Source organism: Tursiops truncatus, chromosome 1, assembly GCF_011762595.2.
Source record: "Tursiops truncatus isolate mTurTru1 chromosome 1, mTurTru1.mat.Y, whole genome shotgun sequence".
Taxonomy (NCBI): Eukaryota; Metazoa; Chordata; class Mammalia; order Artiodactyla; family Delphinidae; genus Tursiops; species Tursiops truncatus.
Genome location: NC_047034.1, coordinates 47,522,582 through 47,594,670, shown reverse-complemented (window position 1 = coordinate 47,594,670; position 72,089 = coordinate 47,522,582). Strand labels below are relative to the sequence as shown.

The following is a 72,089-nucleotide window of genomic DNA, read 5'->3' as shown; positions in this document are numbered from 1 at the left end:
TTATAAGAAACTGACAAACTGCTTTCTGAAGCGCCTTGTACCATTTTGCATTCACACAAGCACTTTATAAGAATTCCAGTTATTCCACATCCTTGTGAACCCTTGTGTGACCAAGATTTTCATTTTACATGTCTGGTGGGCGTATATCACTGTGGGTTTTGCCATAATTTTTCCAAGTCTTCCCTAGTCCCTGGAAGAGCCTCTTAGAGCCCTGGACAGGAGTCTCTTAGCACTCTTTTTGGGTGTCACTTGTACTTCACAAGTGTAGCTGTTTACGGGCAAGAGAAAATCGTTAAGGTGCTATACTAGTAGTAACGCGAGTTTGCATGTTTACAGAGGATGGTGACCGCAGCCCACTGGGAGATCGCTCCCTGGCAAACAGAAATATTAATATGTCATTTCTGAACTTAGAAAAGAGGCCTCGGAGGCCATTAATGAAGGATTACAAAACCGTTGACATCTATGGATCATCTAGCTGTATCTTCATGACCTTAGTGCTATGGATAAAAATAATTTGGAGGCAGAGAAGGGATATGAGAAAAAGTTTTATAACTAAAATAAGAAAAAGCACTTGGGAATCCGTGGAACTGTTAAGGACACACACAAAGCCATTTCAAATGGTAGCACTGCTATTTAAAAGAAAACTGTTGTCAAGCTGCCGATTTATACTCCCCGAATGATTGACTAGTTTTTTTAATTTGGTTTACCGGCCAGTAATGTACTATTCATTTGTGAAGTGTATGTGTAAGTCTTTTGACCAATGTTTTATATTGTTTTTTATTTGTTTTCTTATTGAGTTGTGGGAGTTCTTCACATTTTCTGGATACAAATTTACTGTCCGATATAAGTATTGCAAATATGGTCTCCCACTCTGGTTTCCCTATTTATTTTAGCGATTGTCATTTCATGAGCTGAAGTTTTAAACTTCGATATTCTCTAATTTATCATTTTTTCCTTTTATACTTAGGGCTTTTGGGTCTATCTCCAAGCCAGGAAAGTGTTCTGTTTTCTTCTAGAAGCCTTATGGAAATTATTGCCTTTTGAATTGGCCTCTGAAAAACCCTAGAAGGGCCTCAAGGGGGCATGGTGAGGTCCGGCCAACATGACCTGTGACCTACCTCTTTCACCCCTTCCTTCCTCTATCTCCACCTCAATCAAAGCAGCCCAGCCCCTCTTCATGTTACGTATTGATGTTTTTAATTAAAATTTCTTTTAACAATAAGATTCCATGCCCCCTCCCCTTTATTTAGCCAGTCCTGAACTATAAGTTCCTTGAATACAGGAATCTTGCATATATTATTCTTAATGTTTTCAGCTATGCACAGTGCCTGGGCACACTGTAAACGCTTAATTTAAAAACTTTAATTGATATAAATCTAACGAAATTTGAACTGGGAAGAGGGGCTCTATCACTTTAGCCAAGTCTTACATAAGATGTATTCCTGGGCTTCAAATCTGGGTCGGGCTCCAAGGGAGGGAGAAAGGCTCCCAGTGGGAGTGAGATCAGAGACCTCTGCTTGCATCAGTCTCCATAGGAAGCAGTAAGAAAAGCATCACCTTACGCTTATGTAACCTTTTACTATTTATAAAACCCTTTCATATACCTTATCTCCCTCCAAAAATGTTCCTAAATGTGAAAGCCTGTCCCTACTCACAAAGACAAGCAAATACCGTAGAGTTTCAAATCTATGGGAGGGTGGGGGGAGTGAGGAGACTGGCCACATTTCCAAATAGGACAAAATTCTGCCCTTTGAAGTAAAGGGAAGGGCACCCAAGGGGTCCTCTTAAAACCCTCCCTCCCCACAAATTCCTACTGATGCTCAGAATCTCACCAAGCTCTATCCCTTCAGGCTAAGTCTTTCATCCCAGTTAAATGCGGATTCTGCTGGGGTGACAGGCCAACGTTACTCATCTCCTTTCTCCACATGGTGTGGCAAGATGGGCTGTGTGGAAAGGTCCGTACTGCCAGGAGATAGTTCCAGCTGGGAAGCTAGGGGCCCCCAGGACCTCCCTCCCAAGTCTCACAACTGTGCTCTGGTCAGAATCCGCAGACATCACCCCTGTCTCTGAGGTAGATGGGCAGCTGTGACCTAAGATACAGGATGCCCTCTCTTCCTGTCTGTGGCAGCCACCTCCACCCTGACGCCTGGTTTCTGCCCTCACATTTTCACTACTTATCTCTGGGTAACCCCATCTAATCTAAGAAGTCATCTCAAGTCTAGAAAAGGAAGATTTAAAGACGTATTGGCTAGATACCGTAAAGATTGCTCTTTGAAGTACATGAAAATCTTTGCACGTGCTAGCACATAATAGGTGTTCAATAATCTGTTTTGAAAGTAAGTTTCAGAGTTCACCCGAGGCTTCCGGTCTATTTCACAGACCTAGAACTAATCATGGGCTGGGCTGGGCTAAGTCATTTTTTTGAGGAAAAAGGAGATAGCTTTCTCAGGCCAAGCTTAACAATTTTTAAAAGGCCTATAGGATGTAAATTACCTGTACCCTTAAATCTTCCTCCCGACTTCCACCTCTATTAGGGCTCTCCAGAATCGATATCCAGCAACTTATTTTCCCTCCTAGGACTGCTCTGGTTATCTCCTTCCCTTGGTTCCATCTGACAGAAAAGTTGAGAAAAGAGCCACCAGTACATGTGATTCGTTTTATCTTTTCCAGTCATCCTGCACCAATGGTTAGGGCTCAGGAAGTAAGGAAGGGGGTCAAGGAACTGCTTCCAACCCCATGATAAATGTCACCTATCTATCCCACCAATTCATCAGCATTGAATCTCAAAATGATGCTTTCTTGTCAGATCTGGATTAAGCCATTTTCACTCTAGCTGAAGTGAGTATCCCAGTGCCCCAGCAAGAAACTTGGGCTCTGGAGACGATATAGGATTCAGATTCAGCAAGTAGTTTTTGAATGTCCGCTATGTGTCAGGCAAGCATTGTACTGATTCTGTGTGTGTGTCTGTTTAATTTACATTCAACGTGCATTGTACAGATACGGGAAGCAGGACTCAGTGATACTGAGTAACTCGCCTACCTACAGCCAATGAGTGGGAAGGTCAGGATTCTAACCTAGGTTTTAGAGCTCCAAGTCCAAGTCCAGGGTTCTTTCCATTCAGTCACAGATGCCATTACAGGGACAACGCCTGGCCACCTCCTGCAGCATCCCCCTACAATATTAGAGATCACATCAGTCTCTCTCCTCCCCAAACATCAACTGCATGGCCACGGGTCCATTTCACTTACAGAAGCTGCCCAGCTCAAGAGTTCTGTCTTGTTGTTTTCTCTCACTGATAGAATGCAGGGCACATAGGAAAGTGACAGTTTACTGGGGACACTTAACAATCTCAAAGCCTTCTCTTATATAGTATCCCCATAACCCTGTGACATAGGATAAATAAGCTTTATTTGCTCTGGGGAGGGAGAGGAGAGTAGGGGGAGGGAGGAAGGAAGTAGGAGAAAATTAGTGAGTGATGTAGGATTCAGCCATAAAGGATCAAAGCACTGAGAATCCTTACTTATGGGGAACAAGATAAAATCCCTGGGTGGCTGGGAGAATTGAGGGATTAACTTAATTTCTTGAGTACCTACTGGATGCCAGACAGTGGTTGTTATGAATATTATCTCATTTCATGGAATCCTGCAATCATATTTTTTAATGGAATCAATGTGCAAAATTGAATTAATCTTTACAATGTTTGGATTCATTTCATACTATCCTTATTGATCCATGCTTGTTCCCTACTTATTTATTTTCTAATTCTTTCAATCACTAATTTTAGTGATATGATGAGCACGCTTGAACTCACATCCAAGTCGAGAATTAAGACACTGATGCTAAATTACATTTACTCACGTGCTCCTTCCCGTTCCTCTCCGACCTCCCCTTACCTAAGTCAACCACCTCGCCTATCATTCCCTTGCTCGTTTTTAGTTTTATTACATATATATGGAAATCTCAGAATACACTGTTTATTTTGGCTATATTTAAATTTTAATAAAAGGACCTTCTTTTTTAGCTCAACGTTGTTTTGCTAAATTCATCCATACGGTTACTGCAATACCACTGCCGTCTGTTCACTGTCACAGCTAGATGGTATTCCACTGTGTGACCGTGCCACAATTTATTCATTCTTCTTTCTAAGGCCTGGTGTGTGGTATCCAGCCTTTGGCTATTGCAAACAGTGCTGCTAAGAACACTCTTGTGCCTACTGGGGTCCTCGGATAAGACTGGCTCTGAGATTTATATGCCTAGGGGTGGAAATGCTGGGCCCACTTTACAGATAAGGAATCTGAGGCTTAGCGAGCTTAAGGAAACTGTTCAAGATCACACAACTAGCAAATAACCAGGTCCAGGATTTGAATCCAGGACTGTTATGAAGAGCAGAAGGTGAGGAAAAAGTAGGGGAAAGGAGTTATGAGGAGTATTCTCCCACCCCTACCCCATGCTCACACACTATGGGGTGAGGCCACCCACAGAGCCATTTAATCATCCCCAGATCAAGGCCACATCACAGGCGCAGACAACAGGAAGGGAAAACAAGACCTGCAGCTGCCCTGTGATGTCAGCGATTGGGCAGATGGGCATTCAAATAAAAATTAGAATTACCAGGCAAATATGCCCTCGGCAGGCCAGCTGTTCGCTGGCTCCAGGCTTACAGGATTCACAGATCTGTGTATGTTTAAGTAACGGCAGGGCCCATAAAACCCCTCTTCATTCTCTAGTAGGTCTGTGTCTTTATTCCTGTCTTACCCCTAGGTTCTTCAGGACATTTTTTTCCTTAAATTCCATATATATGTGTTAGCATACGGTATTTGTCTTTCTCCTTCTGACTTGCTTCACTCTGTATGACAGACTCTAGGTCCATCCGCCTCACTACAAATAGCTCAATTTCGTTTCTTTTTATGGCTGAGTAATACTCCATTGTATATATGTGCCACATCTTCTTTATCCATTCATCCGGTGATGGACACTTAGGCTGCTTCCATCTCCTGGCTATTGTAAACAGAGCTGCAATGAACATTGTGGTACGTGACTCTTTTTGAATTATGGTTTTCTAAAGAATGGACTTGAGGATATGGGGAGGGGGAAGGGTAAGCTGTGACAAAGCGAGAGAGTGGCATGGACATATATACACTACCAAACGTAAAATAGATAGCTAGCGGGAAGCAGCTGCATAGCACAGGGAGATCAGCTTGGTGCTTTGTGACCACCTAGAGGGATGGGATAGGGAGGGTGGGAGGGAGGGAGACGCAAGAGGGAAGAGATATGGGAACATATGTATATGTATAACTGATTCACTTTGTTGTAAAGCAGAAACTAACACACCATTGTAAAGCAATTATACTCCAATAAAGATGTAAAAAAAAAAAAAAAAAAAAAAAAACCCTCCTCACAGGGCCCCCAGGCACAGATCCTGTTTCTCTGGACCGAGGCCTCATTCTTTCCCAAGGCTGCAGACCTGTCCTCACTCAGACCTTCACCTTACAATGGAATTTGCTGAAGGTGATTAGGAGAACGAGTGTGGGACCCAACTGGGAAAACTATCTCATACTGAAGCCCTACAGAGAGAGGGTCAGGGCGATCATCTCACGCGGGAAGGACAGCCAGTGTGATCTTGGATCATCAGAGAGCATCTGGGCGCTCAGTGTGCAGCATCCAAGTGCCCTGGGCAGAGGAGCTGCCTGCCAAGAAGTATCAGATTTGGCTCTTGCCCTTGGAAAGCTTATATTCTGGATAAAAAGAGAGAAAATGAACAACAGATGAAAAGTTAAATAAATGGCTTAGGTCTCTCCTAGGAGAGGTGTCTAGAGAGGTTTTGCCTCTCGGAAGGCAGAGCACAGACGCAGGAGGTTGCGAAAGGCCAGGACTAAGAGCACAGGGCCAGAGTCTGCAGTGCCCTCCTGCCAGCCCTTCGGAGCCTCATGCCCCTCTCTATAAAACAGGAGGATGGGGCTTCCCTGGTGGCGCGGTGGTTGGGAGTCCGCCTGCCGATGCAGGGGACGTGGGTTCGTGCCCCGGTCCGGGAGGATCCCACGTGCCGCGGAGCGGCTGGGCCCGTGAGCCACGGCCGCTGAGCCTGCGCGTCCGGAGCCTGTGCTTCGCAACGGGAGAGGCCGCAACAGTGAGAGGCCCGCGTAACGCAAAAAAAAAAAAAAAAAAAAAAAAAAAAACCAGGAGGAGGATGCTTGCTTCCTAGGGCTGCCGGGAGGATTAAACCGTGTTTGTAAGGCATATAGTAAGTGCTTCGTGAAGAGCGACGATTTCTACATCTAGTTCTCTGCTCAAACTCTAGGGTTACAGGATGTGTTCCTTCCTCACCTCTGGGTCTGTTTCCTTCTTTCTTGGTGGTGGTGAATATGTACACATGGCATTTTCTTCTACAGTTTATAGAACATGTCCCTGCTCCTCTACCCTCCAAAACCTCCTCCCTACATAAGCTCAGACACCCCGTAGGTGGTTGGTTGGCCCTGCTCTGGGGCTGCACTTATTCTAGTGGAAGGGCTGGCACCCCCGAATCTCTCTGCCCAGCCGGCTGCCAGCCTGTCTGGCTCTGGGACAGACACCTCCTCTGGGACAGGGACAGAGGGGCAGGGGCACGTGGCACTGAGACAAAAAGGCCCGCAGACGGGACAGCTGCCAGCGTCCAGAGGGGGCCCTGTGTGGGGCCTTAGGTGGAACCATAGGCCACGAGCCCCACTCACGGCTCACCTCCCAAAGCCAATGGCCGGGGCAGGCAGCACTGAACGCGCCCTTCATTCTAGAGGCCAGCCTCCTTCGCTCCTGCTCAAAAGAGGACTTAACTCAGGCTGCTGAGCAGGTGGCCAACAGCTGCTCCTTCCACAGAGCAAGACTGTCTCTGTGGCTGCAGAGCGGGCCCAGATGCCACCCCTCTGCATGAGAATGTTTCCTCCTGGCCGAGACAAGTCCTCCGCAGAGCTGCCTGCCAAGAGCCATTGGCCAGTGAAAGGGGCCAGGGTCCCACGACTCCCCTGGCTGCCCACAAGCACTAGCTCCCCTCTTCTCTTGCAAAGTCCCCGTATCTTAGCAACTGCCTTGCCCGCCCCGAGTCAGGAAAGGAAACCTGTTTGCCCTCTGGCCTGGGTTCAGTCTTCCCCAAGGCCAGGCCACAGTGAGGACTGATATTACTTTTGGGTAATTGCCCCCTATTCATCTCCCCAGGAGTCAACTCCCTTTCTCCCCGTGATGCAGGGAGAGGAAGTTGGCCTCGACCCAGCGTGCTACTGAAAACCCAGGGTTTCTGTGATTTGAATGTGACTGTGATGCCTTAGGTTCTAGAAGTCCCCTTCCTAGCTCCTCACCCCTTCCTTGCCATTTCCTTGGACTTGCTGCCAATCTAGGCCTTGCCGGCTTGTAGATTGACATCATCCTTGCTATTGGTTACAACTGACCTGATAAAGCACTTACTGGAAAACCCTGACGATTTCACTTTTAAAGCACATGATTGAAATGATTTCCCTTAATATCCTAGCAAACCTCCACACAGCTATTCTGTAGTCGAGGTAGGCTCCATGTTAATCTACTCCAGAGCCACTTACATACTCTGCACCTTGAATGAGATTATCCACATCAGTTTCCTTTCCTGAGTTTCTGCAAAAGCTACGAGTCAAGAGTATAATTCTGGTCCCGGGGTTAATTAGAAAACGGTGTACTGGAGGCGCCTGATCAGTTAAATTGGTTTTGAAAGACACAGGGTTGTTTTTTTTTAACTCTGCCAGTTCAAAGTCCAATTAGTTTGTTGCCTTTTGAGTGCCCTTTGAAAAGCCTGTGTGACGAGTGAGGCCTATTACATTTAGCTCGCAGGGCACCCGTGGATCGGTCCTAATCTCTTGGCCAGGGCAGAGCGCCCTCTTGAACGAAAGCCACCTTGTTTTGTTTCTAGCTGACAGATAACCTGTTTTCCTGCAAGTACAACTTATATTCGACCCGATAGACTTTCCACGGCCAACGGCTCCATGACAAGTTCTGGCCCCCAGAAAAAGTTAGAGACCTAGCACCAGGATGTCTGCAACCTCGGGCCTGGATCTCTAATACTTAGAGCTGCCATTGTTTGAGTCCCTATCTGTACCAGCTCCTGCCTCAGGTGCTTTGCACGTATCACCTCTAATCCTCACAGCCACCCTGCCTGGAAATGTAGGCATTATTACCCCCACTTTTGCTCATAAGAAAACAGAGGCTAGGAGAGGCTAAGTTCCCCAGAGTCACACACACAGAATAAGCAACAGTGTCAGGATTCAGTCTCGGGCTAGTTCATCCACATCTCTTATTCTTTCCCACCCTGTTGCTGGGGGAAGAGCCCCCTGTCCCTTTTGGTGCCTGCAAGGTAGGGCTCAGTGCCTGAGAAGATGGGGCTATTTCTCCCTCCTTGGGAGAAATGTGCTCACCCCATGGCAGATGCAGGAGACGGAGCCAAAGGTTTTCTGCAGGCGGTGGGCGGGGCCGTGACAGCCTCCCCCAGAAGAGTGGTGGGCTCGGGGGTGACGGCCGAGTGGTGCTGTGAGACAGCAGCGGACTTACCGCATGAATGGAGAGAAAGTACAAAGGTCAGGGCAGCAACAAAACAAACCACGGCCAGGGGACAGCTCAGGCAGATAATTGGCTAATCCAATTTCCAGCAGGCTCTGCGGTGTGTCTTTCAGACACCATCATTTTCCACCAGGCCTCCAGCTTCTCCAGGAGCCCAGATTTCCACCCATACCCTCACCCCTACCTCACCTGCATTGGTGTGCCTATGCATCCTTCCCAGCCCATGAGCATTTCGTTCCAGCCTTCCCTCCCCTCCCCCATACCTCCTCAGGCCCCCACTCCACCCCTATGCCCCCAATCCCACATTCCCTTCGGGTCCGCTGGCACAGCAGAGGTTAAGAGCATCGGTTCTGAATTTACAGGACTCTAAATCCCTGTTCTGCCACCCGCAGGTTGTGTGACTTTTGGTGTGTTACTTAAGCTCTCTTTCCTCATCTGTAAATGGGGATAATAACAGGTAACAGTGTCTACCTGTTATGGGATGAATTATACCCTCCCTCAAATATTCATCTGTTAAAGCCTTACCCCCTAGTACCTTGGAATGTGACTATATTTTGAGATAGGTGGTTAGAGGGGTGATTAACTCAAAATGAGGCTGTTAGGGTGGGACCTAATCCAAGCTGACTAGTGTCCTTATAAGAAGAGAAAGGGACACCAATGGTGTAAGAACCGAGGAAAGACCACGTGAGGACACAGTGCGAAGGTCCCTTCTACCAGCCAAGGAAAGAGGCCCTGGAAGACATTAATCCTGACTACACCTTGATCTTGGACTTCCAGCCTCCAGAATCATGAGAAATAAATTTCTGTTGTTATAAACCGCCCAGCCTGTGGTACCTTGTTATGGCAGCCCTAGCAAACCAATACACTACCTCATAGAATTGTTGTGCAGATTCAACTAGATGAGGCATCTAAATTGCTCTGCAAAGTTCTAGGCTCCCCCGAGGTGTTTTCTATAAGTATTGCCACGGTGACTATGCAGCCACTTAACTTCCTTTACCACTCATTTGTTAAGTTCTTTGGTATCTGAGATCTGTCTCCCAGGCCTTGGGAAGGGTTAAGCTCCTGTAACAGTGAAGTAAGCTCTTTGAGGGCCCAGGTTGTGGATTTCTTGCCTTCACTTCCAAACAATCCCAGGGCCTCACTTATAAGAGGTGCTCAAGAAACATTTGTAGGTACAATATTCTTTCAATAAATATTCAGGGACTAGAGCAGGGAACAAAGCAAACAGTCTCTGCCCTCAGGGAGTTTATGGTTTAGCAGGGAAGGAAGAGACATTGAACCTGTTGTATCATTTGCTTTGAGTGGTTTCCTTTTTCAATCAAGAAGGGGGTGCTGGCTTGAGCCCTGGTGATCCCGGTGTGAGAGAAGATGCCAATTAGCACGTACTGTGCGCCTACCAGGCATCATAATAAACACTCTTCTATGTCAACTTATATAATGTTCACAACAGCCCCAAGCAGTTGGCTCTGTTATCTTAGTCTTGCAGATGAGAAAACTGAGGCACAGCAAAGTAACTTTTCTAGGCTCACACAACTTATAAGAGTGAAAGCTGGGATTCAAACTCAGAATCTGCATCAGAGCCCCAGATATGAGGAGGAGTGTGTGATGAAACCCTGATCAAAGACAGTTCTCCCAAGCTTGGGACTCTGTTTCCTTGGCTGGGCACGAGCCGCTGTGCCAGGGGCTGGTGGACCTGGACTCCCCTCTATGCTGTAGAATGAGGCCTGAACAGGGGAAGCACTCCCATGATGGATCCCCACTCTTTCCCTCCTGCCCTCAGGAGGGCTTTGTCCCACAGCTCCTGGGCAGGGGACCAAGACAGACCCCAACCAAGAAGTGTATCCACGGGAGGTCGTTATCTCAATGTCCCCTGCTTTGTCTCCCTCTGCTGTGGATCTCACTTTGTTGATGTAAACAATAGGTCCAGAAGGGACTTTGCTTGTTTTCTTCCACATTTACTGCATGTTAATGAGATGCCCCTCATAGTGTTAAGTCTGTGTAAGAGGCTTCCGTCAAGGCCTAGGAGATGGATAGGAGATCTGAAGGGTTCCAGATGAAGCAAACACTGCAGGGAGGGAGTGGAGAACCAGGGACGGCACTCAAAGCCTGTCTCCAAGGGAAAAAGGTCAGGCCTAGAGAATTTGTGAAAGTTTTTGGAGAGAGATGCTAGAGGACTGTGAGTCCCACCCCACGCAAGTGGGGCTGAATGCCTGCCTCTCACCTCGCCCCCAGGGACAGCAGGGGCGGTGGGTCCCTTGGAGAGCCTGACATGTGCCTCCTGATGCCTGGGGATCTGACTCCAGCCTGGAAAACGGAAAAGATGAGCAGTGGGCTGGCTGGAGGCTCTGGCTGCAGAGCAAAGGCAGAGCAGCTGCTGCCTGGTAATTCTAGGGCCAAATGAGGCCCCAGTGCTTCCAATGGATGGGCCAGTCATGGGTCTCTGAGAGAAAGAGACTAGCAAAGGGTCATCCAAGCAGCTGTCCAAGAGGGCGTCCTGGAGGGACAAACAAGACTGCAGCAGAGAGACACCGGGGCACCTCCCAGGAAGAAGCAAGCCACCAGCCAGAGGTGGAAAGCATTCACCCTGGTTGACAGAGCTGGAGGGAGGAAGGAATCCCCCAGAGACAGGGTCTCCCATGAGCCCGGGAACGACCCACCAGAGTCCTCCCAGGTTCAGAGAGCCAGAGGCCTATCCCAGGAGGCATGAGCCCCAGGTCTGAGCCCCTTGCGCCCTCACCTCACCTCCTCCCCTGCTCTTCTCAGGCCTGGGGGCGGGGTCAGAAAGTCCAGGTGGCAATCGGGGTAGGAAGGAGTAGAAGGGCAAAGCTGGGAAGAGAGAAGCCAGTGCCATCCCCTCCCCAGGGGCGGGCCTCCTGTCTGCAGCGCCTGCTGCCGACTCCCATGACCAGTGCACAAAACCGGGATTGGGGAGGGGGGTTCATTTGCATGGCAAAGCCTTCTTCATTTAACCCAAAGCATTCACCTTTGAAGAAACATCGGCTTTCCTTTAAAGAGAGACCTTCTCTGGTACATTTTAATTGTTTTGGATGAATGATATTTTGTATATCTCTGTCTCATCACCACAACTGAAAACTGAGCTTTTGTGAGCAGGCTCTCCAGCTCATTCTCCTGCGGTCCCCTCCATGGGGCCCATCACCAGAGACTCTGGAAGATTCGATGACTCACGCAGTCCTTTCAGGGGCACGCTGATTGTACAAAGGGAGGTAGGGGCATAAGCAAGGTCAACCCACTCCATCTTCAGATTGCTCCAGCTGAACAAATATATAAACCATCCCTCAGCCTTTTCTCTCCCTGCGTTTTCACGCAGTAGGGGGCACCAATAAAAATACCACCTCGTGTTCGTATAGCACTTTACAGTTTCAAAGCCACTCTCACATCCCAAAGTCACCCTCCACCCCCAAACTCATCCCAAGTCATTCCCATCCCGTTTCCACCCACACTGCTGCTTTTCCTGATGGCCAGCCCCGTGCCATTCTCTGCGAGGGAGAGGCCGCGTGCCCCCTCCCGGGGAGTCCACGTGTTATGGGAAGTGTTTCCTCATAAAGAGTCAGCCGGCCAGAAATGTGGGCAGAGAGCAAAGGGCAGCGTGTTCAGGTTCTGTTTATTATGTCCTCACAGCCTTGTTTATAGTAGAGGTGAGTGACATTATTCCACTTTGCATGGTAATGAAACAACTCAATGAGGACTCCATCAGCCAAGCGTTTCTACAGCAGATGAGCTGCTACAGATCTGTGCTGCCACGTGTGACTCGGTGAGTGCTACCACGCCTGGAGGGCACATCAGCCCAGCCGCCTTCTCTGTACCTGGCAGAGGGGAGGGAGCAGAGGGGCAGAAGGGAGGAAGAATCAAGAAGAGAACGGTTTATTGAGAAGACCAGGACCCCACACCAGGGAAGGCCAGTGGCCCCATCCTGCCATCTCTCATCTTGGTCCACAGCATCTTGTGAATCCCAAGAGGTCACAGGGACAGGAAGACATCTCTGCTCTTGGCTTCTTCCTTCACAGTCTCATGCCAGGTGGCACAGGCTCCCCATGCCAGGGGGGACTTTGCCACCTCCTTTGCTTCTAAAACGGAGGATGCCGATTTGAAGAGGGCTGACACTTGGCAGACTGAAGGACAGCCTCGGATGGAAAATTGTAATTCGTCTGCCTTGCTTGGAAGTGGGCACTGACAGGGTCAGGAGAGCTCTGGGTGCTCTTGTTGATGAGAGACGATCCTGCCTCTGAACTCACCACTCATCACCTCTCCCTTCTGGTTTACGGAGAAGCAGATGCCACGGGAGCTGCGTGTCTTTCCCCCCTGCTCCTTCCTCTTCAGTCTTCCCCATTCCCAGCCCAGCTCTCCGCACAGTGAGTTCATGCCTTTCCCTCACAGCCCAGGGCCTGGAGCGCCTGGACACCCGGCCCTGCTGAGGACAGGCACCCAGGGCCTGCACCCAGAGGCTGGGCCTGCAGCCTGAGCAGAGAGCCATTTCACAGCTTTGGTTAATCCAGAGCAGCCAGTTCTGCGGAGAGCACCAGAGCGTAAAATCAACTAGAACCTTCTAGCTGCCCATCCAGCCTAACACCAAAGGGAATGGTGAGGGCTTAGGGCAGCACCCAAAACCCCGTGGTGGCCCTGGAGAAGAAAGCCTCAAAGAGCTTGCTATTCTGAGGGTAAAACACCGTCCTTTGAGAAATTTGAAGTTGTTGTGCTACCACTATTATTACTACTACACACCCCTCACCCACTACCTGAGTCCAGCTACCATGTCGCGTGGCCTTGGGTACAGAGGCGCGGCCTAACACGAAATGACCAAGCACGAGAGCACATGGAAACAAACAGCGAAGCGGCCTAGGAGGAGAGATTGGAGGAAGCCCTGTGAACAAGACCCGGCAGGCGAGGAAAGCCCCCAGGACCCCTTCAGCCCCCACTGTTGGCGGACCCACTGCCTGACAACACATTCAGCTGGGGCAGAAACATTTTTATCTCAAAAGTCAGAGAGGGCATAGAGGCAACCACCCTAAGAGTCAAATTCAGGGCTGGCAGGTTCCTGGTTATTGTGCTTGTTTGTGTCTGGGTGTGCTCCAGCCCTCTCAGCTCACACAGCTGGGTTTTACCCTTAGCTGTGTTCCTCACTCCTCAGGCCCAGCATCCCAACCTCATCTATACATTGGACCCACCTGTGGAGTAGTTAAAAAACTGATGCCTTGAGTTCCAACCCCAAGATGTTCTGGGGCGGGACCCAGACATTCGGGTTTCTTTAACACCCCAGGTGATTCCAATGGACAACCAAGGGTGAGAGCCTCTGTCTTAGACCAGTCTTAGACCATCTTTTTTCAAAGTCTGGTCCACGGGCCACTACACACCTGGGAGCTTATTAAAAATGCAGACTTCTGCATCCCACCCCAGATCTATTAGATCAGCATCTCTGGGTGTGGAACCTGGGAATTAGCACTTATAACAGGCTTTCCGGGTGATCCCTGCACATCCTCAACTTTCATAATAAACGCTGCTCAGGGAACATTCCTCACCCCAGAAGTGCCCAGGGCTATGAAGGGTCGTTACTGATTGTGTTCTATTTGGCTTGCCAAGGGCAACAGGAAATCTCACACCAGCCCCCAAACGGGTTAATACTCATGTGGGGCTGGAAGGCCACTCAGGGATGGAGAGCAATCCTAAAAGTCACAGCTCTGCCCGGCCTACTGCATGGCTTGCCTTGAGCCTTTAAAGGTCCCAAGCACAGAGCAAGCCTTATGCCCTGAAGGCAGTCCAGAGCACAAGCCCGGCGTGAGGAACCCAGGAAGACGTGGAGAAGCGGCCACTGTGGGTGCCCGCCAAACGAGGCGGAGTACGGCTTGTGGAGAGGCTGAGGGAGAGGGCGGGGCAGGGCGATGTGGAAGGTCAGGGATGAGGTATGCTTAGATATTGCTCTAGATGTTGTAAACGTATCTGTTTGTTTCGTCACAGACCAAAATCTCTGTTGGCATGACCAAAGTGCCTGAAAGTAGCATCAGAGCAGAGAGCTCTGTGCCTCCTGGTGGAAGCAGGACATAAAGGGTGTGAGAGAAGCTCCACCCATGGGAAGACCATCTCTGTGGTGTACTAGTCTAGTGCTCATAATTCTTTCTGTCTCACACATACACACACACACACACACACACACACTCCACGGGAGTACCATAAACATAACTATCACGTTCCTCTACACACGAACATACGCCCACAGACGCTCACTTAGCGGCAAATCTCAGGATACCCAAGCTGGGTCCTTCACACCTCCCCATCGTGGGAGGAAGTCACCAGGTGACACCACCATCTGCATGACACCACCATCTGCATCCTTCGTTCCACCAACAGTTGGCAAGAACTCTAGGCCCCAGAGAAGGCGACCGCAAAACACTCTTGTTCAGACTTTTCTCCTGGGGAGAGTGGAAGTGGTAAAAAGGCCCCTCTTAGGACGTTTCAGGTCTCCATAATTCTGTGCTGTTCCCATTTATAGGCACCTCCTAGTGGACAGTAGAGTTGGCAGCAGACGTACATTTCATATGTAAACAACATTGAAAATACCCTGTTCCAGAATTTGATCATTAAAGTAATTCTAGCAGCTTAAACTAAGGATGGTTTTTCACCAGTGGGGGCGGGGGAATACTACCTGATCTAACTAGGAACACCCACATGAGGCTGCAGAGTTCTTGAACGTGAAATTCCACAGGTCTCTTCAGGAGGCCTGTGTTCTCTCTCTCCTCGATGGTTCGTACAGACATGTCAGCTCTCACTAACAGATACTCACAGATACACGGCGGGGCAGCGGACCCTAACAGCCCGCGGGACTCAAGAGCCTTCTTGGCTTTGTCTAGCTGCAGCCAAGGAAGGAAGAGATTCATAAAGTTACTGGACAGAAATGCAAGCACTGGAACACCCGCACATCTAAAACGGCTCATCCCCGCTGCACGAGGAGACTGCTTCAGCCCAATTTTCAATCACCTGCATTCCAGAGCTTACACCTAATCATGTGCTGTTTCATTTAGTCAAGCTGAAAGTTTTGGAGATCTGCAGTGAATCCAAATCCATCGGCTGTGAGTTACCCCAATAGTACCTCCAGCACGTTCTCTGTGATTCAGTCCACCCAGGGACCAGCCTCTCCCAGGCTCCTCTTCCACATTCTGGTCTCTCTGCTGAGGATTCATCTCCTCGGCACTGCAGTCTTGGGCCAAAGTCAGCTTTTTCCCGGGCAGCTGGAGTAAGTTTCCTGTGTCTTGCTCATCCTCCAGGGAAAAGTTTCCTGATGTATTTCCAAAAGCAGCACCGGGATACCATGAAGACGTCTTAGGAAGGTTCTCTACAACCAGATGTTCACAGTGATCTTCTCAGCCTCACCTCCTGTTCCACGTTCAATCCCAAAAAGTCAAGAAGGAAGCTGTTGGTCAGCCAAGATGGCCCTCACGAGAGGAACCTTTCTAAAAAAGCATGCTCCCGGGAAGCAAGCTGGAAAGAGAATTACAGCCTAAGTTCCCATTCTCCCCCATCGGAATTACATGACCTGCATGAAGGGGGGAAGAGGGAGAGACAGGAGAAGTATTAGGCACTGTGAGAGCTGTCCATGCTAAGGGAATTCACCTCCCTTTACCAAGCCATCCATCGTTCTAAGAGATCAGTGATGTGTGATACCACAGGGAGGTGAGGGCAGAGAATACGTGAAGCAACAGAGAGGTTATATGGTGGCCCACTGCACAAAAATCTACTGGCGCTACATTCCCTGCTCATTCAACTTCGGGAAAACTTCTTGGTAGAACTGAGGAAGACTTGCAAGCTGTCTCTTTCTCAATAGCAGTTCCACATCAGAAGTGGTGAAGGACATCTCCCAAGACCCTTTCTGGAATGGCAAGGGTATGGGAGTCTTGTGAATCTCCTAGGCTGAGATGGACAGTGACACTGGTCTTATGCAAATGGAAGAAACAGCCAGCTCCATGGAGTGTGCCCCTTCTCTCAGAGGCCACCTATCATTGACAGTGCTAGAAACCTGGGATTCCACTGAGACCTCTCTCCTAAACCGTGAGGTCCCAGCACGCGGGACCGGCTATTACATTGTGATGGCAAATCACAGACGTAAGCCAGAGTCTTCTAGCTCTTCCTCACGAGAGCATAGGACAAGTTAGAGAGTCGAGAGTCCTAACTGAGGAGGGTGTGGAAGTGGTGGAAATTGCATTTGCATTATTTACAGATTAGCCCAGCATGGCATATCTGCCTTCTCAGTGGAAATGACCCAAGGCATTATGGAGGGCAAGTTGCTGACCCAGAGAAGGGTGACAGCGACAAGGTACTACCACTAACCAAAACACAAACATGGGTTAATGGAATAGAGTCCGAGCTCTGGTGGCTGGATCGTACTTTGGAATGGCCCTTCATCCCTTCCTCACTCCCGGGCTCCCAACCTAAATGCCACTGCTTTTGAACCCCTATGACATTTCACATTAGAATATGGTCTTGGCAGCAAGGGGAGGGGAAAGCCGGTGATCTCCAAGAGTCCCCATCTGAGGTCTAACTGAGCCGCCTCTGGCTCTGGGACAGCAAATCTAAGTACATTTTGGACCTCAGGAACCGGGGGTAAGAGTCTTTCTCCATGAGACTGTGTACTTTTCCCTGGGCTTGGTCAAAGCAAGTCAGGGACGGTTCCTGCATGTTCTTCCTTGTGGCTTCTCGGGTCTGGAAGTCTATGTTTACCTGGAGACACAAACAGAGAGCACGGTCACGGGCCCTCAAGGGCCAATTGTTATATTAATAATTATTAATAAACTGCTTTCCTGAAGGTCATCCCTTTTGATCCCAGGAAGAATCCTGTGAGGTCTGAAGACCAGATAGTCTTCATCCCAATTTATAGATAAAGATACTGAAGAAAAGGGATACTAAAAAGCTGGTCTAATTTACTCTGGAAAGTTAGTAACAGCCAAGGCAAAACCCCAAATTACTCAACTCTTAATCCATGGGTCTTTGCAATGTCAGGCAGAGTTAAACCAGAGACAAGCATGAATGTGGGTTCCCTAAAGTAGGCTTGCTCTTTTGTCCTTTCTCAGCTGCTAAGGAAACAAATACCCCAGGGAGAAAGGCTATGTTCAGAATGTACATCTCTGTTCCAACCGCATGTATAAGGAGCCTGCAGCTTTCTGACCACTGGCCAAAGACCTCCTGCATCCCAAGTCGAAGCATAACTGAAGAGTTTTAGGTATAGAATGCACCTAAACTCAGACAACAAATATTTGTCTCCTATAAAACTCTCCCAGGTAAAACTCTGTTTTACAACTCAGAATAGCAGTACATAGAAATTCATATTATTATTATAAGTAATTATAATAAATGATCATAAAATAATATAAATGACTATAATTACTCATTAATAAGCAGTGACAAATATTGAATAGGTGTTTGACTCCTAATACTCAGAGTGGTCTTGAAAGGTGATATTATAGCCTTTTACATTGGGGAAAATGTGATTCAGAAATACCAGGTAACTTGACCAAGATCACACAACGAGTAAGTAGTGGAGCTGATATTGGAACAAGATTCCAAAGTACATGCTCACTCCATCGAGTCATGCTGCGTTCCACTAGGAAAACTAACATGGGCTTACTGGCGTCTATCTTGCAGAATCCCTATAGAAACACAGTTCCTGCTGACACATGTTTAACTGACAGACAGCTAAAATACTCCCAATAGAGCTCCTTTTTATAGAATCCCTGGGCTCTGCACCTTAAAAGGGATCCCTTTTGTATCCAGAGCCATCAGAGCAGTGAGGTTCATTTCAGAAGAAAGTCCCCATCAAACCTGGCTCAAACCCCAGCAAGGAGAGAGAGCAATGGATGGAGGTCTGACAAGACCCCACCGCCAACACACCTCCCGCGGAGCCTGCACATCCACAAACTCTTCAAAGATCCTATGGGCCTTGGAGACAAGTTTTGCAGTTGACCTGGTCTTCTTGAACTCCTCACAGGCCAACCAGAACTCCAGGTTCTCTTCACTGAACTCCGTCTTCAGGAAGGCGCGGAACGCAGCCACCCCATCTGTGGACGTGGAGGGAAGTGGAAAGGAAGGGAAATAGGAAGAGGCTTAAGTCCAAGAACTGTAGAAGAAAGAAAGGTAGTCATAACACAAGAGTGGCCCTGGGCTTCCCTGGTGGCGCAGTGGTTGAGAGTCCGCCTGCCGATGCAGCGGACACGGGTTCGTGCCCCGGTCTGGGAGGACCCCACATGCCGCGGAGCGGCTGGGCCCGTGAGCCATGGCCGCTGAGCCTGCGCGTCCGGAGCCTGTGCTCCGCAACGGGAGAGGCCACAGCAGTGAGAGGCCGGCGTACCGCAAAAAAAACAAAGGAGTGGCCCTGATTGTCCAGCCCTCACTGCTCTCCTCCACATCCTCTTGAAGACTCCATTCTCTTAAACACACAGGTACCGTCAGAGGCAAGCCATGCTTCTCATTCAAGGATCATAGTGATATTCTGGAGAAATGTTTAGGAAGCCATAGGAATAATGACTATGGGAAGGCCTGGTCGCTTCTAATCAGCCCTCGGTGGTGACTGCCTGTCCCCTAATGCAGAGTTGGCTGTCCCCTGGGTCTACTGGTGAGCCTGTGTTTCTAATGAGGCCAAAGTAATATACGTAATCCATTCCCTGCACCAATGCAAGTCAACCAACCTGAAAAAACAATCTGTCACAAGACAAACTGATGGGGGGTGGGGGGGAGTGAATGCCTCAGGGCAAATCTTTCACTATTATCAGAAAAATGTCTGAAAGTAAACACCCACTGAAATGCAGTCTGTAAAACCATTGGGTTATATGGAAGGGGTTCTCAGCCTCTTTTAAAAAACTTTTGAGGCCCCATAGTTTAATGATTAATTCCGTGGATGCTTTATTTTAAAAGATCTTGCCTATCAAATTATACATTTTAATTAAGATGAATTATAATTTTTCTACTAAATGAGTTAATGATTAACATAGCCTTGCATTTTTCTTAATCAATGTCACGCATACTGCCAAACAGAGCTTCCAATCGGAATAAGATGAGCAGTGTTATCACATAGATTTGGAAAGGGAAACAACATTCATTGATAGCCTATGTATTCAGCTGATGTTTTTATTTTAAAATAGTTTTGATAAATTATCTTAACCTTTAACGCATGCTCCTCAAATCAACTAAGAGCTCTAGCTTTCTACCAACTGTCCTCAGAGGAAGGACAGATACAGCCTAAAATAAAGGAGTGACTGCATTGGTTAAAAGTGACTCTGGCTGGGGGCTTCCCTGGTGGTGCAGTAGTTTAAAATCCACCTGCCAATGCAGGGGATACGGGTTCGAGCCCTGGTCCGGGAAGATCCCACAACCCGCGGAGCAACTAAGCTGGTGCACCATAACTACTCAGCCTGCGCTCTAGAGCCCACGAGCCACAACTACTGAGCCCACGTGCCACAACTACTGAAGCCCGCGCACCTAGAGCCCGTGCTCCGCAACAAGAGAAGCCACGACAATGAGAAGCCCATGCGCGGCAACGAAGACCCAATGCAGCCAAAAATAATAAATAAATAAAATTAATTAATTAAAAAAAAGACTCTGGTTATAATGTTTTATTTCTTTTCTAAAATTTACTAGAAGGACAATATGTTAACAGTTCTTAATTCTGGGTGATGGACTCCCCTGAGCATCGAAGGTCCATCCATAGGTGCTAGGCCCGGGCACTGTCCAACATCATTCCATGGATTGATGGTGCCATGTGGTTGACATATTTAACTGTTTGTTTTTACTTTTCTGAAACATTTTTATTTCTCCTAATTAAAAAGTCATTGTTTATCTTTCCAAATAGACATCGTAATGCCCACACTAGAACCATAGTTATAAAAGTCAAGACTTTTAATTGTAAGAGCCAGGAACTTGGGAGAGAAAAGGGTGTTGATGAAAATCCCAAAGCTAAACGTTAAATCACAAAGAAATCTAAGTTTGGAGGCCTGAGCTTAAAGTGTTTAACAAAAGTAGGGGTGGCCATGAAATCTATCACTCCAGCCAGGACATTTCTGGGAGTCAAGGGGGCCACTTCTGTTAATTACACATGGACAACAGACATAAACCATGACCACCATAGGCAAAAATCAGGACACATGGTCACCTTAACAGTAAGACAAGGAGTCTGGAGAAAGCAGAATATGATATAAGGTTGTTTCCCATCAGGCAGGTTGGAAATAAAATTGTCCCTGTGCCAGGCAGGAGGAGAGTAACACAGTTCAGACTCATACGAAAGGTCTGCTCAGTGCCCCACTGCCCCTCCTTCCTGCACTGGGTTCAAAACACTGAGAGGAGGGCACAGAAGTCCAAGATAAATTAAGAATCAAAGTGAGTGTGAAGCAGTGGCGTGGCACTAATTAGGCAGAGAGATGTTCTGAAAAGCATTCATTCAATTCAACAAATTTTTTTTTTTTTTTTTTTTTTTTGCGGTACGCGGGCCTCTCACCGTTGTGGTGGCCTCTCCCGTTGCGGAGCACAGGCTCCGGACGCGCAGGCCCAGCGGCCATGGCTCACGAGCCCAGCCGCTCCGCGGCACGTGGGATCCTCCCAGACCGGGGCACGAACCCGTGTCCCCTGCATCGGCAGGCGGACTCTCAACCACCGCGCCACCAGGGAAGCCCTCAACAATTTTTTTTAAAAAAATACTACTCATGAACAAAGTACTGTTCAAAATCTTGGGATACATCAGAAAACAAATCATAAAATCGCTGTCCATAAAATCCCTCGTGGGTGCTCTTTTTGCCATGTCTTGTCTCCTCCAAGTTCTCATAGAGGAGCTCTAGAAGTTTCCTCAGGCTCTAAAAGAACAGGGGTTTGAGAGCTAGCATGCCCGTCAGAGGCTACAGGCAGAGGTGGGAGAGAAAACCACCTGCAGCTGCGGAAGCCTCTGAGGAGACTCCGTGCCCGGGAGAGCCAAGGGACATGGGCGGGTCTGCTTCCGCAAGGTGGCCTCGGAGCAATGACCAATCCACAGGTGACAAGAGCCAGGGACACAATCCATGACACAGGGAGGACACAGGCCAGAGGCCCTCCCCTGCTGCCTTCCCGCTGCTGTCAGGGTGTGGGAAGGAAAAGGTGCGGGGCTGGGGGAACCCTAAAACACTATGCGTTTATCTAAAGGGGCAAATGTAAAGTGACTCAGAAGAGGGACTCTGAAGAGTCTGTTGTTTTTCAACCAGATGAGACTAAATTCTTTGAATTGAAAACTTCGTTTGCTGTTTGTGTTAGATTTTGTTGTGCTTTCCGTCAGGCAAAAATGGGTGCTTGTGAGCAAGCTGAAATGGAGAACATTACCTCTCTGCCTTCCTCGATGCTATTACTGAGGGTCGCCCTGCTAGGGAAACTGCGTGGCCTCACCCTACCCAAGGTACAGACATTATCTCCTTGCATCAGATCTCAGCTTTGATGGGTCTTCGTGTGGATTAAAGGAGATAACACCTTCAGAGTATCCTCAGGAACGTTGCTTTACTTCTTCCCACTTTATAGATGAGGAAAACATGCTTAGAGAAGTGGATTGGCTGAGTTCACGCAAGTAATAATATGCAGCATTTAAAAACGTAAGATAGGGCTTCCCTGGTGGCGCAGTGGTTGAGAGTCCGCCTGCCGATGCAGGGGACACGGGTTCGTGCCCCGGTCCGGGAAGATCCCACGTGCCGCAGAGCGGCTAGGCCCATGAGCCATGGCCGCTGAGCCTGCGCGTCCGGAGCCTGTGCTCCGCAACGGGAGAGGCCACAGCAGTGAGAGGCCCGCGTACCGCAAAAAACAAACAAACAAACAAAAAAAACCAAAAGATAGCCTAACTACCAATCCAACACAGCAGTAAGGCCATCTCCACTCATTCATTCATTCACCCATTATGTGACCCAGGCATTCTGCTAGGAGCCCGGGCAGAAGGCACAGGCACAACTAAGTGCTCACAGAACTTTCAGTAAAAGAGCAATTTGAGCCAAGATAACATAATTACGGTAATTATGGTATAGATGATAAGTGATATGCTAGGGAAAGCGTAGGTGGCTGTGAAAGTACCCGGGGTGGGGCGCCTGAGCCAGAGCTGAGGAGGAGAGGGAAGTCTTATAGGAGGAAGAAGCTTCTAGGCTGAGATGTGAAGCTGAGGAGAAGGAAGCTAAGTGAAAAAGGAAGGGAAAGAGGAAGAAGAGACTTGCAGAAAGCTGGAACCACAGGCACGGAGGCCTACAATTAAGAAAGGTTTATTTGAGTAACCAGAAATAGTTTAGTAAGACTAGTGTTTAATAATAATAATAATAATGCTAAAATTATTGAGCCTACCTGTAGGATAGACATACACCAAGAGGCCTGTGAAAGAGCCAGAGACAGAGGGATAACACAACATTCCAAAAGGCCAGGGAAGGGAACATTTCAGGTAGGAAGTGGCCACTGTGTCCAGCGCTACCCAGAGGTCACAAGATAGATACGGTCTGAGAAGCGATGGTCTTTAGACTTGGCGACAAGGTTCCGCAACCACTGGCAAGAACAGTCTTCGTGGTGTGATGAGAGCCCTAGTCATATTGTGGTAAGTATAGTGGGGAATGAGGGGGGAAGATGTTGAAACAATGAATTCAGATGCCTCTTGCAAGAAGGGGAGTAGAGAGATCAGACAGCACAGCTGGAGGGAAACAAGAAGTCAGGAAAATGGTCTGGGGTGTGTGTGTGTGTGTGTGTGTGTGTGTGTGTGTGTGTGTGTGTGTGTGTCGTGGGGTTTTTGTAAGATAGCCTTGGGTATGATTAAACGTTGATCTGGCCAGAAAAGACTTGTTGAGCTGGAGGAGTTGAAGTTAACGAAAAGAAAGTTTCATTGATAATATGTTGCCTCCAGGAAGGTAGGAGAAATAGGCCTGAGAACAGCATTGTGATGGAGAAAAAGAGGAAAGGCTGCGTGTGGATGCAGGAAAGTTTCTCGTGTGGGTGCAGGATGTTGAAGGAGTTCCCATCTGATATTAGCTGGAGAAAGTGGTAGGAAAGGGAAATGATACAGTTTTTATTTCTTTCTTTAGCATCTGGGGCAGGGAGTTTTATTTATTTACTATATGCCATGATTTTTGCTGGAGATTTTACAAACAGCAGCTCAATTTATTTTCACAGCAACTCTGATCCATAGATAGCACAAATGATCCACTCTCATTTTCCACAGGAAGAAACTAAAACTTACGAAGTCAGATAAATTTTCCAGTCCACAGCTAGCAAGAACAGCCAAGTTTCCCTACTGTCCATATGACTCTGAAGCAAGATCTTTCCAGGTGTGTTTGCAAGCAGAAGGGAAAGAGCAAGGGAAGAGAGTAATTAAAGGGGCAAAAGAACAGTATCTGTTAAAGGCAGATTCTAAAGAAGGAAAGGGTCCAAGAAGAAGTGGATGAACTTGACTTCCTGAAAGTCAAAAGTAGAGAAAGAGGGCTTCCCCGGTGGTGCAGTGGTTGACAGTCCGCCTGCCGATGCAGGGGACACGGGTTCGTGCCCCGGTCCAGGAGGATCCCACATGCCGCGGAGCGGCTGGGCCCGTGAGCCATGGCCACTGAGCCTGCGTGTCCGGAGCCTGTGCTCCACAACAGGAGAGGCCACAACAGTGAGAGGCCCGCGTACCGCCAAAAAAAAAAAAAGTAGAGAAAGAGAGGGGGGCGGATGGCAATAGAGAGAAATGGTCCAGGAAGGGACATATTTGAGATGTGTCATGGTTGAACAGCTTTGATCTTCTTTATTAATTTGGGATGAAGGCCCTGCAGGTGGTCTGCCTCCACGTGCCAGATGTTGGAGATACGGTAGAATCAAATCATATAAAGTCACCACCTCACAGAACTTGCAAGCTAGTCTAGTGTAACAGACATTAAGCAATCATTTAAAATAATTAATTGAATAATTACAAATGTAGTATGTACTGTGGTGGGGACACCTATGAGAGTGAAAAGAGTCTGGGAACAGCTACTCTGGAAAAAAGAATAGGACCCTGGTAGGAAGTAGGCAAACCATTATGAAGACCTAGATTTCAGTTCCTGGAGAGTGTTACGATGCACCAGGAAAGGAGCAAGACCTTTTAGCTTTGGGGTGTGCCCGTCATTCAAAGACAGGAGCATAGGGACTTCCCTGCTGGCACAGTGGTTAAGAATCTGCCTGCCAGTGCAGGTGACACGGGTTCAATCCCCGGTCCAGGAAGATCCCACATGCTGCGGAGCAACTAAGCCCATGTGCCACAACTATTGAGCCTGCACTCTAGAGCCCGCGAGCCACAACTACTGAGCCCGCGTGCCACAACTACTGAAGCCCGCGCACCTAGAGGCTGTGTTCCGAAACAAGAGAAGCCACTGCAATGAGAAGCCCACGCAGTGCAATGAAGAGTAGCCCCCGCTCACCGCAACTAGAGAAAGCCCATGCGCAGCAATGAAGACCCAATACAGCCAAAAATAAATAAATTAAAAAAAAAAAAAAAAGACAGGAGCATCAGCTCCAGGCTGGCAAATGGAACCTGGAGAGCAGGAAGGCACCAGCAGTTGGGACACTAAAAAAGGAAGAGGCCAAGCTGGAGGTAAAGAAAAGTTGAAGTTAGAGAAGGCATTTTTAAAATAACCACTGCAAATAGGTATTGAGCACTCACTTGGGGCCAGGTGCAGCACCAAATGCATTGTGAACCTCGTGGCAAATCTACAGCATAGGTCCTGATAGTTTCACCATTTCGCAGTAGAGAAAAATGAAACTTAGAGAAGTTAAATAGCTTGCCAATGGTCACACAGTTAGCAAGTAGCAAGGATGCCAAGCTGCAGAGCCAGCATTCTTTTTTTTTTTTACATCTTTATTGGAGTATAATTGCTTTACAATGGTGTGTTCATTTCTGCTTTATAACAAAGTGAATCAGTTATACATATACATATATTCCCATATCTCTTCCCTCTTGCGTCTTCCTCCCTCCCACCCTCCTTATCCCACCCCTCTAGGTGGTCACAAAGCACCAAGCTGATCTCCCTGTGCTATGCGGCTGCTTCCCACTAGCTATCTATTTTACGTTTGGTAGTGTATATATGTCCATGCCTCTCTCTCGCTTTGTCACAGCTTACCCTTCCCCCTCCCCATATCCTCAAGTCCATTCTCTAGTAGGTCTGTGTCTTTATTCCTGTCTTACCCCTAGGTTCTTCAGGACATTTTTTTTTTCTTAAATTCCATATATATGTGTTAGCATACGGTATTTGTCTTTCTCTTTCTGACTTACTTCACTCTGTATGACAGACTCTAGGTCTTATCCACCTCACTACAAATAGCTCAATTTCATTTCTTTTTATGGCTGAGTAATATTCCATTGTATATATGTGCCACATCTTCTTTATCCATTCATCCAATGACGGACACTTAGGTTGTTTCCATCTCCAGGCTATTGTAAATAGAGCTGCAATGAACATTTTGGTACATGACTGTTTGAATTATGGTTTTCTCAGGGTATATGCCCAGTAGTGGGATTAGAGCCAGCATTCTTATGTGAGACAGTGGTCCACTCTCCAGCTCTGCACAACGGTGGGGCCCGAGGGACGCCTGCGCCGGTGATGACTGGAGAGCAGGGGAGGGAGAGCCATTGCACAGCACGAGACAAGGAGGCCTCAAGCAACAACACAATAGTGACGACATTTCCAGGAATGAGGGCGACAGATGAGTTGGGGAGGAAATGAAAAAAGTCACCGAGGGAGGCAGAGGAGTATCGGAGAGTAGAACAACATAGAGAGAAGAATGGGCATGGGCAGTAGCACCCAACTGAATTACAGCAGCTCAGACTGACTCAGTGGGGATGCAGATTTGGAGTAAAATGTGTGGTGAGCTCAGACTCAGATTGCAATTGTCTGGCAGCTCCGTTGAGGCAGCCTACTGACCCTGCCCATCCCGCCTGGGATGGGAGCACCACTGTCTCACCCAGAAGCACCAGTTCTGATCACAGGCAGGCTGCCCATAATTAGCACATTCAACCTCACTGAGTCTCAGCATCGTCATCTGGAAAGTGAAGGTGGTGGCTCTCATGAACTCTCCCAGGTAGGGTCAGCGCTCTGCTCTGTGCCCCCATCACAACCTTGATGTGTCTGCATCACACACAGCCCTCAGACGATGGTTTTCCATCCTCTTTCTCACATTATACATCAAGGACTTACCCCAGGCCAAGTTCTATGGTATCCAATCTACATATCAACTCACGTAACCCTTACACCAACCCTATTATCAAGGCAGAGGCTCTGGAGTCAGACAGCCTGCGTTTGAATCCTGTGTGACCTGGGGAAAACACCTTAACATCTCAAAGCCCGAGGCTTTCTCACCTTGGAGAGTTTAAGTGAAACGTCTGTGGTCCCTTAGACAGTAAGGGGCGGGAGGTGGACTTACACACACATCTACGCGACTTCAGAGCCCACTCTGCCTGTCTCTCCTCTGGTGACCATTGGCAGACCCCACGTTATCGCTTCCTCTAAAGGAGGGGTGGGCAATAACCCCAAATCAGACAGTATGCTGAAAGTACGCCACAGCAGGGCAAACACACCATTGGGCTCACAGAGCTGGAGATTCTCCGGCAGGACGACACCTGCCATCACCTCCTCTGTGGCGACAATGGAGGCCGTTAGGTACCACTCAACCTGGAATCTGTCTGAACTCTCTTCTTTTCCGCAGCTCTGATACCCACCCTACGTGTCCCTCCCAGGATGCAGGGGGCACCTCAGAGAGCAGACAGGCATACTCCCCCACCCTGGCCCGGGGACACTCTAACAGAGCACAGCTGAGTGACCTTGTAAAGGTGCCTCCGGTCACCGGCAGCCTTGATCCAAATTGTGTTTGCCTGCATTTCCAGGGCGGGTTTCAGAGGGAGTGGGAGGGCAAACAAAGCAAAATGTAGCACTTGAAATTTACCAGGATTTCAAGGGAAGAGCTTGAGGAGAGATGAGGAAGGAGGGGAGAAAGGCCTAGGAGGGTCTGGACCCAAGAAGCAGCATCGCAGCAAAGACACACTGAAAACCTCATGGAGGCCTGCGCAGACCATGGGGATCACAGCCCTCCTCCTCTGCTTGCCCTCCCCTCTCAGCCCCTCCCCCAACCTTTCATATTTCCAGGGCCGGCTCTGAGCAACGCAGGGTGGAGGGTCACTGTGCAAAGAGAAACTTCATCCCGGAACAATGGAAGTGAGATGGGGTGGGAGTCCCCCTCCACCGCCCCATGGCTGCAGGAGCCCCTCCCCTGCCCCAGAGCAGATGGCCGCAGCGGGCCTCTGTGTACAGACCACTTGTCCCCAACCTGGCCCAACTTTCCTGCTCATGTGACCTAGCAAAGGAATTGTATGAGGCTCCAGCAGGATTCCTTCTTCCCATCTACATCTTTTCCGCCCCCTTCTATCACCTCCCACCTCCTCCCAGCAAGCCTTTTGTCTGGTCCTCTCCCTAATCTCCTCAGCATCTTTCCCCGCTCTTCTCCCTTTTCTTCTGTCCTCTGTCCCTTTTCACTCCTCCTTCCATTTTTCCCCTTCTGTCCACCAGGACCCTCTCCTTCCCCTCTGCTTGTCCATAAACTGCAGTTGGTTACAATGCAGGATGCCGGTTCATCTCTGAAAGGCTCATGAGCATTTACTGGCATCTCTCAGAGTCAGCTGCTTTGTTAGCTGTGCTTCCTTTGCCCACACCTGCCAGGCACCATCCACCCCTCCCTTACCCACTCACCCCCCTGGGGTATCCCAGACTCAGATCCCTCCCCAGTACTCAGAGAAGTAGAGACCCCCCTCCACCACCCCCACAGATTCCAGGCTGCTGGAGAGTGATTTCTCTCTGACCCCTGAAGCCATTCTGCCTGGGACTGTGTCCTGGCTCTGTGTGACCTTGAGCAAGATGCTTAAGCTCTCTGTGCCTCAGTTCTCTCCTCTGTGAAATGCAGATGCTAACAGTACTTCCCCCATGGGGCCGTGGGGATGAGGTGAGTTAATACACGTAAACAGCATGCAGAGCCTGACACTAAGACAGGGATTGCTCCACATGTGTTTGTGATCATTACTCCTGTACTTTGCTGGCTTAAGGAATCTTTGGACAGAACATAACCTGCCTAATACCAAAACACGACCCTGGTAACTTAAAGATGATGGGTGAGAAACCGTTCAGGAGAATGAGAGAGAAACAGGAGGATCTGCCTTTTTTTTCTTTCATTTCATTTCATTTTTATTTCACTTTGGCTTTCTCTGCGTGACCTTCTAAGTCAAGACACTAAGGACATCAGACATTTTTGAGATTAGTGTCTATTGAGTCGCAGGAAAGGAAAGGATGGTGTCCAGAATTCCTGGAACACTGGACAGAACTTTGGCAACCTCCCGAGCATGCACTGCATCTGCAAGAGCACTCCCGTGGCCGCACACGCTGCCTGCTGCCGGCATCCTCCCTCTAGTGCTTTGATGCAGGGTGCTTACATAAGAAAAGGAACTGGGTCACTATGAATGAGCCGTGCGGCTGGTGCAGCAGGGAGGGTGGCTTAGGTAACAGTTCAAGGTCCAGGAGCCCTGATTTAGCTGGCACTGGGGGTGGGCTTGAGCCTAGTTCAGTTCCCAGGCTTGGAAAAAAAGAAAAGATCACAAGAATGATATATACATATATATTTTTTTTTAGCTTTCTGTTTGCGAAAGTGTAGTCCCAAAGACCACAGTCCTCTTGTTGCGTCCCTGATCAATTGGGAAAAAATAAGCTGGTTAATGGATCCAAGGTCAGACGAAGGAGAGGAGAGGAAAACACATTCATGAAATCTAGGATACATATACTAATGATGAAGTCAAAACCTCTTTGATTCGAAACTAAGCTCACTAATTTGAAATTTGTGATGAGAATAGCACCAGGATCAAAGGCTTTCTTTTATGTTATCTATAAAATGAAGGTTTTTAAGCAAATAACTGGGGCTAAGAAGATTTAGGTAGGAAGATTATTTAGAGAACAAACTATTTCCAGTTACTGACATTTACTGGCAAGCAATTAGTATGCTAATTGTACTTCAGTCTTGTGATTCGCGTAATTTTCTTCAATGATCTCTACTTTGTTAGTATATATATCACAAGATGATAGATTATGATAGTAGTAGGACTTGGTTGCTAGACTCTTTGAGTCAGAAAACACATGGGACATCCTATGATCCAGCCCTCCATGGAACACAAGGAAATGGTGAGGCCCTGGGGTGGCATGGCTTTTTCTTCCTAGGACGTGGTCACAGAAGAAGAAGGAGAGCCTGGGTCTTACAACTCCTAGTCCAATGTTCCTTCTTATTTTATCAAGCAGAAACTGAGTCAAGTAACAGAAAAAACGTGGTCGAGCCTGTATCTGCAACTATTATAAGAAATTGGCAAGGGATTTTTTATTAAAGGGGTGACAAAGGAGATGTGCTCCAAATAGGGTGAAAGTTTAGCATTCACAAATGACTCCTTTAAAACAAGAGAAGTATTATCAAATCCCATGTACACCAGTCCAGAGCCTAAAAGATTTCAAAAATTGAGTGTTTAGGAATGTTTTTCTGGTTGGTTTGATATAACAACACTGCAGGGACTCTCAAAGAGGAAACATATCAGATTCACCTACTGGGCTTTTAAAAACTACATCCCAGATGGATCCTCTCACATACATTGAGGGGAAGTTGGGACAGTATGAAGAAGGGATGCCAAAACCTCATGTGGCAAAGGGGGTGAGGTATTATGAAATTGGAATAAGCCCACTGGTGATGCTAACGTGAACCCCACCCTACCCCCAGAGTTGAACCTCAAGCTGCCTATGGGATCAAGAAGCTGACACCATCTCTAGCATGTAGGCGTCATGAAATGCATGTGTTCTCAATGAATTTAATGTTGGCTTATAATAAAAATAATAAGAATATTTACCCTTCATGGAGCCCCACACCATGTACCAGTCACCATGCCTAGCATTTCACAACCCTAGTCACATTTAATTGTCACAACAAATCTACAAGGTAAGTCTAAGCATTCCCTTTTACAGATGAGGAATGTGAGGTTTATAGCGTTTACATAATTTACCAAAGGTCACAGCTGGTAAGCAAGAGAATGCGTGTCCAAATGCTTTCATTCAAACCTTCTTCAACAAGCTTTTTTTTTTGCGGTACGTGGGCCTCTCACTGTTGTGGCCTCTCCCGTTGCGGAGCACAGGCTCCGGACACACAGGCTCAGCGTCCATGGCTCACGGGCCCAGCCGCTCTGCGGCATGTGGGATCTTCCCGGACCAGGGCACGAACCCATGTCCCCTGCATCGGCAGGCGGACTCTCAACCACTGCGCCACCAGGGAAGCCCTTCAACAAGCTTTTAATAGCTGCCTTACATATTCTTGTCACTTCTTCTATAAAGGCTAAATGCATCCATGTTCCTGGGTGCAAATAAAAATTATAGCAATATAGAGAGGGTGGCAAGGAGGAGAAGTTTCTTTTCTATCCATCTCTAATTTGAGTATCTCTTTCTAACTTCTATCCTCACTTTATCCAGAAAGCACACCTGCCATATTTGTTTAATTACTGTGAACACTCTCCACCACGCCTGCTACGTGTGGACTCTGCAATATATGGACGATGTCCCGTTAAAGGGATGCGTTGCCTGAGAACTTTGGAGAATGGCAGTACAGTCTTGAGTGTGTTTCTTCGAAAGCACAGACCACCTGCCCCGCCAGGAGGCTCCAGGTTCATAGTTTCCCATACTTGTGTTTTAGAGCAGTGTTTCTCAAGCTTCAGTGCATGTCAACATTACTGGGGGGCTTGAGCAAAAACTGACTGCTGGTCCCCACTCCCAGAGATTCTGATTCAGTAGGTACGAGATGGGACCCAAGAATTTCCATTTCTCACAGGCTCCCATCGGCTGCTCAGCTCCTGGTGCTGCCTTCCTTGGATCCCACTTTGAGTAACACTGTCCTAGAACCTTTCGGCTTGCAGAGGGATGTGAGGAGAGCTGTGTGACAGGTGGAAATCTGTTTATTAAACGGTACATTCTAGAGCTGAAGACCATTTGCATGAACAAGTGAGGAATTTCATGAGCTGATAATTTTAGTGTTGGCTTGTGTGGGGTTTTCTGCTTGGTTGCTATGTGCCCAGGTCACTTCATTCTATTTTTCTATAGCTCAATCATTTTCCCAAAGGGGCTAATTTTTTTAAAACTAAAAGCTTCTTTACTGCTCTCTTTTGCTCAGAGATGAATACTAACTCTGCAAATGTAAAACAGCTTTCAATTACACTATTCCATGAACCTAGCCTTCCCTTGGCCTGGCGGGGACAGGTCAGCCTGGACCCTCCATGCGCTGCAAACAATGAAACAAAGCTAAGGACCACATGGGGGCCCAGGGTGAAGGGCTCTGTCATCCCGGTGGGGGATCAGGCTGAAAGAAAGAGGGAAGAAACCCTGTCTACACCTTCACCTGAAAACTGGAATGAATTTCAACTTTTACGTCAAGAAAAAAAAAGGGGGGGGGGGAAGGGGCAGAGGGAAGGAGGGAGAATTGATTCAGAGCTAAGGACTGAACGTCCTACTAAAAGCTGGACAAATAACAAGCACATGCCTGAACCTCATGAGGAATAAAAGCAGAAGACGCAAAATTTTGTGCTCTCCAGCAACCTGTCAGAAAAGATTTCCCACAAGCTGGGAGGCTTCATTCTCCCGAGTATGAACTGCAGAGGTGGGCGCACGCACACATGCCCTTGGGGACAGACTAGGTACACACACACAGACAGCAAGTCTATAATTGTCACTGGATGAACAGGAGAAAGATGCCAAATTAACACACATTAGAAATCCCTCCCTATCTAATGAAGCCATCAGCACTTTCAATTTCATTTGTTGGTTAAAAAAAAAAAAAGAGCACTCAGCAAGTGGTTCTCTCCCAGACCTCCACGGGGCGTCTTTAGCTCTGCGCTGCACTTGTAAGCAAGTGTAATTGGAAATAAAATTCCTCCCCAAATATTTACGTTCCAGATTTTTTTATTCCAAAAAATAGTAAAAGTTGCTTTCTTTTTTTCCTGAGATTTGAACCCGTGAGGTGCATCCCTGCCCAGTGGGATCCTGCCAAGGAGAGGAGAAAGCTTCATAACACAGGTACCTTCGCCTCTCATCTGGTTGCTCAAGCCGTTTCAGCTCTCAAGCAGTTTTACATAACCCTGCAGGCAGCATGGACTCAAACCACCTGCCGTAGGTGACTAGTGACTGCCAATCCTGGTGGTTGCTACAGATAGCATCCTAGAACAATAGGGCAGAACTCAATCCAGCCCCCTGGATCCAGATCCTTCACTGTAGAGATGAGGAAACAGATTTTCCAAGACACTGAAGGATTCCATCAGGGCTGCCCAGCTATTTAGCAGCAGAGCTGGGTCAAAATCGAGAGGTCTGACTACCAGTCAGCATTCTTAATTCTGCAGAAGTGCACTCCCTGATTAAATGGAACAATGCTCTAAACCAAAAGCAGCCCTTCTGCTCAGGATCGGTGAGGACTTCTAACATCGACAAGGTGGCATTTAAGAGGAACACTGAATGTCAGGATTCTATTTGAAATCTTGAGGTCCCCTAGTCTTAGCATGTGGCCTTATTTCTTGTGTTATCTGTATCTATGTCTGTTTTCTCAGAAACCTGCATTCTCCACCAGGGAAGGACTGTCTGGTTCATCTTGGGGCCCCTCTCCCATCAGCTGCTTAGCATAGATTTTGTCCGTGATGAAGACTCAGGACACCATTTTTAGAGTAAATAAGTGCCCTAAACATCCAGGCAGAGCAGGATGGCAGAGATGCTCTGTAAACTGAGAATGGGAACAAGAACAATTATCTGAATTTTCCAAAATAGAAAACTCAGGGAGGACAGCTGCCTGGAGAATTACCAGTGAGTGGGCTCTAGACTAACACGTTTTTCCATAGCCCAGTCGTTCAGTCATTCTCCTTTCTTTTAGGACACTTTGTTGTTTTAATTGAAAGCCCTGCACACCTCTGATACTGCTGTCCCTCGTAAGAGACCAGCACACGTGTAATCCCTTTGGAAAAGCTCAATCAGCCCCAACTGAGTCACAGTACTAACCCAAATTAATTAGACTTGCAGAAAGTTGTCAACACTCTTGGAGGTAGGCTGGGCTCTGGCCCTCCACAGCTTCTCGGGAACTTTGCAATACTGCCAGAGACCCCTGAATAAAAGCCCCTTGCTTCTCAAAGACATTCACTCCGTTGGCTTTTTATTTCCATACTAAACAGAAATAAAAACGAACATCAGACTCCAAGAAGGAGCACAGAACTTCAAAGTTCAAAAAGCTTATTTCTGTACTGCTTTTTTTTTTTACAAAGAAGCAAAGCAATCTGGTGTTGGCTTGTAACACCCCTTAGTGGAATCCCCAGCTCAGAAAATTGTGATTGCATTCCTGGAAACCCAAAGCACCCCTGATAGAAGCAGAACCAAGTGTCTTTAGCTCTAAAAGTCATTGAGTCAAACAAATACAGTTAAACCTCTAAATCACCGGTCTTGCCACTGCAGCAATCCAAACATACCGTAAGCTTCCATCCACTAATTTTACCATCATAAACTCTGTCTATAGAGGCTTCACGTTAATCGTTGGCAGCGAAACTTGCAATTTTATTCTCAAGCCACAGTTATTTTTCATTTGAGAAATACAAGCAACATTTCTGAAAAATTCCACCATATTCTTACAAAACACCTTTGCATAGAGAACTCAAAATCATCTAAAGTTGTCCTCTCATGAAGATTCTCACACCCAGGTGACAGGTAGCACACAGGTATTTCCATCCCCATTTAAGAATGAGGAAACGGCCTCAGTGACTTAAACTGAGTCAATCATGAGGCTGAAATAGAAATCAAACTTCAAGATGACCTTGAATCAAATCCAGCCAGAAAAGAAGGTGTAACTTGATAGTGACACTTATTTAGCCTAATGTGATTCCAGAAAATAAGTCAGAATCGCCCCATAAAAAACAACTATCAAATCCTAAGTACGATCGTACACATTCCTTTACCTCGGCAGATTCACCACAGAAGTTTGCTGTTTGGGGGTCTAGCCATATGTCATATGTGTTGTATCTCTTCTGCTTTATTTTCTTTCCTAAGTGTAATCCATAGAACACGAAAATGACTATTTGTCTCACAAAATCACTTGCTACAATATGTGCTTATTCTTAAATTTTGCATTTCGTTTTAAAATCTAGTCAAAAGCATTCGTTAATTAGTACTAGGATGAGGGGCATAGTAAGAGGGGACTGCTCATCCAGATGAAAGCAAAATCACTTCTGAAGACATTTTCTGAAGACTGAGGGACTCCATCAGGCCATCAACTATCTGGTAGCCGAGCTGGGTCAAAATCGAGAACACAAGCGTGAGTACCAGCCAATGCCCTTCACTTTGCTGTATCAAAACGATGTCCCCCAAGTAAGTGGAAACAATGCTCCAAACTAAAAGAAGCCCTTCTGCTCCCAGATCAATCAGGACTTCTAATATTAGCAAGACGAATTTATGGGGAACACTGAATGTCTGTGTAAAACCTTCTTTTCTCTTCAAAACGCACTTCCTTACTCCTATTCTCCCACTCCCATGTTTTTCATGCCACTAGGATGTAAAGCCCAATGAACTCGGACTTGCTTATGATAAGAAAAAAGCAAGAGCTGAAGAGTCTGGCCGCCATCAAAATGCCCTTCCCACGCTGCAAAAGGCACAACTCTTTTTGCCTTTGTGGGAAACAGAAGGCATACAAGGTGAGGAAAGGGGAAAATGGAAGAGGAGGGATAGCAGAAGTGTGTACAATCAAACTCGTACCCGGTCGGAAGCTGAGGGGTATAGTACAGCTGGGGTAGTAAACCCCCCAAATAAGGAGGGACAAGAAAACTCAAAACTCTGCCAGCTCAAGTCAATAACAAAACGCACAGAATATTCATTTGACTGATGAGTAACCTGAGGCTCTCCAGTGACTTGGGGGGAGGTCATCTCAGTTTATAAAACAAGCTTTGGATGGAATCTAGACTGTCATTCCCATCGAGCACATCACTGCAACCCCCTAAGCCAGATTCTTTCCTGTTAAAGTTGCTGAGAATGTAAAGGCTCCTTGGGACCATCCTTTCAGCTCAGAAAACAAAATAAAGGCCCTCTTCCCACTGCATTTAAATTATGTTTTCTTGTCTGTGGGCCCTCTAGCCAGGAGGCTCTGTGAGGTCAGAGACTGGAGCTGTCTTGGACACCAGGCACAGTACCTGGATCATGGCAGGTATTTGGTGCCTCTTTTACAAAATGAATGATTTGCCGAGACATGATGAAACCTGAATTCTACTCACACTTATGGGAGAGAAGCACATCAAAGGAATCTGCCCACCTCGTAGCTTCTTCCGTGGATAGTCTCCTAGGAAAGAAGAAACGTCTGTCTTGAATATTTCTGGAACGACCTCCTCTCCTTCAGCCACCACTGAGATTTGCTCAGGAGAATAAATCAAAACAATGGAGGGCAAATGAAGATCGTACCTGGATTCCTACAATTCTGTCACTATAAATGTATATGTTCTTAAGTAGCTGATGGAAAAATCTCAGGATTGGGATTCTGTAAGTTTAATATGTTGGCTTTCAGTCTAAAAAGCAAAACTAAGAAAGTGTATCATTTAAAGATGTCACCGTATGGGGAATTCCCTGGCAATCCGGTGGCTGAGACTTTGCGCTTTCACTGCTGAGGGCCCAGGTTCAATTCCTGGTCCGGGATCTAAGATCCCACAAGCCAAAAAAAAAAAAAAAAAAAAAAAAAATCTAAAAAAATAAAAATAAAGATGTTGCTGTAAACCAACTATACGTCTAGTTAATTAATGAATTAATTAACATGTCACAGTAACAATGGAAAGAAACTGGACTTAGAAAAAGTTAGGCTGAGCTCCTGACTCCACCTCTTACTGTCACCTTAGTTTCCTCACATCTGTAATGGGAATAACGGCACCCATCACAGAGCCCCGGGAGGGTTAAATGAGGTACCATCTGTGACATCATTTAACACAGTATAGGCACTGAATCCAGATTCTCTGAACCTAAGCAGAATGTTAGAGTAGATTTGAGTAATTTGTTTCCAAACTGAGAAACTCAGATTGACAACTCAATAGAACCAAGAAGTATCCTACACTGCAGCTTTGTAAGGGAGCTGCATGGTATGGTTTTCTTAGGAGAAAAAGGAGGGTCCCTATTCTGAGATCGTTAAGCCATACACTTCGAAAAGGAATATAACATTTTTTCATTCATGTTCAGAGATATAAAAGGAGCTGCCAGGAGGCAGGAACTTCTTGTCACTCGGCTCATCTGTTCAGCCATCTACCAGAGAAGACGAGGCTGTACAGTCCCACAGTGGGCATCCCATGGTCGGCACCCCGGGAATGCTGTGTGGCCGTATTACTCACTTTAGAGCACGGTTAGGTTTGTCGGGAAGAATAGCTGTGAAATCACTACACGAGTCGGACTTGTGAGACAGGCATCCCAGTCGAGTCCTCATCCCTTTGTTCCTGCAAGAAGCACAGGGGCAGAAGGATGGGGAACTGTCATAATACTAACTGTCAGCCCCATAAAGCGCCCCTGGGGTTGCTGTGGCAGGAGCCAGCACTGCCCCCCCCCCTCCTTCCCCAGGTGGCCCCTGAAGATCTCATAAACCAGAGGAGAAACACCTAGAGGATCAAGGGCAATACTCACTCCCCATCTTGACTACCGGAATAGTAATAGGTCCCCTACCCCTGGAGGCTTAATGCTTTTTAAAGCTGACATGCAAGTTGATGGTAAGTCAATGAAGGTCATTAGCTTGGAAGAATTTCTAAATTAGGATTCTCTGTGGGGAAAGGAAATACAGCGATGACATAATAACAATCCACATTTTGCTCTCCCACTAGGAGGGCAAAGTAGCAGTAGCAGCAGCAGTAAATCCTGATTACAGAGCCCCAGTGGTACCCATATGGAGAGCAGAGGGATGACTGCATGATACAGGGATGCATGTCATAGAATCTCAGAGCACAGACAAAGTATGGGGCTTCAGGGCAGGTCAGTTCTACCTCAGGCCCTTCCCACCGATCCCACAAACCTGAGGATATACAGGAATGGCTACAGACCGGTGAGGACTGATGCCTACGGGTGGGGAGAGGCTGTGGGTCCAATCAGCAATCAAGAACCAGGGTGCCCCTTGTCAGCACCTTCACCTAACTAAGCTCTCACACACCTACTTATATTTTGGTTGATCTCGATCAACATATTTAAAATTGTAACATGCATGCTTAAATTTCTCATACTTTTTATTTTCCTAAGGACCAGACACTTAGTAGTTATTTGTTGTGGCAGATCCAATGAGAAAGTATGCTAATGTCTCTTTCTGACTCTCCATATTAGGCCACTTTTACCTTTCACCGAGATTGGCAAACTACAGCCCTGCAAGATACATGTTTGTGTAAATAAAGTTTTATTGGAATGCAACACCCCATTTGTTTATATATTGTCTAAAGCTGTTTTTGAACACAAGGGCAGAGTTGGGTGGTTGCAACACACACTGTACGGCCCATGAAGTCAAAAATATTTACTCCCTGGCTCTTGACAGAATAAGTTTACTGACCCCTGGCCTTTAACCATGGCAACTCCTCGGATGGAGGGTAAAGCTAAGAGGGAGGGGTCTGGGATGATCAGGACTTAAGAGTGACTGATAACAGGGGCCTGCCACATGCACACTGGTAACAGTTTGCCATGGAAATTATCCTAGAAGATGTCATTCTCTTTGTTGAAAGGAAGTTCTTCCAGCCTGGCTTTCCCTTCCTCATTTTCTCAAATCCTGGACCTGAGCAGAGATGTTAGATCCAATTCAAGCTTTTTCTTTTACTTCAAATGGGTTTTCATCCCTGACCCTGGGAATTGTTCACAGAAATCTTATCCAACAAATGTCTACGGGGATGGTATTACATTTGGCGGGGATGGACGACACTTGGACTCCACAGTCCATCTCTGAGGAGTCTTTTAAGGCCAGAACATTCAAGTTTTCAGAAATATCTCCTCTTCTGCACAATCTGTGCCCCTACCGCTCATCTCAGCCAGGTGCTTTGTGAAGCCATCGACTTCCTGGCATTTCAAAATATTGGCTACAGCCATTCTCCCTTCCTCGACAGTGAGCATCTCACGTCCACTCACTGTTACAAATCACGGGGGGCCCCAGCACTAGGCTATTGGAGCAACTGATTAAGGGCCCTTGAGTCATCACATTCCATGAATTCAAGTGCAGGTCCTGCCCAGGCTGCACCACAGGCCAGAACCGACTTAGAGTGAGTCGGTTCATCCCTTGGTGCCTCAGAAACATCAATCATTGAAGAGTCAGGTCGATGCCCCTAAAGATCAACTAAGAGGATTTCAAAAAACGGCACATCCATGCAAGCCATTTAACAAGGTTTAGCAGGGATCAGGGTAAAGTGTGCTACTTGTTACCAAGACAGCAGTAAGTCTCCCAGATAGTTTGCAAAAATCTTCCACAAAATATTCTTTGGGGCAAAATAATTCTATTTTCCATCTTGTCTGAGACTTAACCTTTTAGATAGGCCTGAAATAATAGGAGCAGAAGCAAGAGTCAAAGGTTAAGGTCACTTAAGAAAAAGACTAGACTTGCCCTCATCTTTCTTCTCTACCCCGGAAACTCAGAGACCCCTAAATGGCTCAATGCACACTCATGCACAGTCCCACCCCATAAGTTCCGGCAGAGTACGGGAGGGCCTTGCAGATGCTGCTTGCAAGGCCCCAACTTTGCAAGGAGCACCCGGGGAAGGACAGCGCCGTCCACACAGGAGGCCTGGGGGACGGACGCCAGTGGCCCACCCACGGCATTAGGAGGCTTGGAGCAGGCTCAGACAGCAGGGGAGGTGGGAAGGCGGAGGAAGAGGAAAGTGGCAGAGACGAGAAGAGAGGTTAGCATCAGTTACCTGCGTGGCATCAGTAAAGCGGCCATACAGGCACCCGCTTACGGTTAACCCTCTGGCTGGTGTGCAGGGACGTCAGGGCGGGAGGTAAGACTGCGGGGCACAGGGATTTACCCTTCCACGTCCTCTCACCTAAAATCAAAGAATCTGCTGTAAGAGCGGGCCCCCTCTCTTATCTGACTGCACTACAAGTCCTCGCAGGTGACTTTCTGCCAACGGAATACCTCCCCCGCCCACACACACACACCCCCGTTCCCCACGAATGTCTGCTGGTCCTGAGCAAGGGTGACCAACCGGGGGTGAACAAGGACCAGTTGTTGGGTGGCTTCACATTGCTGCCTGTTGGTCAGGAGGTCCTGCTTCCCCAGCCACTGGCCATCAGCGTAAAGTGGGACACGAGCCCCCGGGGAGGAAAGCACAGGCGTGGCAAGCCAAAAATTACAGTTCTCTGTGTCTTACTCGAGTGGGACCCAAGTGACCAGCCAGCCCTGGGTGGGGGCGGAGTGGTCAGCACTTGCTCCAGAATCCTTTGATTGGCTGCTTCTCACCTCCCTCCAAGGGAACGTGTCCCAGAGGTGGGAGTGCCGGTGCCTGGGGAGGGCGTGAGCGGGAGGAAGGTTGGAAGAACTCCAAGGGAGGCTTGTCACGCACTGTCACCACTCAGGTTTGCTCCTTTGCGGGGATCACAGGCACAGGCTGAAGAAATGAATATGCAAGTCACTCTTTCCTGCCCATATGGAGGCTGCCTGATCTTCCACATTCTGCAGACTGGCCTGTTCCCGACCCGAAGCAGGAAGGGCATCGGGGAAAGGGGGTCTTGAGGTGGAGGCCTGATAGACTAATAATCTGTCTCTCCTGAGGGTCCCATTCTCAGAGCATCAAACCCTTTGTTCCCACAGAAGAAACTGATAGGAAGAAACACATGAGGAGAGCAGCCCATCAATAAAGGGTTCCCCTGGGGAACCGTGACACCAAACATAGAATCTATTTTAAAAGAAACTTAATTTAGATAGATCAGGTTCCCACATGATCTATGCAGGTGACATTATTTTGATATTACCTAGAACATTTCACAAATACTTTTGAAGAAAACCTCCTCTAATAATACTATAATCAATCAAATTAAAAGATTGCTTTGTTAAAACTGGGAAAAAAAAATTAGTTAGACTTCGTGTAAAGGCTCATCTCTGGGAGACCGAGCCAGGGCTGTGTTCCCTGACAGCGAGGACATTTCCTCAATCTTCGTCCTAACCGTGCATACACCTGCTTGCCCAGAAGTCGGGAAATCAAAGCCCTTTACAGCTGTAAGGGTCTCTAGAAATCATTGTTTGGGGTACCTTAGCCTCGTTTTCTCTGACCTGTGGGATATAGCCCCAGAGGAGGGGGAAGCCTCCTCTATTACCTTGGGGCTCAGCAGAACCAGGGGCTACCACCCACATTCACAGCAGGCAAGGTCACCTGGGGCAGTTATCACCTGGTCTCCTGTCACTGCCTTGTCGCTTTTCCCATCCCACTGCTAGTCCGCGCTGGCTTCCCAGAGCTGCTGAGATGTCTGCCTCTCTCTCTTCCAAACCCAGCACTGGCCATCAATGCCCCTCAGCCCTTCCACCACCCCTTATATTAACTTAGAGTCGATTAAGTAAGAATCTGCAAGATACTCTGACCCCACCTTTCTCATTCATCCCAGCACCTAGGGGCTCTTATCCCATTTGGCCCTCGACTTCTAGGGGACAGAGTTCGGGGTTACTCAGAGCCCAGGAAGGCAGAGGGCATGCTGGCACCATGCTACCTGTGCCCTAATAAGTGGGCATCAAGTTACAGGTGACTCTGGGGCCGACAGGATGGGACATATTGGAAAGCGAGGATACGCAAGGGAAAAAAAATGGTTAAAAGCAAAGAGCAAAGATTGATAAAGAGGGGAAGAGAAACTAAGAGCCTCAGCGGGAAGAAAGCAATCAATATGCATGGAGAGACAGGTTAATTAAATATGGATAATGCAATCAGCCCACACGGGCACCCGGAGAGGAAAGAGAGAAGCCAAAGCAACACTCACCGTCTTTGACCAGTCCTCATGGCCTGCGGGTCTTTGCCAACGGGATAGTCAGAAAGGTTGCGGGTAAGGAGCTCTGGGGAAAGAGTAGATCTTTCTCTTAGCAATCAAATCCTTGGCGGGTGAAGGGCATGTGTGCATGAACACAGAGGCACACTTGCACACGCACACACACACGCACACAAACACACATATTCACATTGCATACGTGCACAGCACACCTCCCACCACTTGAGCCGGGCAGCAAGCGGCCCCACCGAAAGCTCTTCTCTCTGCTTGTCACATTCGGTAAATACTGAAGCAGCCTACACCCAGCGGGCGGCGGCTCAGCTCCCAGGCACAGTCTGCACGCCCATCCTCATTGGCAGGATACAGGAGGTGCCCCTGAGCAGAGCTCGCCTGGCACTCCTCCCGCACTTTCGTCTTCAGCCTCACTAAGTGCTTCCCTGCTCCTCTGGCCGTAGCTCAGCAGCTCAGGGGGAAGTCCCCACAGCCCAGAGCTGCCCTCCTCTGCACCCAGAGGCTGCCCAGGGGGCAACGAAGCCAGAGGTATTAACTCTTTCCCGCCACCAGTACGCTGAACATCAAGGGTCCAGGGGGCCTCTTCTCATAAGCTCTGCTGCCGGCTGAAGGCTGGCTGCTGCTCAGGGAGCAGGGAGGATAAAGATCTTGCCTCAGACAGCTGCTGACAGCAGAAGCCAAGCCGAATCAGATCTCCTAATGAACCAGGAGGAGGGGGCTGTCTTGTTGGGTGTGACGTGATGTGATAAATGCAGACAGCAAGAAAGCCACGGGGCAGGTCACACATACAGATTCCACCCCCTTCCTCCCCATGTCTATTGTGCTGCGCTACCGAGCCAGACCACACAGCCCTGAAATTACCCCGCTCTGCCACATCTCAGCTGTCCCTCTCACTCTGCAGTGGCACTCCTCTCCCAGCCCGGCCCGCTCCCCAGCACCCACCACACCACTCCTCACTTCTTAATGAGAAATCTCCACCTCTCCAGACACATGTATTTCCACATCGATGCTCCTGCCTCTCACCTGGGTTTCCCTACAATGCAAATGCACCTCTCTCCCTCATCCATCACCTAGCAACTTCCCCCTACCTGCATTTGTTACGGAATGAGACTTTTCCCTTTGTTCTGCCCAATCTGCACGTTATCTCTATTTTTCTGTCTTCTGTAGTTTTTTCTTCCAAATCACCTTACCCACATGGATCTTCACACTGCCCGGTTCAGTTCCAGAAGGAGGACTCTCTCTTCCTGCTTGCCCTAGTACAGTGGTTCTCCAAGTGTGGTCCCTGGACCGGCAGCGTCAGCCTCACCCGGGAATGTGTTAGAAATGTAAAGTCTCAGGCCCCACCCCCAGACCTACAGAATTGGAAACTCTGGGGATGGGTTCAGCCTTCCGGGTGATCCCAATGCATGCTAAAGTTTACAAACCGCTGCCCTGCGATAAAGCTTACCTACCTTCTCCCCATTCCGCTGTGGGTCTCTAAGACACAGCCTCTTGCTCCCGCCCAGGACCTAGCTCCAAAGGTACCTAGACTTTGCGGCAAATCATTTCTGAAACCCAGAAGGCAGCATTTGCTAAAGGCAGCAGACATCTCTATGGAAAGTGATGCTTTTCTAATAAAGATACTAGATTCCATTTGTTGAACCTTTTACAATGTAGAAAGCATTGTCATGTATTGTCACTGGACAGCCCCATGCCATAGTCAGAGAGAGTATTATTATCCCTGTGTCACAGATCAGAGAACTGAGGGTAGAAAAGGTGACCTGCCTTTTTCAAAGTGACACAACACGTCAGAGGCAGCTCAAGGACCAGAATTTGTTTTCTTATGACTCTTAGAGCAGAGCTTTTCCTACTATGTCACACCTGGACCCAGTCTTTCCTGGCAGACCTATTGGTGCATAGCCTGTACTCTCACAGTGCGCTCATTCTGCTGCAAGCGCACATTGCCTGAAGACAGGAGGAAATAAAAATTCTGATGCTGCCTCTACAGTCACTCATTGTCTCTCTCTGAAAATGTCCACGGTGCCCCTCTGTTAGGCAAAAGGAGCTTAGCGTTATAAAAGGAGATGCGAAAGAAATGTTTTCCATTCCTCAGAATTCCTGTCTTGAACGCTGAGGTTAGCTGGGGTTTAGAATTACAGCATAAAGAGACTCCTTCACTTCTGGGCATTTTCCTGGTGTACTGCACCATAAGGAAGAGGTACACAGATAAACTGGAGAATAAAAGCCCACTGGTAACCACTTCGCTAATCCAAGATAAGCTTATATTATAAGGTGGGTCCCCCCTGGATTCCCTGCCCAGGGCCAATGTTTAATGAGCACTTAGTACGTGCCAGACACTGTGCTAAACATCGCACTTCATTATCTTATTTAACTCGCACAACAAACCTACAAGGCCAGCATCTTTATCATCCCTACTTTACAGATGGGAAAAGAGACAAGTCATTTATAAGTGGTAGAGCTGGTGTGCGATACCAAACTCCATACCTCCAGCCTCTGTTCCACCTCTCGCCTTAACACAAAGGCAGCGTCATCGTGGGACCTCTACCGGCACTGAAATGATAGGATGAGGGACTCTTCCAAGTCTTAAGCTGCCCAGTCCTGTATCCAGGATTTTAAAGGCACCAAGGAGACAGGGCAGGGCTGCAGATGGGCCCAAGTCTCAAGCGGAAGCTGCTCAATATTAACCAGGAAGTCCATAAGCCAACCCAAATGTTTAAGGAAAGATATCATCACGAATAAAGCTTTAAAAGAAAGAACAGGGCTTCCCTGGTGGCGCAGTGGTTGAGAGTCCGCCTGCCAATGCAGGGGACCTGGATTCGTGCCCCGGTCCGGGAAGATCCCACATGCCGCGGAGCGGCTGGGCCCGTGAACCATGGCCACTGAGCCTGCGCGTCCGGAGCCTGTGCTCCGCAATGGGACAGGCCACAACAGTGAGAGGCCCGTGTACAGCCAAAAAAAAAAAAAAAAATGAAAGAACAGGAATATAAAGAGCAGAGGGTTGAGAGTGTGTGTGGACATGCCTCTAGCATGAGTAAAAAGAAAATTAAAAGCATTCCAAACTTTTTTTTTTTTACCCAAACTCTCCTAAACACCAAGGTGTAAGCACACAGCACCCAGTTTGAGCAGCACAGACCTAGTACAGGCCCCTCTCAAGGGAGGACTCTCACTTAATCTTCCTTCCTATAGAGGCAGGTACATAAAGAACACCTGGGGTCGGGGAGGGGCGTGGAATTAAGCCGGACCAAAGGGGTAAGCATCCTGGCATGGTCTTCTTTCCTGAAGGAGAGAGGCAGGAAAAGGCAAGCAGGTTGGAGGGCTAATGAGAAAGGCACTCGCTATTTGGACTCTGGTCCAGGGATGCAGAGCTCTGGATCCTTCTCTGGTTACTGCTCCTGAGTTGCTGGCTGAAGACTGGGCGCAGAACATTGCCGCTGTTCGAGACACATGGTTTTTCCCAGGAAAACAGTCATGATAAGCCCTGCTCTGGCATCACGGGCTGCCCTGTACCTTGTTGCTTATCCCCCTCTGCTTTTGCTCTGGGACACCCAGTCCTCTCAGGCACCGGCCATGGCTTCTCTCCAGAATCAGTGCTTTGGTCCTGCCTCTCTTGAGCTGCAGGCTGCTTTTCCAGAGATCTTCTATACAGCCCCACCCTTCTCAGACCCCACAGACTCGACTGCCCCCAAAACAACCACCTTCCCCTCCAAGTGTTCATGACGTCACTCTGTTCTAGCCACTCAGGGTAACAAGTGCAGGTATTTTGGGTTTCTTTTCCTCCATTCCCCTTGCTGAATTTTTTTTTTTTTTTTTTTTTTTGCGGTACACGGGCCCCTCACTGTTGTGCCCTCTCCCGCTGCGGAGCACAGGCTCTGGACGCGCAGGCTCAGCGGCCATGGCTCACGGGCCCAGCCACTCCGCGGCATGTGGGATCTTCCCAGACTGGGGCACGAACCCGCGTCCCCTGCATCGGCAGGCGGACTCTCAACCACTGCGCCACCAGGGAAGCCCTGAATTGGTTTTTAAACCTTGTCATTGTATTTCTGATATATTTCTCAGTTTCATCCTCTCCCATCCGTTGACACTGCCATGTCAGAGGTTAGCAGCACCCAGTACAATGCATGCCCTTCCACCCACTCCTCACTAACTGATCTTCCTGCCCCCGTTTCATCACCCGCATTCCCCACAAACGTCCTGGTACACTCCACTTCCATGAGAGTTACCCACTGAATAGATACCATAAAGCAGGTCATCAGTATAATAGTCTTTGATGGGCTCCGTTGTAGCTCTCTGTCCGGCCTGACGGTCCAATAATTTGGTCCCATTTATCTATCCAGTCTCATATCCCATCGTACACATGCGCGTGTGCGTGCACACACACACACACACACAGAGACATACGCATGAACGCAAGCACACACCTGATTCCTCTGCTGGTCTCTCTGCCCCGAATGTCCCCACCCTGGGTCTGCTTCTTAACTCCTAGCTCCTTCTCAAAACCCAATACCTCCAAGCTAAAATTTCTCCTTTCCAAAGCTTTTCCAGAACTTCCTCAATCAGGAGGAATCCCCCCATCCCAACACCACCGCTGTGCTGTGTGATTCTCTGACAGCCTGCATCACAGCCTGTAGTTTATCCTTGTGATTTATGTTTTCAGATGCTCCCAAATGACTGTGTGCTCCGCACAGACAGGCTCTCTGACTTACTCCCCTTGCTATAAATTCTCATTGCCTTGTATGGAGCAGGTGTTTAATAAATGTCAGCTGTATTTGATTTTGAGTGCATGAGAAAATGTGGAAAATCACCAAGGATTCCTTATGGCAGAAACACACCAGACTTCTGCAGTCTCCAGGTCAAGAAGGAAGTCAGTCTAATGCTAATGACACCCAGGGGCAGCAGCACAGGTACCTACAGCATCTGCAAACTATTGTTCCCAACAGCCTGGTCAGGGCAGAGTGGAATTAATCAAGAGCAAAAGGACACCTGCCATTGTCACACAGGCCACAGAAATGTAATTACATTGAAGATAAAGGGAATTATAGCCTGCAGTATAATATTTTTAAAAGCCACGACAGTGGAAGAGGAGGTTTATTGCCAAATGCCCCCTGTGTGCTTATTGAATCAACATACCACCTAGGATAGGACCACATTAAAAGCTTTTTTAAAAAGTCATTTTGATATTAGATTTGAATTCTGGTGAGCATGCTAAAGCTTTTCCACAAATCTTTTAAAAGCAATTTCCAGTTTGTAGCTTCCTAGTAACAGTAGAAACATGAATCAACATATGCCACATTGATTTGGGGTTTCCATGGAGACTGGAAGGACACAGGGAAAGGAAGGACAGAAAGAGGCCACTTGGCCCAAAATTCTGCTAAAAAAATGCATCTCGATTCCATTCCTCTGAGCATTAGCAGCCTCATTTCCTGTTCATCAGTTCAAGCATCCAGATATTTAATTTGTAATAAGCCTGCTTGACTTCGCACAAGGAACAGCAGAGGGGACATGGAAAAAAGTAGCAGCTAAAGGTGTGGGCCCATGAGATTTGCAAAGAGGACCCGAGAAGCACGGGATGTGGAGTCAGAAGAAAGGGCCTCTGGTCCTAACTCTGCCATTAAGTAGCTCCGTGATACTAACTGCCCTTACTAGCTGCCTGATTACTAACATAATCAAAAGCTTTGCATTTATTTCCATTTCCTCATCTGTAAAACACAAATTAACACACCTGCCCTATTTTTCAAGATGGTTAAAAGAAAGAAAAGAGACAATCTGTGGGAAGGAAAATGCTCTGCAAATTCCAGCACACTGTACCCTGTTATTATATTTAGTGATGTTCTGAGCTTCTCTTTAAATGGAATTTTGCCAGTGAGCAAGTGTATGCAAAACAAGATTGATGACTTAGTAGACTGACCTGGAAAGAAAGAACAGTGGGTTTGACAGCCCGGAGTTTCCATCCCCACTCCTTGATTTTCCAGATCTGTAACTGTGGGCAAGTTACTCTCCCTCTCTTGAATGTTATTTTCATCATGTCATCGGCTTGTTATAAGGATTGTAACGATCCTTATACCAATGTCATCGGCTTGTTATAAGGCTTATAATGATCCTTATACCAATGTCATCAGCTTGTTATAAGGATTAAATTAGATAATGTCATCGAGTTTAGCACAATGTTTGACAAATGGCAAATGACTGTGAGCCACTATTATTAGCCGTACCAACTGTCTCATCATCTGTAAAATGGGAATTAGAATTCCTACTGCTTCCCTACTTTACAAAGAGGATTACTTCGACGATACCTGCTCAGCTATTTGATAAGCTGTTTGGGAAAACACACCAAATAAATAGATGTTATTATTTAAAGATTAACGTTTGCCACCCGCTAATCTAGGTGACAGCAAAAAGTGTATGAAACACATCTGTAAGGATTCTCAACCTTGGTGGATCGTGGGTTACATAAGTCTCTATTACTTTTTTCCTTTTCTTTTGTTCCTCTTGCGCCTTCATGTGTCTCCTTACCGCTCCCTGCACCTTTTCTTCTTTCTAGCCTCTTTTCTTTATTGATTATTTTTATACTTCTCCTTCTAAGTGTGTCTAGAGGAACTTTACAATGAAACTTTGGAGGCTTTGGTGTCTAAACTGCAATTGTGCCTTGGATCTAAAATTAAATGGCAGACCGACACTGGGGGAAATTACATGAAATCAGGAGATATTGTAGGATAACAGGGTTATCTCTCAGACAATGGTCATCGGTGGTAAAAAAAAAAAAAAAATCTTAAGAAGCACATCAACCTAATGTAGTATATGGAATTTAATTTGCATCCTGATTCGTATTAAAACCATAAAAATATAATGAGACAAGTATGGAAATGTGAGCCCTGATTAGATATTGTCATTAGTGTGATATTGATATTGAGACTTTTCTTCCTTAAGCAACCTTCTTCTTTAGAAATACACTTGGAAATATTTAGCATTGAAATGATATGCTATCTGGGAACTGCTTCAAAATCATCTAGGGTGGGGACTGCAAGGGGGTCGAAGCTGAGTGGTAGGTGCAGAGGGGATCATTGTCCTATTTTCTTGACTCGTGTATATTTGATATTATGCATAAAAAATGTTTTAAGTAGTGTGACCAGTAACAATATGTGCTGTAGTAAAATGAGCATACCATGTGTAAACCATTAGTGCAAGGAAATCAAAATACAGAAGAAAAGTGCAATTTAAATGGGAATTGACTTCCTGTATATTTTCCATTGTAAATTTTCTTCCCCATAAATAAATCAATTTTCCAAAAAAAACTATTATTTGACTCCTAGGAAGTAGGTGCCAAAATTCATCGAGGTTAGCGTGGGTATAACTCTTAGCTATCACCTACAGAAACTAAACTTTAAAGACTTTGCCCAAAGTCACGTTTCTTAGAGTCATAGCCAGGACTCAAGCCCAGAGCTGCTGGGGCAGAATCCAGCTACCTCCTTTCTTCCTGCTGCTGACCTGCTCACCTACACACCCAGAATCCAGGAGGGCAGTAAGTCAATCTCAGCTGAGGATGCAAAGGATGATCTGTTCGCTTACCTCCCCAACACTTCTCTGTCCTTATTATGACCTCAGCCTTAAACAGCGAACTCAGTTTTTACAAATCAGCTTCCCAGTGGCCAGCTGACTTCTGTAAAGGCAGCTGAAGGGCAGGAAGCCACAGTACAGAGAGGGCTCCTGTAACACAATCTTTCACACGCCCACAGCCTCATCTCCTGTTTCATCAAGATAATCCAGGCCTCAGGAACGAAATACCTCAGCCTCTTTCCCCATCTCCTCCCCTACAAGTCTGTCCACATTTACACACATCCACCCCTCTCAGATGTGTCTATTCAGGGCAAATTCTTCCTCCTTAGCTTCGAGCCCCTCCTTCCCCACTTACCTTGCTTTATCAACTCTCGTCTCTATCTTTATTCTCTCTCTCTCTCCCATTATACTTACAAATAAAAATACTCTTTCATTTAAAAAACATTCTCTCTTGGGTATTCCTCTCTTTGCCAGCAAAGCTGTCTGAGAGAATCTCCCGTTTCCCTGCTTCCTATCCCGTCCTCAATCCTTCACAATTGGCATCCATCCCTACCACTCCCTTGAAAGAGCGACTCCCATCCTGTGAGGTCAAATGACCCTTGTCCTTAAGGACCTCTTCACTGCATTCACCACCATGACCGTTCACTTCTAGCATCTCTACTCTCTTCACCTCCCCGACCTTACACTCTCCTAATTGCCCTGTCCCTTGGTCTCCTTTGCTGCCTCCTCCTCCCCCATAAAAGTTGATACTCTCCTGCCCTCTAACCTTGGCTCCCTGCCCTTCTCTCCTTAAATGCTTCTTCAGCAATCTCATTCTTGTCCACAGTCCTAACTACACGGCTATACTGACCATCTCTAAATACTTTCCTCTAATTCTGGGCCCCCTGCCAGGTGTAAACATTCTTATAGCCCATGGGTTGCTGAACATACCCCTCAGATATTCCCCAGGTACGACAAATGCAAATGTATCTAAAAATCGAGCACACCATATCCCTTTCTTTTCCTGACCCATTTTATGCCCCACCCTACCTGCCACACACACAAATCTTGGCTTCCTCTGGAAGCCCTGGTTTCAGTTTCTGGCACCACCATCCACTGAGTAACTCAAGCCAAAAATAGGGAAGTAATTAGAGATGACACCTTTTCTGTCATCTCTCATAGTCAACCAGTTACCAAATCATACTGATTAAATCTCCTTCATAGTTTTTACACCTGCCTCCACTCCATCCTTACTACCACTGCTCTGGTTCACGTCCTGGCTCGAGGTCCCTAGTTCTTGTCCTCATGATCTGTGATCCAGGATTCCTCCTTAAATTCAACTCCATTCTGCAGGCATAATCTCCTGTTTAAATCACAAATGTGATTATGTTCCCTTCCCCTTACAACCTATATGCCCCGCTAGCCTAAGGATAAAGTTTGAGCTTGAATAAAGATTCTGACACATAAGACTTCCCTGGTGGCGCAGTGGTTAAGAATCCGCCTGCCAATGCGGGCGACACGGGTTCGAGCCCTGGTCCGGGAAGATCCCACATGCCGCAGAGCAACTAAGCCCGCGTGCCACAACTACTGAGCCTGCGCTCTAGAGCCCGTACGCCACAACTACTGAAGCCCACGTGCCACAACTACTGAAGCCCGCGAGCCACAACTACTGAAGCCTGCCTGCCTAGAGCCTGTGCTCCACAACAAGAGAAGCTACTGCAAGGAGAAGCCCGCGCACCGCCACTGAGAGTAGCCCCCACTCACTGCAACTAGAGAAAGCCTGCACGCAGCAACGAAGACCCAACGCAGCCAAAAAAAAAAGAAGAGAAAAAAAAAGATTCTGACACATAAACTCCCCAAGAGCTGGGTCCTGCCTACCTGGAGAGTCACCCACCACCCCCGTGGCTTTTGCTTCATGCTCCAGTGACTCCACGCTGTTCACAGTCTTGAGCACACACCACGGCTCCAAGTTTCTAGGCCTCGTTTCTACCATTCGCTCTGCCTACTCACCCTTCAAGCTGCACTTCAGGACCACTTCCTCCAGGCAGCTTCCCCTGTACAGCCAGGTTCCGCAAGCGCCCTACTCTGTGCTCCCAGACATACTTCCCTAACCTCAGCCCCTGGCACGATTAAGTGCCTGCAACTCTCTTCTCCTAACCAGACTCTCTCAAGTTCACCAAGGATAGGAAAGTATATCCTCTCATTCGTTCTTTCATTCATTCATTCAACTAACATTTAGGTATCTCCTGTGGGTCACGCAATGTACCAGGCAGCATAGGTCCATCACATGACCTAGGTACACTACACAGGTAAAAAATGTTTTTTTCATCTCTACATCACCAACACCTAGCCCAGAGCTTGGCACCAAGAAGATGCTCCGTAAATGTTCGTTGAACTTAACTGAACCAGCCATCAGGTGGGTGAGCGAAACTATGTTTGGAACATGATGCTGGCTGGAAGGGGCAGCGTGGAGTCACAGAGACAGCATGGGCTCCCGCGTCCGGTAACAAGGGCTCAAGCTCCAACTCCACCCCTTCATGGCTGGGTCATCTTGGCTTAAGACCTTGCTTTCCCATCTCTGAAATCAGAATACTAAGGCAATGCCAACTTCCTGTGTTACTGCAAAAATTCAATAGATATATAGGCAAACATGGATTGTAAATTCTTCAGCCTTATGAAAACATGGAGAGCATCCGAGTCATAGAAGACAGAGGCCCAGCACCAAACAGGGGTGGAGGGGAGGCTGCGGAGGAAAGGGCAACAGGACCTAGCTTTCAAAGCCCTGGGGCTGAGATGTCAGTGCACGAGGCACTGCCACAACTGAAATGTGGCTCTCCTCCTTTCTCGCAGTGCCAGGGTGCTGGTTATCAATCTCTTCACCTTCGTAGGCAGTAACAAATGCTTTACCATTTGCCATCAGGGTCTACAGAAAGCAGCTTCAGCACTCTCCCCCTCCTCTGAATATAAAATAAGCTCTTTCTAATCCTCCATTTTTAATGACTTCAGCCAATGGCTCTTATGTCCTCCCTGCCAGCTACATTCCAGCCAGCCACCTAGAGTCGTGCAAAAAGGAAACTCCACAAGCCATCAGACCTAGGGACGGGGGCTGGTCGCAACAGCGGCAGGAAATAGTGGTGTGGAGACTGGGGACAGTTCTGCTGGGATCTGCTACTACCTTCACGGAGCTCTCGGGAAATGAGATGCCTTGCTTTCGAGCCTGTGCTGGGTGCACATTAATGTCTGCACTGGGGGCGGGAGGAGGGACCAGGGTTGTGTGGGTGTGTTCTGATGCACAAAGATGCTGAGCAAATTCTGACACTTCTCCTTGAGAGACAAGGCCCTGGTGGGAATCTACCTTAAGCCATGCAGCGTCTCTGAGACCCTCTTCTTTCTAGGACCTTTTATTGAAGAATTCAAAAGCTTTGTGGAAATTCCATACAGAGAACACTAATAAATGTTCTGATGAGAATGCTGATGCTTCTTAGACAGCAAAAAATCTTCTAATCCTCCAGGCACAGAGGAGACACAAGGAGCATTTCTAGTGACTCTGGAGCTGCAGGTATTTGGACAAAGGGGAAATGAGAAAGCACAAAACAGACAGCCTGGGATAGGATTAACAGGACAAGTATTCTAAGCCATGAAATCATGATACACAACAAAACTTACATTTGTATGGTACTGTCACAGCCTACAGACTGCTCTCACTTCTTTAGCTGATCAGGTTTCTTAAGCTCCTTGAGACTCAGTTTGGGGAATTCGGGAGGATTAAACAGCAGCATGTAAGGAAAGTACCTAGCAACGTTTCCCGGCAATCTTGATAATTGGGAGCTATCGTTATTTTTTTCAGTTGATCCTCACAAAAACCTTTCGAGGTAAGTTGGGCACTTGTTTTTGTGCCCATTTTACAAATTACAAAACGAAAACTATTCAGGAGCCCTGAGTGAAGGGCACAGGGTAATTCAATTAATGACCCTAGGGAGACTCGAACCCAGGACAGCCAGAGCTTCTTCCACTCTATACAACGTCACATCATTTTCAATGCTGCTGCTGCTGACCTCTCCCTGAGACCCACATTTGGACGGTTTTTTAAATGGAAATACGATGGATTTGTGCCGTCCATCCACACTCTTGTTCAATCCCCCAGGAGTCCCTGGCATTTGTGAAATGGCTCTTGTGGCTGAAGAACCATGCTCTTCAGGCCAGAGCTCACTGACCCATAGGGGAAACACCTTGGCTTCGTTAGCAGGTCTAATTCAACTGGACAAAGAATATGAGGAAGTTTTCAGATTCCTTCGTGTGTAAGGCACTGTGTGAAATTTTTTTTAAAATGCCAGGGCTTCCCTGGTGGCGCAGTGGTTGAGAGTCCGCCTGCCGATGCAGGGGACGCGGGTTCGTGCCCCGGTCTGGGAGGATCCCACATGCCGCGGAGCGGCTGGGCCCGTGAGCCATGGCCTCTGAGCCTGCGCGTCCGGAGCCTGTGCTCCGCGGCGGGAGAGGCCACAGCAGTGAGAGGCCCGCGTTCCGCAAAAAAAAAAAAAAAAAAAAGCCAGAAGGACCTGGTCCCCAGGAGCAGCTTACCTCTGCCCGGCCATGGTGGGCTAGGAGTCACCCAACACACTCCAATCCCCACTCACCCCACTCCCATCAACTTTCCTCTAGGACACCTACTCTAAGGATTGAGCAGAGAGCAAATGGCTAATAAAAACTAGTTTGCCAGATTGATTGAGTGTTCATAGAGCTATTGTGCCCAAACTAAAAATAATAGCTGTCATCAGCATAATACTACATTGCATGTTTAGAGCTTTGAACTTTCCCCAAGCACTTAGATGTGCTCATGATAACAGTTACCTCACTCCCCCACATTCCAGCACCTCTTGCATCTTCCAAGACAACCCTGGAGTTTTCCAAAACTGTAGGAACAAATAATTCAAAAATGACCCAAGTGGGGCTTCCCTGGTGGTGCAGTGGTTGAGAGTCCGCCTGCCGATGCAGGGGACACAGGTTCGTGCCCCGGTCTGGGAAGATCCCGCATGCCGCGGAGCGGCTGGGCCCGTGAGCCATGGCCGCTGAGCCTGCGCGTCCGGAGCCTGTGCTCCGCAACGGGAGAGGCCACAGCAGTGAGAGGCCCGCGTACCGCAAAAAAAAAAAAAAAAAAAAATGACCCAAGTTGCAGGATGGGGTAGGCTTTCCTTCCTATTTCATTAGATTGAATGCTTTCCAAGATAATGACTATGAGGACCTGAAAAGCAGGTTTTGAGTATGGAGTGAAACAATAGACCGATACCGAGTGACTCTAACACAGAGAAAAGCCACCTTCCTCCTCCATGGCCCCCCTAGACAGCTCTGAGAAGGACCCAGTTAGCTGATGCCAAAGATTCATCACCTCCTGTAGGTGGTAACTGTGTCCTCGACTCACTGCTTAGAAATTGGTGACCTGCCCAAAAAAAAAAAAAAAACTGCAGCTATGTGTGGTGATGGATGTTAACTGGACTTAATTGTGGTGATCTTTTCACAATATATACATATATCAAATCGTATGTTGTATACCTGAAAACCAAAATAATGTTATATGTCACTTGTATCGATTTTAAAAAAACATCATCCAAGCAAGTCTCATTCTAAGAATATGTCTAAGAAAACAATCCAGAATGTGAACAAAATTTTAACTATGATGTGATTTCAGCATTATGTATAATAATAAAAAGGTGGAATAATATTTTTAAACTAGAAATTGGTGACCTGCCAGTGGATGTGTTAATTAACTCGACGGTGGGAATTCTTTCACCATGTATACATGCATCAAGTCATCCCATTGTGCACTTTAAACCTATTATAATTTTATTTGTTATTACATCTCAATAAAGCTGAAAAAAAAAGAAATTGGTGACCTCCAGTGTATTTTGATCTCCCTCAAACTCATTGTGATTGTGAGTCCTCCTGCGTTGGAATGTGTCACCAGTGTTAGTCACCAGCAACACGAGAGACCTGCATGCTGTCTGGAAACAGAAGAGATCCTGTGGGCAGCCAGACTACTGTGCAGGTGATCCGCTTAAAACAACAGCAGAAAAAAACATGAATGAAACTAACAGAGACAGCGTCATGGTCCAGACAGCAACCTACCATATTCGCAGAGTTCCCGAAGGGATCTGAGGGAAGATACTGCATCCCTTTGGATCAGAAGGCAGGTTTCAGGGGACCTGGGGAGTTGGGATCGAGGAGGAGGAAGAACAAAAAAAGGACATTTACAGCTTAGCGCCCACTAACTGGGAAGAATGGGCATATTCCTGCACCCTTGTTCCTGGCAAGGGTGACTGACTTAACCCATTCTGAGGAGCTCTATTAGAGAAAGAAGGAGGATTATGACGGGCGGACAGCGCCTTTTCTGCCTTGGGTTGTTCTGCACTTCCCAGCAAGACTCGTGGCTCAGGACGACCTGTTCAGGGGCCCACTCAGGCCCTGCTGGAAGAGCCGCTCTCTCTTACCTGTCTGGCGGTGGGCAGTGCAGCTGGGAAGGTGTGGCTGGCGCGAGCCCCAGCTGGGCATGGCTCGGTGAAGCCCTGGGTGACAGAGTGGGCCACCTCCTGGTACATGGGAGAGGGTGGCCGAGGGGCAGCTCACCTCACCTCGGCCCCTAGCAGAGCGGCTGCAACACGCGGCTCCCACTAGCTCAGCTCCTCTCCTGCCTGGCTTTGCAGCTCATGAACCGGAATGCAGCTAGCGCCAGGGGAAGGGGGTGGGGAAGAGGCGGGAGGGGAGGGGGCACTCTGACAGATGATGTGCACTGCCACGCAGAGTCGGGGGAGGACCGCAGACTCGAGCAGGGTGGCACTGCCTCTGTGGCTCTCCTGCTGACAGTTTGTTCACTGGCAGCTGCCTCCGAGGGGCCAACACTCTGCAGAATTCAGAGAGAGGCAGAGCCCAGAGGGGTCTGAAGGTGGAGGTTGGGGAGGGAGGAGGTTCCCTGGGTCGCACACCGAGGAAGGGGGTGAAGCAGGGTAACTGGCATCAGGGAGAGAGAAGAACCTGCTTTGGCTCAAGAACAGACCAGGTTGGACACGAGAGACAAAGGCCCTGCTCCTGCTCTGGCTTCAAGGTGGTTCCTCTCCTGCCACGGCCCACAAGCCAGGCCACTCTGGCTTAGGAATTCAGAATGGCTGGGCAACGTAGACCAAGCACAATTCCAAACTTCTTGACGAGGAGACAAAAATCAGGCCTAGAAGAGTACAGTGCGTGAAATGTTTCATGTTATTTTTCACTCCACGCCACAGGCAAGCCCGAGTGTCCCCTCTTACCATGGCCCAGCCTGTGACGGGTGTGAAGTGGCAAAAACAGGAGCGAGAGGGAGGCCCAGGAGGGGATGGAGAGAGCGTGTCACGGGATGCTTCTGTCTGTAAAGTTCCATTTGGATGGTGAAGAGCGAAACCTTTTGGGCAGCTCGGGCCAGCACCTGCAGCAGCTTCTGAGCGTCAGGGACAACCCTTCGCACTGGATTCTCCAGTCTACTCTACCTGCTGCCCACGTGCGGCCGGTTCACCGCACAGGTCCCTGAACTGACAGTCATCGGCTCTATTTACAACCACAGCCAGAGAAAGAGGCTGACTGGGAAACAAGCAAACAGTGAAGCCAGAGAAGACCAAAGGAAGTGCAGCTGCGGAGACTCAACAAGCACAGCTAATGAAGGGAAACAGCTCACAAATGAGGGCCTTTTCCGGAGGGAGGGGCGGGATGCAGGGGCCAAGAACTGCGACAGACTTCCAGAGGATCGTCCTCCCCGCTACAAGCTAGTTCTTTTCCTTTAGGTCTGCCTTCAGATGCCCTGATGAGCGCTGCCCCGGATGACCCTCAGGGGATGGTTGCTCCAGTTAGGACAGTGCCTCTGAAAAGGGTCACGATCACCATTTCACTGCAGCATCAAACACTGCCCCAATTCAACAAAATCAGGGCAATTCAAACAATCGTTGGAGCCTACTGTGTGCTGTGGGGTTGCAAAGATGACTGAGACATCCTTGTCATGGCTCGGGTGATCCAAGGAGAGAGAGATTTAAATAAGTGATGCTAGTGTATAGATAAGTGAACTAAGGACACAAAGAGTGACACAGAAACACTGGGGGGAGGAGAGACCAGGTCCACGTGAGAAAGCAGAGCTGTCCTCTCACAGGAAGCCTCATCTGACCCGCATGGTGAAGGTTACCTGTGGATTTTGACCAGCGGAGTTTAGTGAGAGGAGAATTCAAGGCTGAGGAACAGCCTGGGCAAAGGCACAGAGTCTAGAGGTGCCCCAGGTGTTTGGGGAACAGTGAGTGCTCTTCCTAGGGAGGCTGGAGAAGAAAGTAAAGTGTGATAGGAGGCCGCAGTGGAGGATGCACATTAATGGGTACATTGCAAGCAGATGGTAAAAAAAAAAAAAAAATTTAAATAAAGGAGTGTTGGTCAAATCATTTGCATTATCAGATCTGAGTTTTGGCGGTTTTTAAAATTTTATTTTATTTATCTTTTATACAGCAGGTTCTTATTAGTTATCTATTTTATACATATTAGTATATATATGTCAATCCCAATCTCCCAGTTCATCCCACCCCCCCACCCCGCTTTCCCCCCTTGGTGTCCATACTTTTGTTCTCTGCATCTGTGTCTCTACTTCCGCCTTGCAAATGGGTTCATCTGTACCATTTTTCTAGAGTCCACATATATGCGTTAATATACGATATTTGTTTTTCTCTTTCTAACTTTTCTCTTACGTCACTCTATGACAATCTCTATCTAGGTCCATCCACATCTCTACAAAAGACCCAATTTCGTTCCCTTTTATGGCTGAGTAATATTCCATTGTATATATGTACCACATCTTCTTTAGCCATTCGTCTGTCGATGGGCATTTAGGTTGCTTCCATGACCTGGCTATTGTAAATAGTGCTGCAATGAACATTAGGGTGCATGTGTCTTTTTGAATTGTGGTTTTCTATGGGTATATGCCCAGCAGTAGGATTGCTGGGTCATATGGTAATTTTATTTTTAGTTTTTTAAGCAACCTCTATACTATTCTCCACAGTGGCTGTATCAATTTACATTCCCACCAACAGTGCAAGAGGGTTCCCTTTTCTCCACACCTGCTCCAGCATTTGTAGTTTGTAGATTTTCTGATGATGCCCATTCTAACCAGTGTGAGGTGATACCTCATTGTAGTTTTGATTTTCACTTCTCTAATAATTAGTGATGTTGAGCAGCTATTCATGTTCCTCTTGGCCATCTGTATGTCTTCTTTAGAGAAATGTCTATTTAGGTCTTCTGCCCATTTTTGGATTGGGTTGTTTGTTTTTTTAATATTGAGCTGCATGAGCTGTTTATATATTTTGGAGATTAATCCTTTGTCTGTTGATTCGTTTGCAAATATTTTCTCCCATTCTGAGGGTTGTCTTTTTGTCTTGTTTGTAGTTTCCTTTGCTGTGCAAAAAAAAGCTTTTAAGTTTCATTAGGTCCCATTTGTTTATTTTTATTTTTATTTCCATTTCTCTAGGAGGTGGGTCAAAAAAGATCTTGCTGTGATTTATGTCAAAAAGTGTTCTTCCTATGTTTTCCTCTAAGATTTTTATAGCGTCTGGTCTTACATTTGTCTTTAATCCATTTTGAGTTTATTTTTGTGTATGGTGTTAGGGAGTGTTCTAATTTCATTCTTTTACATGTAGCTGTCCAGTTTTCCCAGCACCACTTATTGAAGAGGCTGTCTTTTCTCCATTGTATATCCTTGCCTCCTTTGTTATAAATTAGTTGACCATAGGTGCATGGGTTTATCTCTGGGCTTTCTATCCTGTTCCATTGATCTATATTTCTGTTTTTGTGCCAGTACCATATTGTCTTGATTACTGTAGCTTTGTAGTATAGTCTGAAGTCAGGGAGTCTGACTAAAGTTCCCCACTATTATTGTGTTACTTTTGATTTCCTTTTTTATAACTGTTAGCATTTGCCTTATGTATTGAGGTGCTCCTGTGTTGTGTGCATATATATTTATAATTGTTATATCTTCTTCTTGGATTGATCTCTTGATCATTATGTAGTGTCCTTCCTTGTCTCTTGTAACATTCTTTATTTTAAAGTCTATTTTATCTGATATGAGTACTGCTACCCCAGCTTTCTTTTGATTTCCATTTGCATGGAATATCTTTTTCCATCCCCTCATGTTCAGTCTGTAGGTCTGAAGTGGGTCTCTTGTAGACAGCATATAGATGGGTCTTGTTTTTGTATCCATTCAGCAAGCCTGTGTCTTTTGGTTGGAGCATTTAATCCATTCACACTTAAGGTAATTATCGATATGTATGTTCCTATTACCATTTTCTTAATTGTCTTGGGTTTGTTTTTGTAGGTCTTTATCTTCTCTTGTGTTTCCCACTTAGAGAAGTTCCTTTAGCATTTGTTTTAGAGCTGGTTTGGTGGTGCTGAATTCTCTTAGGTTTTGCTTGTCTGTAAACTTTTGATTTCTCCATCAAATCTGAATGAGATCATTGCCAGGTAGAGTAATCTTGGTTGTAGTTTCTTCCCTTTCATCACTTTAAATATATTGTGCCACTCCCTTCTGGCCCGTAGAGTTTCTGCTGAGAAATCAGCTTTTAACTTTATGGGTGTTCCCTTGTATGTTATTTGTCATTTTTCCCTTGTTGCTTTTATTAAGTTTTCTTTGTCTTTAATTTTTATCCATTTGATTACTATGTGTCTCAGCGTGTTCCTCCTTGGGTTTATCCTGCCTGGGACTCTCTGTGCTTCCTGGACTTGGGTGGCTATTTCCTTTCCCGTGTTAGGGAAGTTTTCAACTATAATCTCTTCAAATATTTTCTCAGGTCCTTTTTCTCTTCTCCTTCTGGGATCCCTGTAATGAAAATGTTGGTGTGTTTAATGTTGTCCCAGAGGTCTCTTAGGCTGTCTTCATTTCTTTTCATTCTTTATTCTGTTCTGCAGCAATGAATTACACCATTCTGTCTTCCAGGTCTCTTATCCATTCTTCTGCCTCAGTTATTCTGCTAATGATTCCTTTTAGTGTATTTTTAATTTCAGTTATTGTATTGTTCACCTCTGTTTGTTCTTTAATTTTTCTAGGTGTTTGTTCTTTAATTCTTCTAGGTCTTTGTTAAATATTTCTTGCATCTTCTCAATCTTTGTCTCTACTGTTTTTCTGAGGTTCTGGATCATCTTCACTATCATTATTCTGAATTCTTTTTTTGGAAGGTTGCCTATCTCCACTTCATTTACTTGTTTTTCTGGGGTTTTATCTTGTTCCTTCATCCAGTACGTAGTCCTCTGCCTTTTCATTTTGTCTATCTGTGAAATGTGGTTTTCATTCCACAGGCTGCAGGACTTTAGTTCTTCTTGCTTCTACTGTCTGCCTTCTGGTGGATGAGGCTATCTAAGAGGCTTGTGCAAGCTTCCTGATGGGAGGGACTGGTGGTGGGTAAAGGTGGGTGTTGCTCTGGTGGGCAGAGCTCGGTAAAACTTTAATCCACTTGTCTGCTGATGGGTGGGGCTGAGTTTCCTCCCTGTTGGTTGTTTGGCCTGAGGTGACCCAGCACTGGAGCCTGCAGGCTCTTTGGTGGGGGTAATCGTGGACTCCAGGAGGGCTCACACCAAGGAGTACTTCCCAGAACTTCTGCTGCCAGTGTCCTCGTCCCCGCAGTGAGCCACAGCTGCCCCCCGCCTCTGCAGGAGACCCTCCAACACCAGCAGGCAGGCCTGGCTTATTCTCCTATATGGTCACTGCTCCTTCCCCCTGGGTCCCAATGCACACGCTACCGTGTGTGTGTCCTTCAAGAGTGGAGTCTCTGTTTCCTCCAGTCCTGTCGAAGGTCTGCAATCAAATCCCACTAGCCTTCAAAGTCTGACTCTCTGGGAATTCCTCCTCCCGTTGCCGGACTCCCAGGTTGGGAAGCCTGATGTGGGGCTCAGAACCTTCACTCCAGTGGGCAGACCTCTGTGGTATAAGTGTTTACCGCAGTTTGTGAGTTACCCACCCAGCGGCTATGGGATTTGATTTTATTGTGATTGCACCCCTCCTACCGTCTCATTGCAGCTTCTCCTTTGTCTTTGGACATGGGGTATCTTTTTTGGTGAGTTCCAGTGTCTTCCTGTCAACGATTGTTCAGCAGTTAGCTGTGATTCCAGTGCTGTTGCAAGAGGGATGGGTGCACGTCCTTCTACTCCATCATCTTGAACCAATCTCCAGATCTGAGTGTTAAGGAGATACTGAGTAGAGAGAGATTGGAGGAAAATGAAGCCAATCAAAGTTATTGTAAATCCCTGGGTGAGAGAGGATGAACAAAGTACAGAGATCTGTGAAGGCTGAATCAGCAGGTCTTGATTTGAAGTGAGGGATGGAAGAGTTCAGAATGGGGAAGGATGGGAGGGAGATGGGATCTATAATCTTACATTTGAAAACAGGCTTTGAAAGCTAGGGGACCCAAGAGAAAGAGCAGATGTAGGCTGGTAACAGGAAAACTAATGTGTTTGGTTTGGGATTGTTTGAGCCCTGTTACTATTCCAGGGAAGAAGACGAAGAGGAGATGGAAATATAGCGCTGGATCTTAGCAAAAGTGTGGAAAGCTGGGAGCTCTCTCCTTGAAGATAAGAGATGGGAGTAGATGAAATCACTCAAGAGAGGGGCTGAGGGCAGAACCTTGAGAAGTGACTATATTTAAAAGAGGAGGAGAGAAAGAGGAGTCAATCAGATATTATCAGAGTGAGTGATAAGGAAACCAGAGGAATGAAATGTAATAGAAGACAGGAAAGATGAGCTTTTGAGAAGCAGGTGTCAAATACCTTGGGGAAGTCAACGTGAGTGATAACTGAAATGAAGATGGTGGCAGACTTTGAATTTCAGGCTGAATTGGTGACCATTGAGAAAATGGTTTAAAAAAATAAACTACGGGCTCCACCCCCAGATTTTCCCATTCAGTACGTCTAGGGTGGGTCCTGAGAATTTGCATTTCTAACAAATTCCCAGCAATGCTGATGCTGCATGTCTAGGACCACACCTGACAACTACTGGCTTAGAGTATTACTGCCCAGATTTTCACATCATGGCAAACACAGAAAACAGTTTTTGACAGCAAAGGAAACCATCAACAGAGTGAAAAGGCAACCTACCAAATGGGAGAAAATAGTTGCAAATCATATAAGGGGTTAATACCCAAACTATACAAAGAACTCATATAACTCAGTATCAGAAAACCAAACAGTCCAATTTGAAAATGGGCAGAGGATCTGAATAGACATTTTTCCAAAGAAGATGTACAGATTCCCAACAGGTACATGAAAGTGCTCAACATCACTAATCATCAGGGAAATGCAAATCAAAACCACAGTGAGATATCACCTCATGCTTGTTAGAATGGCTATTATCAAAAAGACAAGAAATACCAAGTATTGGTGAGGATGAAGAGAAAAGGGAACCTCTGCATTGTTGGTAGGAATGTAAATTGGTGCAGCTGCTATGGGAAACATTTATGGAGGTTCGTCAAAAAATTCAAAATAGAACTACCATGAGATCCAGCGATTCAACTTCTGGATATTTATCTGAAAGAAATAAAACAATAACTTGAAAAGATATCTGAACCTCCATGTTCATTGCAGCACTATTTATAATAGCTAAGATGTGCACAGACATAGAGAACAGACTTGTGGTTGGCAAGGGGGATGGGGGATGGGGGAGGGAAGGACTGGGAGTTTGGGATTAGCAGATGCAAACTAGTATATACAGGTTGGATAAACAACAAGGTCCTACTGTATAGCACAGGGAATTATATTAAATATCCTGTGATAAACCATAATAGAAAGAATATTAAAAAGAATATATATGTATAACTAAGTCACTTTGCTGTACAGCAGAAATTAACACAACATTGTAAATCAACTATACTTCAATAAAATTTAAAAAAAATAAACACTTAAAAAAAAACCCAGTAGCCAAGATACGGAAACAAATGTTCATCAATGGATGATGGACAAAGAAAATGTGGTATATATATACATATATATACATAATAGAATGGAAATGTGTATACACACACACAATGGAATACTATTCAGCCATTAAAAAGAATGAAACCTTGCCATTTGCAACAACATGGATGGACCTTGAGGGCATTATGCTACGTGAAATAAATCAGACAGAGAAAGATAAATACCATATGATCTTACTTGTATGTGGAATCTAAACAAACAAAGTCTCATAGATACAGAGAACAGATTGGTGGTTACCAGAGGTGGGAGGTAGGGGTTGAGTGAAATGGGTGAAGGGGGTCAAAAGGCACAAACTTCTAGTTGTAAAATAAATGAGTCACGTGATGTAATGTACAGCATGGTGACTATAGTTAATGATACTATATTGTATATTTGAAAGTTGCTAAGAGGGGAAGTCTTAAAAGTTCTCTCCTCACAAGAAAAAAAAACTGTAACTATTTGTGGTAATGGATTTAAACTATTATTGTTGTGATCACTTCACAATACATACAAATGTTGAACCATTATTTGTACACCTGAAACTAATGTTATATGTCAGATATACTGCAATAAAAATGTTTAAAGATGGATCTATTTAACAAAAAGATCACTAAAAGAGTTCATAACCTTCCCAAGACTTTTTTCCTTCTGAATCTCAGATTTTGCATGATTAAGTAGCAATTTATGAGAACAATGAATCACATTTGCATTCAAAATACAACCCTTTTCTCTTGGATTTCCTTTCTGAAAAGTTTCAATACTATCTCCAATCTGCAAGCGATTATTTCTGGTTTGATTATGTTACACTGGTAAATTTCTCTAGGTTATTTGAAATAAATCATATATTTGTTTTTGTTTTAAAAAATAAAAATAATAAAAATTTATGGAGCACTGGAGTAAGTGAGGTCCATGGCTCTGCCACTCTGCCCAAATGCTGAGGGAAGGAATATCCGAGTACATGGCAGTATACACTAGGCAAACAAGTTGGGAAGCTTTGGCTTAAGGAATGAAACAATGTAGAGATACAGAAATAAATAGGGTGCAAGTAGAGGCTTGGAAGGCACTTGTAAATTGGGGCTTGTTCTATCTTGTTGCTCTTGGAGTCCTACATTCTCCATGTGAAGAAGCTTGAACCAGCTTACTGGATGAATAGCAACATGTGACCCAGTCACTACTACTGTACCAGCCAACCAGCCAATAGTCAGTTAATGCCAGACATGTGAGTGAGGTCATAGTGGATGATCCAGCCACCAGCCAACCCACCAGCTGTCTACTGACACATGAGCAAGCCCAAACAAGATTAGCTAAGCCAGTACAAATCAGAAGGACTGCCCGACTGGCTCACATAATTATGACCTAATAAATGGTTGTTGTTTTAAGCCATTCGGTTTTAGGATATTTTGTTACACAGCAAAAGCTCACTCATACATCCTGGATTTCAAACCCATACAGCCCAGATTTCAAACCCACTCTGGGTACTTCCAGCTCCTTTCCTTGCACACTAGCCATTTTTAATGTATCCACCACCCCAACTTCATTTCTAATATCAATGAGTAAAATTGACATTGGCAACTAATAAAATCCAGGCTTTATGAGAAAGCTGATTTGTGTTTGTTTCTTCTGAAACCTTCGTCAACCCTTCTTTGCCTCAGATTGGTTAATTTTTTTCTTGAATATAATAGGTATGTTAATTTACTCACCTATCATGACACAGTCCATTTATTGAACACAGCTTTGTAAGATAACTTTTTGCCAGCTGTTTTGTCCTAATGTCTAATTGTCCCACAGGAATTGCTTACTCTTGGAGAGCAAGAAGTCATCCTTCTTTGTCTTTCACAGTGCCTAGTGCAGCCTTTCAGCGATTTCCAGACCTGTAAATCATGGCCCTGGTAAATTTATAAAATTCCCAGGCAGCAACCACAGGATCATCAATCTTTATGTTTTCAAATAAGAACATTAAAAATGGTTATCTACTGTTGCCATTATTTTATAAAATAATCTGAATGCCAAGAAGAGTATGAAGGACACAATCTGAGAATGAAGGATAATTCTTCCCGTGCAAGCCCAGTTGGAAACTTTGCATCCACATTTAGGTACTTAGAAATTGATATAAAGAAATATATACACACATACACATGCATATGCACAGGTACGCATGCACACATACACACTGGATCATGTTAGCTTTTTCTTTCATTTTTTGTGGTTAGAGATAACTTTATCTTTGACTGGGATCTATAGTTGGACTGGATTTGGGAACCACTGGCCTGCATCATTGCACACATGAAACAAATACTCGGTAGAATAATAAAAGACCATGATCAGAGAAGGTGTTTGATAAGAACACCTAGGAGATATCTCAGCATTCATTACTTCTGCTAAAGGGATTAGCCCTTTTTCATATTGACTCTGGAAACCTTTCCTGGAGCAGGTCCTGACCCCTCCCATCACTGGCAGTAGATCCAAGTGAGACACATTTGCAGCACCACAAAAATAGACGTGCAATAACTAGCTACAACTCACATTTTACGGAGCACTTTGAAGGCAAACAAACTTTCCTACATTTCAGCACACTCAGAACTGTGCAGCTTTTGGAGCTCAGGAATCCTATTTGAATTTTGTGCAACTGCAGAACTACCTACAATCACTCTTAAACAGCTATTTAAGAAAGCATTCCCTACATCCCAGACTAATATCTGACATGAATGTCCTGAGACCCAGATGTGGTCAATAGACTTTGCAGAAGTCGAAGAAAGAATAAGAGAGTTCTAGCCTGAACAGAAGAGACATTTCCTAGTCACACCCAGTCCTTAGATATGAGAGATTCGGAGGTAAATAGCAGAATACACTGCAGTTTGATGTACATATGCACGTGCTTAAGATGAATGTTTAGTACATTGTTTACATATACTCCGTGTCTGGTAGATATGGAATTTCAAAACCTGTGCAGAATCATGCCCATATGTCTGCCCACTTATGAGCATCTACACCCATATATAGTGCTCACTATAAAATCTGTTGAAAGGATGAATGAATGAACAAATGAAATTTCTAGGAGAGAGAAGATTTACTTATTAATCTAATCAACTTGTATTTATTTATCACCTCCTAGGGCCAGGCATTGTGCTAAGGATACCAATGCTTGGGATACTTCTGTAAACAAAACAGTCTTGATTTATTGTCTAGTTTTCATTCTCCCTACTCTGCCTCTGCCCTGTGTCAAAACCCATCTAATTAGGGTTTCCCTGGTGGTGCAGTGGTTAAGAATCCGCCTGCCACGGGTTCGAGCCCTGGTCTGGGAAGATTCCACATGCCGCAGAGCAACTAAGCCCGTGCACCACAGCTATTGAGCCTGTGCTCTAGAGCCCGCGAGCCACAGCTACTGACCCTGCGTGACACAACTACTGAAGCCCACACGCCTAGAGCCCGTGCTCCGCAACAAGAGAAGCTACCACAGTGAGAAGCCCGCGCACCGCAACGAAAAGTAGACCCCGCTCGCCGCAACTAGAGAAAGCCTGCGCACAGCCAAAAATAAAAATAAATACAATAAATTTTTTAAAAAATCTAATTTAAGAATCGACCAGCTACTCAAGAAGGTAAGTCACAGACATCCCAAGGCCATTCTCAACAATGATCCTCTAAGCCCATCTTTTGTTTTTGAACAGCTGTTGCCCCAAACCTAGTCTCTGTCTTATTCTAAACCCTTAGGTCTGGTGCCCTAATTTCAATCTGGTATTTGGTCTTTATGTCAGTTAGTTATTGCTGTGAAACAAGCCACTCAATATCTTAGTGACTTAAAATAACCCCCATTTGTTATTGATTATGTATCTCTGAGTCATCTGGCTGGTTCTGCTGATTTGAGCCAGGCTGGGCTGATCTCCACTAGGCTGGCTCATGAATCCCAAGTCAACTGGTGGGTCAGCAGGGCCTGGCTGGTCTAGGATGGTCTCGCCAGCATGCCTGGCACTTGAATGTCTGTTGGCTAGGGTGACAGGGCACATGTCCCTTATCAACCATCTGGCTAGCCAAGCTTTTGTATGGCAGAGGTAAGGTCCCCCCAAAAAAGACCAGAAGTGCAAAGACCTCTTGAAGCCCAGGCTTGGTACTGCCACAACCTTACTCTGCCGTACTTTACTGGCCAAACCAAGTCACAAGGCCAGCAGAGATTCAAGAGCTAGATAAACAGACGCCATACTTGATGAGAAGAGCTGCAAAGTCACATTATAAAGGCACGAATATAGGGAAAGATAGAAGAATGGGGTCATTTTTATGACACATCTACTGCAGTCTTGGTGCTTGAATTTATTTCTGGAGTTTGAATCTCTCTGCTTTCCCTGATCTCAAACCTGGCTCACCTCTCCGACTTTTCCAACTCTTCTGCCTCAGATAAGAATCTCCACTCAATTCCTATCCCATTAGGGGGGCAACCCCTGAAGCCAGCCCCTTCCTAACAAGAAAGAAACTCAGACCCCTTCCATGAGTCAGTTCTCTTATTCTTAAGTAATCCTCCTCTTGTCATGAAAAAAAAACCTTCAGCTATTGCTAAAAATAGATATCTGAACAAGGCTGAACTCCAGCTGACAACTGTAATCAAAATTCTGATACCCAGAGAGGGCAGATCACTTAAGAAGAATCTTTACAACATGCTACCTTAACAAGGCTTATTCCTTGTTGAATGATAGGAATAGAATATATTTTCTCAATTCTAAAATACATTTTTTTCTCACATTTTAACATTTCTGTAGCTCAGTTGTCTTACAATCAGCAGGTACATATAATGTGGTAAGACTGGTAATCCGCCCGCCACTCCCATCAATGCCCCTCAAAAAATAAAGCTATATTAAAAACATAATTCCTCTTTCAATCGAGGGATGGAATCTTACAACTGAGAAAATGTTGTTGTGGGTCACCACCCCTCATTGCTTATGAAAATGATATAAATGAAGTCAGGGAAAAGTAAGGCCTCAGAAATGATAGGGTTTCCAAAAACTTCAACGTGTCATCGTCTCGAATTCAGGGAATTAGAGGTACTACTGGAAAGGATGACACAAATTAACCGATTGTTTTCCACTTGACATTTACTAGAATGTCTCATGATGATTGAAAGTGATGGATTTGAGTTCCCTGTCTCTCCCTTCCCCTGCTTCCCTCTGGCACAGGGGCTGCTGGACAACAGAATGGAGAAAAATACAAAATCAAGAAGCCAAAGCCATGAAAATCTACAGATGAGTGGATAACCTTTGAATAAGGAGCTGGCACCATCTAATCATTACATGGTTTCTTTGTCTGGTTTTTGTTTGTTTATTTGTTTTACTGTGTCCATTACAGGGCAGACTCTGGAGCCAGACTGCTTTTGTTTGAATCCCAGCTCTACCACTTAAAAGTTGTGTGACTTTAGGCAGGTGACTTAACCCTGCTGTGCCTCAGTTTTTATACCCATAAAAGTTATCATAACTAAGTATACTTACGGTAATGCCTGCCAGACAGAAATGCTCAATAAAGTTATTTATTAATTATTATTATTATTATTATCTCCTTGAAATTTCCTTGAAGAACAAATGATCCCTTCTCTCTGGAAAGCCAAAAAACATTTCCATAAAGTCCTAGGAGAAACCTAAGTACTTCCCTGATGCATAATTATTTTCCCTCTAAGATTAAAGCCACAACTACCTTTCCCCAAGATTTCTCCTTTTTGAAGATGAAAAAGTATCAGCAATGTTACTTAGGTGAGGGTGAATTTGCTAACTGAGCAAACTCCTTTTCCAGTGTTCAAAACTGCACCAGTCCTGAAGAAGAAAAGGGCAGAATCACCCCAGCACTTGCCACAGGGAAAGTGGAAAATATTTTACAAAACAGGCTAGATACGTGCCATATGGCTGTGTCCTCAGAAACTCCCATATAGAGCCCTGTTGGAGGCTCTTCTCCCTGGGCTGCTGCTTCCCAAAGTCAGCTTGCTTGCTGCAGGGACCTTGAGAATCCATGGGGATTCACAGAACCCTGGGGATTGCGACAAGGACACAGGGAAAGTCCCTGGAGTTGCCTGCAACGTGCTGCAGGCTTGGGTCTTCCTGGCAGCATGGATATCTCTATTCCAAGAACCAAAAGATCTGGAATCTAGTCAAAGGAATCCCTTGGGGACTATAATGAATGTTGTGCTCCAGCAGTGCCCGCTCGGTTCAGCTGCTTGATTAATGACACATGAGAAGACTCAAGGCAAATTTAATGGGAGAGCAAACCTTTGCAGGGTGACTGCCCTGGATAAGATCCGGCACCTCACACCCCACAAAGGAAAACGGCAGAGTGGTGTATAAGACTCCTTCCGGAGCCGTGGGCCAAGGGCGAAAACATGGTAAGAAGCTGCTTTGGTCTGAGCGTCTGAGTCCTGCGTGCCTACAAGCCCTGAGAGCCAGCCAGGGGGAGAAAGGCCTCCATCTGTTCCTTCGGAAGTCTCTGCTCCAGCGAGGGGGTCCCTCAGCTGCCAGGCCAGTCCCGCCCGGCTATTGGCTAACACATTTTCAAAGCTGTTCTCAAAGGCTTTGATGAGCTGGCTGTTGCTGGGCAGCAGCTGAAGCCATTTGCCCTGGAAAATGGAAGGAAGCAGGTGTAACCGCTCACCCCAACCTGACCCCCCAAACAGCGCCCCTACATACACTCTACAAATCATCGGGTTACTCTGTCCCTGTGGGTTTTTTTGTTTTGTTTTTATGATACGCAGGCCTCTCACTGCTGTGGCCTCTCCCGTTGCGGAGCACAGGCTCCGGACGCACAGGCTCAGCGGCCATGGCTCACGGGGCCCAGCCGCTCCGTGGCATGTGGGATCCTCCTGGACTGGGGCACGAACCCGTGTCCCCTGCATCGGCAGGCGGACTCTCAACCACTGCGCCACCAGGGAAGCCCATGTCCCTGTGTGTTTTAATAAGCACACCAATCTCTGACCCCTTAGTATTCCTGCCCTAAAATATAACCAAGAGCATCATTCTTCTTGGCTTCCCTTTCAAGAGAAAGAGATGCCAGTCCAGGGTGGTATTCTAGTCAAGACCCCAGGTCCCACCTCAGGTGGACTCTGCCTGCAGATGATGCAGGATGCATCTTCCACCCTCTAATTTCCATAGCCTCCATGAAATAGAGTTCCTGGATTCAGAGGTGTCTCAGGAAGACCAAATTCTTTTTACTAGCTTTCTCATTTTATTAAGTACAAAAAAAAAACTGAATAACACTTTACTTAAAAATTAATGAAATCTCTAATTTTTGTTAATTGATGAAATTTTGTGTTTGAAAGAACTTTGAATTGAAAATTTAGCATTTGAAAGGACTCTTTTGCAGCTATCTACTCTGATCACCACAACAACCCAGTGGACTAAGTATCTTTGAGGAAACTGAGACACCAGAAGGAAACTAAATTATTTAAGGATTTATTGTGAGTAATATAGTAGAGCTGGGATTCATATTCAAGTTTTCCCAATTCCAGTCAAATATTCTTTCCAAGCTTCCCAATTCTAATAAATAAATTACATGTATTGTGAATCCTTGCAAGAAATTTGTCGTATAAATGTACTCAATGTGGTTGTCATGTTTTCTTTTTTTTAATTTTTAATTTTATATTGGAGCACAGTTGATTAACAACATTGTGCTATTTTCAGGTGTACAGCAAAGTGATTCGGTTATACTGTCATGTTTTCTTGAAACCCTGTTAAGTACGTCCAACATGACATTTAGGCCTCTTCTTCCCCTACCTGTTGCTCTGTCCCAAATAAGGCAAAAAAGTGAAGTTGGAGTCATGGAGTAGAATAGTAGGAGTTTGAGTTGATGGACAAAAAACAACCACTGGATGTCTTTGAGCAGAATTATGACATCATAACAGCTGCATTTTAGGGAATTTCATTCAGCAGCAAGGTGTCGGACTCAGAAGAAAAAGCAGATCCGAGTTACCATTTCTCTCGTGCCATATTCCAATCTTCCCTTGGGACAAATGCAACTTTTCGCCCCTCCAAGTGTACCATAAAGAAGGTTCCTGCAGGGCTTCCCTGGTGGCGCAGTGGTTGAGAGTCCGCCTGCCGATGCAGGGGACATGGGTTCGTGCCCCGGTCCGGGAAGATCCCACGTGCCGCGGAGGGGCTGGGCCCGTGAGCCATGGCCGCTGAGCCTGCGCGTCCGGAGCCTGTGTTCCGCAAAGGGAGAGGCCACAACAGTTAGAGGCCCGCGTACCGCAAAAAAAAAAGGATCTTGACTTCCAGCTGGGGATGGGGCAAGGTCTGGATAAAATTGGAAAGTAGAACCCTCTATCTAAAGAGGCAGAGGCAAAGGTCTCCCCTTCGGAGTCGGAGTCCAGTCAACCTTTGAGCTGAAACCTTGAGCTGTCGTCCACCCTTAGATCTTTCTTCATCACTGCTGGATTCTCTGCTTTTAAAGCTCTTGCCTTATAACTCATATACTTGTTTTTTTAAATATTTATTTATTTTATTTATTTATTTTCCTTATTTTTTTGGCACATGGGATCTTTGTTGAGGCATGCAGGATCTTTTCATTACAGCACGCAGTCTCTTTGTTGCAGCGCTTGGGTTTTCTCTCTAGTTGCAGCATATGGGTCTTCTCTTCTCTAGTTGTAGCGCGTGGGCTCCGGGACACATGGGCTCCATAGTTTGCAGCACTCAGGCTCTCTTGTTGAGGCGCGAGAGCTCAATAGTTGTGGTGCGCAGGCTCAGTTGCCCCACAGCATGTGGGATCTTAGTTCCCTGACCAGGGATCGAACCTACATCCCCTGCATTGGAAGGCGGATTCTTTACCACTGGACCACCAGGGAAGTCCCTCTCATATACTTGTTAACAAAGGGATCAACCAGCTAACCTGAGAGGGGGTTAAAAGTCCAATCCTAAGTAAAGTATTTATATTATCTGTGACTTCTTAAATAAATCAATGTTACACTTTCCCAGTGACTTCCTAAACAAATTCAATTCTTCAGCTTTGTTATCTAACCCCTAAGTGATAATTATGATGGGAATTTCAGACCAGGTC

General features: G+C 46.5%; 1 protein-coding gene across 1 annotated transcript; it reads right to left on the bottom strand.

The window, feature by feature from the left end:
• Positions 1-16,005: 16,005 nt before the first annotated feature.
• On the bottom strand, positions 16,006-39,525 carry RGS8 (regulator of G protein signaling 8). The gene is made up of 5 exons (XM_004320688.4): positions 39,500-39,525; positions 36,965-37,066; positions 35,870-35,934; positions 18,442-18,608; positions 16,006-17,274 (listed from the first exon to the last, which is right to left on the bottom strand). Exons 1-5 carry the CDS (start codon positions 39,523-39,525, stop codon positions 17,092-17,094), a joined length of 543 nt encoding a protein of 180 aa, XP_004320736.1. The 3' UTR covers positions 16,006-17,091.
• Positions 39,526-72,089: the final 32,564 nt, after the last annotated feature.

Excerpts from the sequence above, each read along its gene's own strand:
- RGS8 (XM_004320688.4), bottom strand. The coding sequence starts at position 39,525 with ATGGCCGCTTTACTGATGCCACGCAG. Across the intron at positions 35,935-36,964 it reads AAACCTAACCGTGCTCTAAA|GAGACTATCCACGGAAGAAG; the intron begins GTGAGTAATACG and ends CTTCTTTCCTAG. Across the intron at positions 18,609-35,869 it reads TGTGCTTCTCTCCCATAAGT|ATGGGGTGGCTGCGTTCCGC; the intron begins GTGAGTAGAATT and ends CCACGTCCACAG.